This window comes from Dermacentor silvarum, chromosome 3, assembly GCF_013339745.2.
Source record: "Dermacentor silvarum isolate Dsil-2018 chromosome 3, BIME_Dsil_1.4, whole genome shotgun sequence".
Lineage (NCBI taxonomy): Eukaryota > Metazoa > Arthropoda > Arachnida > Ixodida > Ixodidae > Dermacentor > Dermacentor silvarum.
In genome coordinates, this window is record NC_051156.1 from 173,669,090 (window position 1) to 173,734,760 (window position 65,671).

General features: G+C 46.7%; 1 protein-coding gene across 2 annotated transcripts; it reads right to left on the bottom strand.

Annotated features, from left to right (window-relative positions):
* Positions 1-26,822: 26,822 nt before the first annotated feature.
* LOC119446111 (uncharacterized) lies at positions 26,823-58,429 on the bottom strand. Of its 2 annotated transcripts, XM_049663909.1 has the most exons (7): positions 58,300-58,429; positions 58,042-58,188; positions 37,229-37,365; positions 32,016-32,147; positions 30,643-30,738; positions 29,856-29,948; positions 26,823-27,060 (listed from the first exon to the last, which is right to left on the bottom strand). In XM_049663909.1, exons 2-7 carry the CDS (start codon positions 58,109-58,111, stop codon positions 26,944-26,946), a joined length of 645 nt encoding a protein of 214 aa, XP_049519866.1. In that variant the 5' UTR covers positions 58,112-58,188; positions 58,300-58,429; the 3' UTR covers positions 26,823-26,943. The 2 variants fall into 2 exon arrangements, with proteins under 2 accessions (XP_049519866.1, XP_049519867.1); XM_049663910.1 differs by lacking the exons at positions 26,823-27,060; positions 58,300-58,429 and adding an exon at positions 29,314-29,452 and having other exon boundaries at positions 58,042-58,291.
* Between the last annotated feature and the right edge of the window lie 7,242 nt (positions 58,430-65,671).

The following is a 65,671-nucleotide window of genomic DNA, read 5'->3' on the forward strand; positions in this document are numbered from 1 at the left end:
TTAGCAGCTCAACACCATAGCCACTAAGCCACCGCGGGGGGTTTTCAAGATTTAAATCTCTCGGATTAGACTCTGCTACTTTATCTTGGATTATAAATGTTTTATCGTTTCGTCAGCAATTTACATGTATTCATAAATGTGCCTCATTTCTGGCTGATGTAACTTCGGGGCCCTTCAGGGCAGTGTTTTAGGCCCTTTACTTTTTTTTTAAATTTATAATAATGATCTGCCCACTAACATTTGTTCAAGCACTCGGCTCTTCGCTGATGATCGATTATGTCGCTTACAGAATAACAGCTTCACCCAGTGATCACCTAGCCCTACAAAATGGCATCAAACTTATAAACATGTGGTGCAGCAAATGGTAAATGGCTCTAAACTCAAGTAAACGCAAACTCATTTTTTTCAGTCGCAAACAATCCAACTCTGATTTTTTCTATTTTACTAACAACTCTGTCGTATCTCGGGTTGAATCCTACAAGTATATAAGATGACACCTTACACCCGATATTTCATGTCTATCGCAGCATTGCTGTTATTTGAGCTAAAGCGCCCCAAATGCTTGGTCATGTTCGTCGCAATCTGCGTAAATCGCCACCTAACATTCATAGGTTATCCTATCAAACGTTCATTTGGCCGCAGCTGGAATTTACGTCATCGATTTGCCCCCCCCCCCCCCCCCCGCCCTCCAACCAAGACTACTTAATCACCAGGTTAGAACGCGTATGAAATTGGGCTGCCCGGTTAATTTCTGGAAATTATGACCGCAACTCTAGCGTTACCAAAATGAAACTTCACATTTCACCCCTGCCTTTTGATATTCGCCGTTCCGTTTCCCTCTTATGCCTGCTTCATGGGTACATCAATAATACAAGGCCATCTCCCATACATTTAGAAACACCACTGCACATGTATCGAAGGCTCCGTAATCAGCTAAGCATCAAGCATATCTTCGGAAAGAAGCAGGCCCTTAGCTTATCAGCGTTGTCACACGCCATTTCAGTCTGGAACGATCTTCCGAACGATATCGTTTCGTTGATCGCGAGACATTTTTTTTACCGTCTGCACGAGGCATTTCATGCCTAAATAGAGTGGCCAGTCGTCCCGAATTTGGCACGACAGTCCCGACTTTTGAGTAAATGTCCCGTGTCCCGACTTGACCCAGTTGGGTCGGCTAAACGTCTCGACTTTTCCTATTTTGTTTTCCTACTGGATAGCAAGAAACAGAACACATTTCTTTTTTATAATGCCTGACAGCTCAATTGCACATTCTTCTTTCTTCTGTTATGTTGCATTGTCAAAAACATAAACGTGCTTTTGTATTTGTCGTTGTTCAAATTCTGTAATAAGCCCTAACCATTCGCAGAATCTCTATCCGTACTGGCACCTGTGTTTGTCAGGCAACTATACTGCACGTTTCTTGTTGTAAACTACGGCATGGTAGGAAAAAAATCCTTCAACTTTGTTGCACGTACAGACTGGAGGCTCCTGGAACTGTCAGGGTCGCTCGTCGCCGTATTTAGTTTCATGTACAATGTTACCTTGTTTCAGATCATTTATTTGTAATTTTGTTCGCCGGCAGGCTTGGTTGTTTAACCGCAGGCTTTAACAATGCTCCAATAGGATTTTTTTAAATACACCCGCACATTCAACTGACGTAGCTTGTGTTCGCTATGGAGAGTTATTCCAGCGTTCCTTTTTTTTTTTTTCATCTCATAGTTGGAAGAAACTTGCTAAACTCGGCTGCATGGTGACAAGCCAGGGTAACCTAGAAAATTCATGATTACATTGCGCTTACCTTTACACTGGCAAAAAAAAAAAAAGGAACAAGGACGTCGTCCGTCCGCGTCCTTGTTCCCTTGTTGATTTTTTTTTTCAGTGGAACTCAGCGGAACGTAATCATGAACGTGCAGCAACTAGCCTCTTTCATTACTTTACTTAGCCTAGAAAAGCCTAAGCAGTTCAAATAGGCGAACTGTAAATTGTACTGTCACAACTTAAAAGAAAACCTCCTTCCTCAAATTTAACGCTTAGTATTTTTGTACGCTAAGCACAAAGCCACATCTTCGCGAACATTATGCAGACAGCAGACATGCGTAAGGCAAAACTGATGAACAGCGTCTGCAGCGATACCCCCTTCGACACGACTCTGAGTCATACGATCAGCCGTAGTGTCTATTGGCCAACGTTAAAAGCGTCATTGAAGAATCAGCATCGCTTGCATGTTTCATGACAGCGCGAAGGCCGCGCGCACCTTGCCAGTATACTTCCCTCTTCCTCCATCAACAAACGAAAGTCAGTGCAGAGGGTGGTGGCGCGCGCCCTTCAAGGCGATGACGCCGCGTATTATACCAGCCAACCCGCTTCATCTAGCATAGAACACCCGCTGCGATCAGATGTTTCTGTTCACTGCCACATTCCCGGACCCGCAGCGTTACAAAGGCTCACATCCTTTATCTTCCATCACGCTCGAATTCCGGCTCCTTCTCCATTTTAGCGGCAGGAGATTCGACTAAATCGAACAACCCTTCTCGCGTCTCACTTGTACTCGAAAGCGCGTGCGCTCCACCGGCTTCGCGAAGGCTAGCGCGACCGACTCGTTTGATCTTCCAGGACGATTGCTGCATTTCGATCGGAACTGAAAGCGCCGCTAAAAACCACCGTTCGTATACACTATGGGTGCGCAATCGTATAACGAAGCTGCGCGTGCAAGCTACGAAAATTTGCCGGCACGCTTTTTTCTACGAGCCGAGCAGAAACACTGGAAGCGTTGGGCAACATGGTAATGTCGACGCTGAAGCACACTGCAGGAGTCCATCCACTACGGCGGATCCTGTTCCATGCCCTCGTTGAGCATGCTCCTGAACGCACGCCACGTACGTGCGTGGAATGATGATCTCGGCAAAAAAAAAAAAGGACAAATAAGTCAAAGTCTGGCATCCGAACACTCATTAAAACTCATTTTCTTTTTGTTTAGCCCAATTTTTGTTAGTAGAGCATGTAGTGTTATGCTTGAGTCGTTCAGAACATTAAAATATTCTCAGGTAGAAAAGAGTAGCGTTCGTTCCTTTTGTTTCTTTTTTTATGGCTTTGTTTCTCGGCATGTCTTGAATACCTTAAATGACAGCGAAACTTGTTCATTCAATAACTTGTACGTGCAAATGCATCAACGGGATTGCGAGTAAACGAATATTCACGGAACTACGCAGCATGGTTCGCGACGAATCGATTGAGTAGTGTCTTGAGAAGGAAATGCGTGTTTCTCATAAGCACACCTTAAGTGCTTGGACTGGTACTAGGTTTGAATAGGATTTTCTTTCACTGCCCGTTGAAGTTACATACTTTATTCCTGTCAAAAAATTAAAGTGCTTGTGATCACTAGATTACAGATCCAAGCACGTCGACCTAGCTACAGACGCCGAGACGCTAAAGAGATTCTGGAAATCAGTCCGGACTCGCATAGTATGGTTTAGGAATTGTGTTTCTGATTCTTTTCCACAGAAACGCTCACTATCAACCGAGAAAAAGAGGAAATAAACTAAAAACATTTTTTTTTCAAATTTTTTAAATGTTGCGCCAGAGCCAGCGATGCAATGACGTCAGTGTGACGTCGCCGATATTGCAGTATGTTCATAAATTTCGGCTGTTTCTGTGCACAAGAAGGTATCAGGTGGTTTTTATGAGGTGAGAAATTTAACTTTAAAATGCAATGTAAACCCCCTTGACCTTCCTTTATACGCCATTTGACTAAACACATGTAGGCGATATCAAAATCTGACGCAACGGAAGCTGGTGCATGTATTTCCTGCTGGCGTTGTCACCTGTTTATGACAAATATCAATTTGATATCCCAGAGGTGCAATATAGCTGTCTATGCTAACCTGAGATTTCTCTTTTGTGCCATTTAAGGTGCGTAAGTGTACTTACAGTAAAGACAAGTCGATGGATAGCGGTCTGTTGCTGCATCCGTTACATGGCTGTCAGTTTTCTAATTTGGTTCCATATTTTGGGAATTCTCAAAAGTTGCCGTGCCATGAAACGTAATATCGCTACGCGGAAAAAAATCTCAACGAAAGAAGGCGCGAGGGGACACGCAACTTAGTCGTACGGGCGAAGATGGAATTATTGAAATAGATGACAGGAAGCGCGAAGAGCTCCGAAAAACTTGGATAATTGGGACTTGTATTTCTTAGAATTCATTTTTATCTTCCATTCTTCTTTCTTTATCATTCATCACGTTGAGTGGTCAATCCCAGTAATAACTTCGACTCGGCAGCATTCGTACCACGAACGAAACTGTGACAAAAGGCGAAAAGAATGAAAAAAATCAATGTTATTGTGGTAAAGTACTCTCTTAGGTCTAAATAATATGACAGAAGGCCAACTATGTTGATTCGTGGAACTTTTTTTTTCTTCTTAGGAAGACAGTTACATTGTTTCATTAAAGTTTGTTCTTCTTTCGCACGATGTTACCTTGTTGCATCTGTATTAGCGAAATAACGCTTTCTTTTTTTCAGCTCACCGCAACAGGCGCACTTCTCAAACACTCGAATACGTGCAAATACGCGCCGATCCTTTTTCTTTTCTTTTTTTAACAATATGCTGCAAATATCTTGCGGAAAACTTTAAACCTAGCACTTTCAGCATCCTCCAGGGCTAATGAACAAAAAAAGAAAGAGTAATGAGCGAAGGGTAAGTTTGGGGACGTTAACCGGAGAAGCAATTTCATTTGCTATCCCTAGGCAGGGAAATCTTAGTATAGCGATGAAGAGCTAAACACTGAATGCCTGCTTTAAATATGTGCCATGGATAACAAGTCGCCCTGTTTCAAATAATTGAAGGATGCATTTTATGAGCATCCCTCTTGAAACGGTGCAGGGGATAATAATAATCAACTTGATGGCGAGCTGGTTATTTTTACCTTTCTGCTGCGGTTCGTGCTAACAGACTATTGAATCATAAAACGTTATGCCTTTAAGAAGTCATGTTCTTTGTATTCATGATGCTTTACTCAGCTAAGTTGTAGGCGTCTTTCACTCCACTTAACCGCGCATTCATTCACTCTTACCCCACACTATCTTGACGAGGCAATATCTCGGCTATTAAGTCCTCATTCACCACTGGATAGATACTACGACTTTATAACAAAACATCCTCAATAATTTCTGTATTATTTCCATATGCTACGTGTGAGCAATCGGCACGGGCAGATTTGCCCAGGGACCCTGATCTGTCTTAGTAGAACTCATAGGTCGGAATAACACTAACAGAGCAGCCGTGGGACCACGAAACCAGGTCACCCCCTGCCACGAAGCAACACTATACCCTGCAGAGATTCAGACCATTACAAAAGTCGTTTGCCTACGCGCACACGACACTGACATTATCCCAATACGCTAAGACAGTGAGGAAGCGTTACGTTCCTTTACGAAAAGTACACCCCCCCGTATCATACCCCCACTACAGTCACCCCGTAGGTATATGCAGAAACACCCTCCATTTTCAGGTTCCTCTGAAGTGGGTCGTAGGTCACCAGTGAATAGAGGGCAATGAGATCATGTTTATGCCGCGGTCGATAAACGATGCAGCACGACAATTTTAGCCACTCGCCGTGGTGGCATAGTGGCTAAGGCGCTGTGCTGCTAAGCACGAGGTCGCGGGATCAAATCCCGGCCGCGGCGCCCGCATTTCGATGGGGGGCGACATGCAAAAGCGCCCGGGTGCCGGGAATTGGGAGATCGTTATAGATCTCCAGGTGGTCAAAACTATCCGGAGTCCTCCATTACGGCGTGCCTCATAAACAGACCGTTGTGCTGGCACGTACGACCGCAGAATCTAATAACTTAAGTCACTTGCTTGTTGCGTCACAATTTCACAATGGAATTCGCCGGATTTCGCCAACACCTGACTGTATTCACTGGGCCGCGACTTGCGGCTTCGCCTGCCACCCGGATTCACCCCTGGTGAAACTACTTCAGTGTCTGCCGTATACGGTTGGGCGTCGCGTTTACAAACGATTATTCATCCCTCATTGGAATGGCCAACAGAACAACACGCGCACCGCAGTAACAGCACCGCACCGTGCGGGTCTGACGAAACTGCGGTGCACATTCTGTGCCATTGTACATCTTTCGACTGTCAGCAATATATGAGTACTATAGCCTCAGCCGCTTTGACAACAAAACGCTCACGGAAATACGTAAAGGTCCTGGGACCTTGGCCAACGAGCCTTCAAGAACCGTATCAATGGTTTGGTGGCCTTGTGCTAACTATAGTTAGCACAAGGCCACCAAAGCTTTGATACGGTTCTTGAAGGCAACGTGGCTAAACGAGCCCTTGTGACTATACATGAGTGCAACATTCATCTCCCTCTCTCTCTCTTCCTTCTTATCTTTTTATCCCCTTTCCCCTGCCCCACGTGAAGGGCATCCAAACGGGTGCTACCTTGGTTAGCCTCCTTGCCTTTCATTCTTTTTTTCTCTCGTGCCTTATCTCGACACCAAATAAAAGTTGACTAAAGAGGATGAAGGCAGCAAAAGCCTAAGCGCTCACGAGACATTCATTGAATTATTTGACATTCTGATTCGCATGCGTTGTTACTATCTATAACTTGTTTTCTCCCACCAAAGGTACTGGGTTTGTGTGCCTTAATTATCTCTATCTTAATTAACTGCGCCTTAACTTCGCCTTAATTAGCACTAAAGGTCGTCGGTTCGGCTCCCATCAATTTTGGTGCCATTGAATTTTCGTGCCATAACGCCGGACGTTCAACGTTTCGATAACGCCGGACAACGAATTTTTCGACCCATGAGCCACTTAGTTAAGGCATTCGCCTTAATACCGAACAACACGATGGAGTGGCCAGATAGAGACCTATCTCCCCAAGGCTGTCAGAGCAGAACATCGAAAACAACGCTGCAATCGGCTCAACGAATCCCAGAAACAGCAGACTTCTCTTACCATCCCTATCCCAAACACACATTAGAGAGGACGCTGCACTCATATCCGCGAGGCACTCCATGTCCGCCGGGCACTACCCAACAATGCTATCCAATGTCACATTGAGAACACACGGGGCAAACTGGCGTATCGCTGTGTAAGGTATTTGGCAAATGCCCCAACGTATTGCAACCTAACTGGAAATTCTCCGGAGCACTAGCTTCTCAACACATTTTGATTTGATCAAATGTCCCATCCTCCCTTCCCTGAGCTGGACCGCTCCACTGCCTACACTATGACCCTTGCTGGTGACCAATATAAAATACGTTAAGGGGTCTAGACAACTGGGACTCAGCCCCACAACCGCGGGAACTCCGCTGAACTCTGGCTGTGACGACTCGGACTGAAATTCGTTTAACGGTTCCTTTTCTCTTGGAACAGTAGAGCACTGCCCTTTGAATTAACCTAAATATTTCCCATTCCGATTTCATTCTTTGTTGTTGGATATTATTGCGATAGCAATTATATGGACACTTCAAAGCAGATTTCTGCCGTCGCCGTCGCCGTCGCCGTCGCCGTCGCCGTCGCCGTGAGGTTCCGTATGACGTCAATGGAGATGAAATCGTCGCCGCGCGCCGCCGAACGCTGTATGTGCGAGTGAAAGGGCGCGAGGGACGCGCGCTTTCACGGAGAGTGAACCCACGGCGGAGAACAAACGCGCGTTCTGCGCCGTGCGTTAAGGGCTGCAGAAGTAGGCGTCTCTTTCCTCCTTTACAATCACCAGATATGTAGAGCAAACGCGCCTTCTTCGGACGCACGAAAGGCCGTGGGGGGGGGGGGGGGGGGGGGGGGAGAGAAGCGACGTTTAGCTGCAGCACCAAGTGCCTATTTATATCAGAGGCTCCGGCAACAGTCACCAACGCCGCACGCATTTTGTGCGAACGCGGGCAAAACGCCGACGGCGTCGACAACAGTTGTGCGTGTTGCCGGTGCTGCTGCATGTCCAAGTTTATACAGCTGATAAAGCTACTATCATTACTCCGTATAGCTCTCTACAAGTTTGCTATCGCAATTGATGCTTCGCCTTTCAGGTGAAACTGCGACAACTTTTCGTTTAATCACTGTCTTTTTTTTTTCTTTGCCGCCGCACATAGATGCGGTTTCTAGATCTAGCTCAAACTTTACCAAACAAAACTATCTTTGCAAGACAAAACTATCTTTAGATTAAAGTTTGTCTATCTATCAAACTTTACCTTAGGTTTAACGATTTTCTCCGCAGCTAGCCAAGCTGTTAGCATTATATACTTACTAGCTAGTTTCCCAGTTATTTTTCACCACTATCGGTCAGCCTTTTTTTCTGAAAAGGAAGGAAGGAAAGAGTGGAGAAGGAAAGGCAGGGAGGTTAACCAGTTCAGCACAAGTATCTCAATACTGTAGCAGCGCCCAGTGAACGTCGAGCACAACAAACTCGCTCATAACTTTCCGTCGGGACACCAAGCTCGACCACGCCTTGGTTTTTTTTAAATTTATTATATGGTATTTAGGAGACGATGTTGGCTTTGATTGGCGCCGGCTACACCTTTTCACATAGAGACATGAAAAAAGAAGAATTAACCTACACGCATTAAAACAAAAAGCCGACTCCAAATCACAATAACGCAAAATCAAGTAACATAAGTACACTTATGCCGCACTAAAACTGAAAGTCAACTCAGAAACACAGCAACACAACGTTCAGTCACATAGTGCACTAAAGGAAACACAAAGTCCGGTCATGTAACTGTGCTAAAATCAGGGCACAGATTCAAATGAAGGTACATGAACTCAGGTGTTGACCAAAATCGGATGATGATGATGAAATAAACGCTAATTTTTGAGACAGTGTCCCGAGCGTTTGAGCTGTGGATCACTCTAGGTGGGAGGGTCCCTCATTCCAGGAATCCTCTGGCCACGATAGCATCCCGGGCTCTGGCGACAAGACGTCGTTGTTCGTCCAGGTCCGGGGTGGAGATCTTGGCCTCCCACGTCTCGGCGAGGAGGTTCACGTCTTCGGACGTTGTATGCTTGGTAACGGCGTCTTCGGGGCGCCACGGGCACTCGAGTAGTAAATGAGCCAGAGTGTCTGGCACGACGAAGATCGGGCAGTTGTAGGTGTGTAGTGTCGAATGGATAAAAAAAACTGGGAAACTAGCTAGTAAGTAGCTAAAGCTAACAGGTTGGCTAGCTGCGGAGATCGGATAAAATAAAAAATTCCATAGAGTGAGCTTATCTTAGATAAAAACTCTTTTCAATAGTTTCAGAGAATATTGCTGGCTTCTAGAAATTTTGGAGGGCCATTAACGCTCCTCTTTGCAATGAGTATGTTGGCCAGGGACCTAAGATCTTCCTGAGGCTGAAGGGCCTACGGTCTAATGCCACTAACTCACGTGCTAAACGTTGTTTGGCTGTGTCGGGTCGCGGACATTCTAGCAGATGCTGTACATCCTCATCCGCGTGTCCACAAGTACATTCCGGACTATCAGCTCTTGAAATGTTTTGTAGAAAATGTTTTGTGTACACCGTATCGAGCCGCAGACGGTGAATGAGCGTTTCAAGGGCTCTGGTTATTGTATCCAATGTGGACGGGATATTGAATTGAAGGGCAGGGTCAATGGGAAATAAATCTAAAGATTTCGAGTTCGTTCATTGTGCGATTGTGCTATTGTGCGATTTTTTTCACTTGCATTTCTGAGTTTCTTTAGAGTCTCATAAACTAACGCCATGGTTTGGGAATTGGTGACGCCACCATGAAGTGACGACAAAGCTTCCTGTGAGTCACAAAGGATGACCCCATTGGTTCCCTTTTTGCATTGAATTTATGTATCGTAACAAAGATAATATTGCAAAAAGCTCTGCTGTAGTTAATGATGTCGTGTGAGACAGTTCAAACGTCTGTATTCGGTTCCATTCTGGAATGACAAAGGCAGCTATAGAAGAATTTCTTTGACAAGAACCATCTGTATACGCTTGAATATATCCGGGTACCGAAAGTATATCTGGTATAACACTAGTTGTTGTGCTGCTATCATAAACTTGTCTCGTTTGCGAATAATTCCGTCAAACGAAAGTTCAATTTTTGGGGCGAACTTTTGAACCTTTGTTCTACCTACTTGGAAGTCACCACTGTGCAAGTGTGCCTAGGAAACCGAAAACTCAGCGTGGTGTCGGTGTATATAAGTCCACGCAGGAAGGTCTCCATGGAGGCGTTTATAAAGGACCTTTGCATTCGTTGCCCCTCTCCTACAATAATCTGTGGCGATTTTAACGCACATCATTCGCTTTGGGGAGATAAGATTGCAGATTTCCGAGGCAAGGAACTTGGCGCAGCCGCGGATGCTGCTGACTTATGTATCGCGAACGATGGTAAACCGACTTTCTTCAGACCACCAGATTCATGGAGTGCCATAGACCTCGTGATCCATTCTACAGACATTTGCGTATCGTCGGCAATAGCCCCAGACAGGATGGGCAGTGACCATTTGCCGATCTTCACCAATATCACCGTATTTCACACTGCTGGTCGACAATTCTGTGCTGTGACACGCTGGGACACATACAGAGAAGCGTTGGATGAATCCCCTGGTGAGCTGTTCGCAGATATGCTGCGGAGCAAGAGAGTGGCTACCTCAATCTTGAAACTGCCCGATCATTTCCCTACTCCTGATTTGAAACCAAACAACCTCTGCGCAGCGCGTAGGAGAGTGGAGCGGACACTAATGAGAAAAAATTGCAGTGGCTTAGCTCGGCTATGCCAGGATATACGTAGCGTTAGCAAAGGTTCAGCTGCAGTGTCTCCGCAGCACGTTTAGCCTTCTTCTGTTCATTCCTCCTACGCTCAACCGCTAATTGCCAGGCAACTACTTCGGGATCCGATGAGTCAAGCTTCTCCCTTCTTCTGCGCTGTTGAGCAGCATTTACGCTCTCCTTCTCCATGGCTATACCACACTGGCAAACGCCAGTCAGAAGCGCAGCGGCTCCAGCGCAGTGTCAGACGGCGACTGCACAGCGAGCGCGCGCCGGCGCCAGTGCATCTACCACGGCTACGACGTCACTCCTCTGGAATGCGCAGACCGGCGGTGGTGAGTCGCGCGCGGCGGCGGCGGAGTGCGCGAGAGGTGCCGGCTCCGGTGGCTCCGGTGCGCAAGCCGTGTGACATCACTGATCCTTGCGCATGCGCAGCACGGCTCTTGATGTGCCGCGCGAAACGGGCTTGGCTAGGCCAGTGTAGCTAACGCTACAAAAACGGGAAATTCCTCTGCAAATACTGAATACAACAGGATAAACGCTGTCATCCGTCATCACACAAAAAGGTTAAGACGAGTTCAGTGGGCTACTTTCTGAGAGAGCTTATCGGCGTTTACTCCCATGACAAGGATATGGGGAGTAATGAATAGCCTATCCGGAAAGATTCGCCCGGACAGGCCATTCGAAGCACTTGCTTTAAAGCAAGGAAAAGATTTGCAAACCCTTGCAGAAGATTTTGCAGACGTATTCACATCTGGCAGATCAGCAGGAGTATCGAACCCTCTGTCGTCTCAAGCATTTCACACCATGGATACACCATTCACTTTCCGTGAGTTGGATTTGGCGCTTAGCAAATTAAGAAGACGCTGTGCTGTGGGTCTCGATTCGATCAGCAATCAGATGCTGACAAATCTGCCATACGAACGAAGACGAGCCCTTCTGGACATATTTAATCACATCTGGAGCACCGGAGAGATCCCAGAAACGTGGAATACAGCATGGGTGGTGCCAGTACTCAAGTCCGGAAAGGATCCTGCGAACCTCGCCTCATATCGGCCAGTATCGCTAACATCATGCGTATCAAAGTTGAAGGAAAGACTAGTATGTACGAGGTTAACATGGTATCTTGAGCAAGTAAATAGACTGCCATCGTGCATGACCGCCTTTCGTCCACGGTTGAGTGCCCAGGACAGTGTCTCGGATTTAATAAGCCATATCGAGCACCATCGCGCAGACGGCCTTTCCACACTCGCCATCTTTATGGACGTTGCCAAGGCGTACGACTGTGTGCTTCATACAGGCATCATCAACGGACTCCAAAACATGGGCGTCTCGGGAAATGCTCTTCGATTCATCCATGAATTTCTCAGAGATCGGTGTGTCCAAGTTAAGCTCGGAAGTATAATGAGTGATCAGCGACGAATTTCCCTCGGTGTCCCACAAGGAAGCGTCCTATCTCCCTTGCTTTTTAACGTTGCCATGCCCAGCTTTCCAGATGCACTGAAAGTAGTTAAAACGACAGTTAAAATGTCCATCTACGCAGATGACATCTGCATTTCGATCTCGGGGTACCAACACAAACGGTTGGCCCGGATAGCCCAGGGCGCAATCTCCGCCATCGAACGCCACTTATCAATGCTTGGCCTATCTTTATCAGCGGAAAAATCTGCCTTCATGCTTTTCCCGGGAGTGAGACGCAAGTCAACACGCCTGACGCTGAATGTCAGAGGGCATTCAATTCTTCGTGCAACTCATGTTCGATTCCTGGGCGTCACCATCGACAGCAAGCTACTATGGCGTCGTGCGGTCGAAAGTGTTGTGGCTGCATCAGTGCAAAGAGTCAACGCACTTCGTCGATTGGCAGGTGTACGTTGGGGAAACAATCCTATGGCCATGCTTAAACTCAACGCTGCACTGATAACAAGCCGCATTCTCTATCAGCTCCCTCTGATATCACCGTCATCGAGTCAATTCGAGCGCTTGGAGGCTGTGCACAGAAAGAGACTTCGCTTGGCGATGGGAGTTCCACAGACGGCTTCAAACAAGAAAGTCACTAATGAGGCAGAGTCTCTTCCACTCCGTCTCTTGGCACCTCAGGCGTTGCTGACGCAGCTATTAAGGCTGGGCGAGTCCCGCGCAGGCACGGCGCTTCTCCGGCGGCTAAGAGCAAGAACTCGCTCACATTTCCATGCGGCGCTGAACACTTTCCAATTTTTAGGATTGGAATGGCCTAAACGCAGTCGCATTGACCCGCCATGGTCTTATTCGGACGTTACCTGCAGCCTCAGTGTACCCCACCTACCGGCGAAACGCACCATTTCAACTGCAGAAGCAAAGTTTATTGGGCTGGAATACTTGAGGACAGCGTTTCAACGCCACTTACAAGTGTACACAGATGGTTCGGTGTGCGCACAAACAGATAGCTGTGCCGCGACATTCTGCATACCATCCCTTGATGTGTCATGGTCTGGCCGACTGGATCGCGTAGTTTCCTCTACAACAGTAGAAAGCGCCGCAATCACCGCGGCTTTGCGGAAACTACGGGCCTTTTCTGCACGAGATGTCGTGGTGCTGACGGATTCCAAGTCAGCGTTACTGAGATTGCATCGTGGCCTACCTCTTGAGAAATTTACAAGGCAATCTCTGGCACTGATTAACGATCTAACAAGCAAAGGATTTCATATAAGATTCCAGTGGATACCATCACACGTAGGAATTGATGGAAACGAGAAAGCTGACGCCCTTGCACGCCTAGCGCTGACATGTGTCCCAAAAGTGAAAGCTCCAAGAGCTTTTCAGAACCCTAAGTGTGCTATCCGCCTTCACTTTAGGGAGATCCACAAGAATCCCCACGAAGCCTGTGTGACTCATGGATTTACCCGCGAAGAAGCGACACTTTTATACCGCATCAGGACCGACTCCGCGTACACCACAGCTTGGTTATTCAAGACTGGGCTTCGCGCTTCCCCATTCTGTGCTTTCTGTGGTGACATCGGTGACATCGAACATTACATTTGGATATGCCCGCAGTTTGACGAAGAAAGCAAAGCGCTGATCGACAGCCTACAAAGGAGCGGTCTTACGCACAGGACCTCTGAAGGCGTTGTTTTCCCCGGAGGACCTGCGACAACCAGGAAGAGAGCGCAACGACTGCTGATAGCCTTCCTGCGAGACACGGGGCTCATAGACGCTTGGTGACACACCCCTGATCTCAACTCGAAGGGGGATCAGGCGGAACAATTGCCGGCTATGTATGCCAGGCTAACCCCACCTGCTTCAACATCACCACCACCACCACCACCACCTTGGGGCGACAAGTTGCCGTGGAGGGTAGGAAATATCCGAGATCCAAAATTCGTGATGTGGTAGTAGATGTTTGTGCACCTGAATCACAGTATTGATATTCGCCCTGTCTCTCTCAATAAGTGCAATTGCTAGTGGGTGTCTTTTGTGCTGCACTGAAACGCGAAAATAGTGTCGATAGGTTTCAACCGTCCTCATAATACGCAATGGAGGATGACGTGCCTCTGCAATTACTAAGGAACTTGAGGTGGCTTGACGAACGCCTAAGCATACTCTAAGGCTCCTAGCTATTAATCGTTGAAGTCGTTCTTCAGATGAACGGGAGATTTCATGTAAAACAGATGAAGAATAAGCTATCTTTTGCTTTGTAAGTGTATTATGTACTTTATGTAGTGATGAAACCGACCCTCCCATGACGTGCCTGCTACGCTTTGTTATTAGCGCTATATGAGTATTTGCGGTTGTTCTAGTGCGTGCGCGTTATGTGTGTTTGCGTCATATTATACGTCGTCCCTATCTTCTAGGGTAGACCGCTAGGCGACTTGCCATGCAGACCTCTCCAGATTTTGTTATTGTCGGATAGCTCCGATCTCCTTATCTTGCTCTCTTCAACACGCTCAAAGGCTACGTGATATAACCGGATTCAATTCACTATGCTTCGATATCGGCCACGTAACAAGACACCATAATTGATAATATAAACTAGCGAGGAACCTCACCCCTTTGCGTAGCTATCTTCAGCGTATATATTTGACCATGCTACCGCGATACGCTCCCCGTGTTAACCTCCTACACGCGCGACAAGCCGCAAGTTCAATTCGAACCATTGCGAAAGCTGTATAGTACATCGTCCCCGAAAAGAGCAACAGCATGGGCGTCTCTAGTGCTCCTTTAATGAAGGTCTATAACCTTTACCACCCTCCGAGGCTACGCTTATCTCCTGCGGGACAAGAGAAAGCTCTCGGCGTAGCAGCGCGGGCGTCCAAGAACGTGCTTTACTGATCGGGCTCGTTTTCGGAGAGTGCCCGAGGAAGAGGCGTTAAAAGCAGGTCGAACGCCTCCCCTGAGACACCTTTACGGCGCTTTTCCCATCTTCGCGCAGCAGCCTTGCCGCTCTGGGCGCGCCGAGCATCGTCGTGGTTGTCCAGGCACGCACAGCCGACGACCTGCTCTTGTGACCCGGTGGCACTGCCACGAGGCGAAACCAGTGGCCGCCGGCAAGAGACGTGCAAACGACAGGAGAGCACGATTGGAATCGCAACACGTCGCGAGGGCCACCGACGCGTCTGTCGAACAGTGATCGCGTTTTCGTACGTACGACGTATACGCGGAGGTGCGCAGTCTGAGAAGACGCATTCCTGCAGAAAGAGAACGATCCGCGGTAAGCGAGAACCGCGAAAGGTTACTGGTCGGCGTCCCCCTGATCTTCTGTTTACCGCCGCCACCGAAGAAAGTGCGACCCATGTGTTGGGCAACCGCCGATCCCGTCCTGATATCTGCAGCCGCGTGGACTCGCTCTCCTGGAGCTGCGTTTCACGACGGCAAGTTGCCGTTTTGTGTGTTTGTGTGTTTACTGGCCCCCCGAGTATGATCGTGGCCGCATCGCAATACGTACGATCGGTGAGGCGCTTGCGGGGTCGCGTGCGTTTACGCGCGTTCGTCTCCGGAGTCTTCTCACACCGGGCGAGAAAAAGATCTGGAGTGGTGATAGAAGGCATACAGTATATCCAGTCGGCCAGAGATTATAGGCAGCTCCCCGCGCCCCTCTCCTCCCCTCCGAGTCAGGGATAATCCTGTCCATTTATAATGAACTGCCGGGCATCACATTTGCTCAGAGAGAAGTGCTCGGCGCCTCCGCCAGTGTTTTCATTAGGACGAGGTTGTTTCGCTTCTCGGCCTTTTGGCTAAGATCAAAGTGTAGTTTCGCTGTGTGATCCACGCCCATTTTCATGCAAAATCATTATTGTACTTCTACTACTACTGCCTCATTCTGAAATGCATTGAACTTCTAAAATAACAGGCTTTTAAGATCGCTACGAACACGTTCTCTTTCCTATTCGACAAAACGCTCCTCGAATCGTTCTTCTAATCTCTCTTTTGGAACTTGTATCCAAGGCATCAGTTCGGCAGCGCGGAAGCAGGCAGTCGAGTCAGTGCCGGTGTAACTCCTTCCCTATATCAACCGTCCATGAATGTGTGTACCAAAATCTTCGAGCGCGAACAGGACAAGAGAAAGAAGCGATTTATTGCGAGGGAATGCGGAGAAGTTGGCTGGAGGAGTGTGTACGCCATTTTCAGTGGCTGCCTGGTCATTGCGGCATTTTTGGCAACCATTTTGCTGATGAAGCTGCCCGATCTGCCCATGCTAACGCACGGACAACGCATGCTCACACCACTGCAATAGCGAACTCAGCTCAGAAGTTTCTGCAAATTGCTCGTGACATCAAGCTGGCTTTCTTTTTTTTTTGCGGTAGCAATTATATGGACACTCCAGGGGCGCATTTCTGCCGTCGCCGTCAGTGTCACCGTCGCCGTGAGGTTCCGTATACAGTCCAAGGGCGATAAAATAGTCACCGCGCGACGTATGCTGTATGTACGAGTGAAAGCATGCGATGGCGAGCCCGCGTTAGCGGCTCAATCTCGCGTACGCAAGGGAGGAAAGCGGGCAGGAAGCGCGCCGTCTTCCGTCGCACGCAATGCTCCGGCGAGATGGGAGGGAGTGGGGGCGGTGGAGGGGGCGTTCTACTCCGGGCGGCGCGGGCAGCCGCGACGCCCGCCTTAATCGCTGTATCTTGATAGCCATCTATGACGGGGACACACTCCTCTGTACGCTGTGTTTTCTCGGCTTAGTTCGCGTTGATGCGAGACGCAGCACGAAGGTCAATTCGCTCGCTGCTGCTGCTGCGCTTCCTCACCCCAGCATTTTGACAGCGAGTTTCCGCGGTCATCGACTGAGATACGTTATTGTTTGCTTGTGCGCGCCTGACACCATGCTTGTTCATTGAGTTAGTATGCCTATGTTTACAAGTTTACACGACCGATAAAGCTATTATCCTTACTTCGTATAGATGTCCACTAATTTGCTATCGCAATTCGATGCTTCGCCTTTAGGGCGAAACTGAAACCTTTTGAAGACTCCGGAGTACTTCAACCGTCGTTTGCTTCATGCTAGCTTCGTCACTGCAGCGCTGAATAAACATCAGTCTTCTGCCGCTGTGACGCTGCACTGCTGTGCCACCTACGACTGGGTGTGCCTTCACAAATTCATACTCATTTTCCATTGGAATGGCTGACTCCCCAATATGCGACCACTGTAACTGCGAATAGACTATTGAGCACCTCCTGCGCCACTGCACTCGCTTAGTTGTACAACGTGTCTCTTCGGAGCGCGCTCAGCCAACTGGTCGGTCGACCCTTTACAAAGGTTTACAAAGGCAAATAATTATACTGACTGCTTGGCCTCATTTAACATCAACGCCGAAAACTACGCCAGCTCTAGGGACGTATTCTGCGACGATCCACTTGGGCGATACTATCGCCTTGGTCACGCCTTGGCCACCAGGCGCGTGCTGATTGGCTGGTTGAGCAAACTCGAATGAGCTGATTCGCTGGTTGAGCGCGTGCTCATCCGATTTTGCTCAGCCAGCCAATCAGCGCGCGCCTGATGGCCAAGGCATAGTACCGCCGAAAGTAATCGCCGCGGAATACGTTCCCTAGTGACATTTCTAAACACAAGCGGACCTGAAAATATCTTTTTCGACACCCTGTGTCTTCTACTGTGCACGTGAACTCTTATCTCATTTTTTCGCTGTGCCTCCTTTCTGTCAATTCCTCAACGCCTCTCCCCCGTGCAGGCTAGCCAACTGAAAGCCCGTCTAGCTAACCTCCCTGTCTTTCGTTGTTTCTCTATCTCTCTGTCAGTCTGTTTTCAGTGCAAAATCAGAAAAGACCGATGTGCTGCATTTCTCCAAAAGCACTTAGCAACCAGTTATTCGTGGAGATGGGGGTGTATAGTATATGCTAAACGTACCTAAAAGAGAGAATGTTCCTTATGTTTATTCACAAGCAAGATTGTGTGTCATGGTTCCAGCTCATGCCGGAACGATTTATTTGGTAAATTACATAGCCAGTGTCTTAATCTTTTTTAATTCTTTTATTTTTTAATTCTCTTATCCGACATCAGAGGCTACCGAAACACAGTTGGCACATATTGGTTTCACACCACATTAGTGTAGAGAGGGAGACTGTGATTGCTCTAAAATAGGCGATCTACTTTAATGTTAATTTTTTTTCAAGATTTAATGTGATATTCTATAGCTCTACTCCTTGAGTTGGATTACTTGAAGAGGCGGACATTATGTGGAGGATAAGTCGAAATGCCATAATCTATTGATCAACAAATTTTCAACTAAATGTTTAGCAAAAAACTTCAGGGCACATAATGCAATTTACAAATTCGGAGTCAGCGACTTCATAGGGCATATCCATTTGGAACAAATTCTGAGGATGATATTCGTTTGCAGCACTTTCTATAGCAAATTTGTTTCTAAGTAAACAAGCTGTCAAGGTGTAAACAAGATGCGTTTGTTACACATCTCGAGCGTATAAAGGTGTCGCTGATGCCAACAGGGATAATTTCAAATCACGACGCCAGTTTTCGGGCATACGGACAAGTTTTATCTGGAGACTCAGATGTAATCCAGGTCTGTGATTCTTAAAATCGTGTACGAATGTATACTGCCTCTTCGTTATAGCAAGATGCGTTTATTGTGGACGTCAGTAATCAACACCAGTGTTGCTTTTTGCTGTTATTAGATAAGTGCGTGTCACACCAGGAACAATGTTACTGTCCTTCATGCTTTTGTTTTATGCACTGAATACACATTGCACTCGTCATTCTGGTGCTGGCAGTACCGGTCACGCCACGTACTTTTTGAGTCATTGTTTCTTTCCCTTGTTTAGTTGCGTGAAAATTTTAAAGTTCAGCAACAGTGTAGCTGAGCTTGAGCTGTAGTTGTAACTGTAGTTGAATATCAAGGGTTAGTGTTAGCATGAAGGCTTTACTACAATGTTCGTTCGGTAGTGATTTAAGCAGTTCCACACGCTATACGCGAAATATAACTACATTCTTTACACGCAACGGACACATCTGTTTTTTATCAGATAGGACGCCCCACGACCAAAGTCGGGTCCGACCCGTCTTTACAAACTGTGCCAGGTAAGCACCACAAAATCATTAAGGGACGCCGTTACATCTCGGTAAACTGCGGTTGTATATTTATAAAGTCTCTATACAGAAGACATCACAACTTCATTTTACCGTTTTTCTTTTCCTAATGCCGCAGCCGTAACGGTCACAGCCATGACGGTAGAGGCGCAGAAACCATGAGCCAAGAAGCGGTAGCTATATAGACCGCGAACTGAGTGCCGTCACGGCAAGTTATCGGAAGGATGGTGATTAATTCTCGAGCGCCCGCGGACGACGACGTATAGAGGAGCGCACCGGCGTCCTTGGCAGACCGAACCGGCGGCTGGCAGGCTGGTAGATGGCGGTCGTTTTCTCCGCTAAGTACTGCAAGGCTCGGCTGGCCTCGTTAGTCTCCTGACCGCCGCCCTGTACACGCAAGCGGGCAACAGTTGCCTAGCTGGTAGCGGGATCGCACGTGTGACTAAGCCTACGAGGCACGCACCCGAAGGCGCCAGCGGACGCCTCGGAAGAGCTGGTTTTTCTTCTTTTACGGGATAGTCGAGAGAGAGAGAGAGAGACAGAGCAAACAAATTGGCGTTTTTGCGTCGTTTCGTTTTTCTCGCGAGAGGCCAACGGCCCGGTCGGTCTATACACGCGTTTATGTTATCTCATTTGCAGCGCGCGCGCGCGCTTGTTGCGTTGGTGAGGCTCATTCCCGAGAAATGAGCGCGATCGTGGTTGCACGCTTTGCGGGGCGTCAATGCACTCCCTCTGTCGCATACTAAGTGCGAAGATCTCTGCGAAAGCAGTCTGTTTGCTGTCGTATAGCTCTTTCCCGTGGCCATACAAGGGCACTTTTCGCGAGCTCGAGTTGCTCTGTAAGCGCAATGTGCCGCGTCTAAAGCTCTGTTTTAGTCGACATATATATGTATAGATTCGTGCGTGATTCGCGGGAATTCAATTTAACATTCGCCAAATTTTAAGGAATTTCGCGAGGATGGGAGCGCTCGTAGTTACATGATCTGCGGGCGCGAACGCGTTCGTATGTTGGATACAGGCTTAGAAAAATGGTGGCAAATATATTTCAAAGTTTTTTTTTTTTACGAACAAAGAATTCCTTCCCATCCCAAGCGTTTATTGAGCGATGAGCCGCTTGTGCCATATGAATTTAGGGCCGCAGGAACCCTACAGGAATTGTAGCACCTTCCATGCTTTTATACTTTTGCTTGGCCGTTTACACCATGCTTTACATTCCTACCTACAGACCTGTGGCATTTGCCAGTTGTAGAGGAAAAACCATGGAAGGCATTACTTTGATGCGCCTTAAATAGTTTTTTGAAGACGCGTAATATATATTCAGACGCGATGACAGGTTTCCGAAAGGGTAGGTCGTCAATCGACAGCGTTATTGACCTACGACTGTTGAACATCAGAAAGGTCGCCGTCGATTGACGGCTGCTGTCTTTCTTGATACCAAGGGTGCACTTACAATGTTCTACATGATGCAATTTTAAATGCCTTGAAGAATATGACATTGGTGGCCGTCTGCAATCAGTGGATAGCCAGCTATCTTCAAAAGAGAACGATATTTATGACAACTCTAGACGGTGATACAAGGAACCAACCCGTCTATCGCAGGTGTACGGAGCCGAACCTTATTTAATCATGTTCTCGTTGGCCTCGTCAAAGAACTCATAGGCATAGTCTCGGACTCAATGTGTACCCAGGTGACATCTATATATAGAGCACGAGCTTAACGCGCTTACAAGTACAAACGAAGCTACAGCGTGCAGTGTGAATAACGTCGACATACCTAAACAGACGTGGGCTACAGCTCTCACCGACAAAGAGTGCAGACATGGCATTTACACGGACGTCAATGGCCTGCTACCCCGTTATGATTGACGAGAAGATGATACCTTCGGTAACCCACTAAAAGTTTCTTGGAGTCACCATCGACCGTGACTTATGCTGGTCGAAGCATATCTCTGCATTAAGAAAAAAGCTGGACAGCTTTGCTCAACTCATTCGACATATGTCTGGAAAATTGTGGCAGCCATCCAAATCATCTCTTCTGCAGCTCTACCAGGCACTTTTTTGTTGGATACTTCCACTAGAGTGCACCTGTTCTTTCACGGATTAGTACGTCTGCCGTCCGCACACTTGAAAGTGCTCAGGCTCGCGCAGTAAGAATTTGACTAGGGCTACCACGACGTGCTTCTACATGGGGCACCATTGGAGAGGCACGCGCGTGTCCAGCTAGGGTTTATCTACAACATAGGCCAGTGCGAGTGCATCTAAGACTGCTGACTAGGCACAGGAATCATCCACTAACAAACGTCACAAGCATACGGCCTGACGCCGCCTACTCAGAAGTAGTGTTGGTCGCAGCAAGATCTGCTGCCGTCGGACTCCGCACCGCATGAAATACAGGAAGTTCCACTCTGAGCGATGGCAAAGCCGACGGTGAGACTCTAAATACCCGGAATAACGAAGAAGTCGAAAATGCCACTTGCCGGGCTCAAGCATTTCGCGTTATCCTACATTGCTTACATGTACAGATATACCGAAGTAGTTTTTACGGATGGTTCTGCTACGCAGACCTCTTCCACGGCAGCTTACACGGTACCTGGAATGGGGATCATACAACGGTTCAAGGTAGGGCACAGAACATCGTCCACGGCAACTGAGTTGACCGGCGTTCGAGAAGCAATCCGCCGCATACTGCAACAAAGTCTCGAGAAACGGACAGTGTTCTGTGACTCAAAACCAGTGCTTCAACTCATGAAAAATTATGTGAATCACAGAAGCACATATAGCCCTCTTGTTTACATCATGACTCTGCTTCCTGAGGCTTCTCAATCCTGGCATACCATCATGCTGCAGTGGATTCCTATGGCCATTGTGTAATAGCCGGAACTGAGCAGGCTGACGCGGAGGCAAAAATGGCACACATTGACGAGGAGATTATAAAACTTAATTTTTCCCCAGTAAGACATCAACGCCTTGCTCCATAACTCCATCAAAACCTCTATGGCACGACAATGGGACAACCCCGAACATCGGCTAGAGCGCCTCCATATACTTGACGATAGTTTGCGATTCCGGCTTCCACTTCGGATGCGGAGAGGCCAGGAAACACTCATCCATCGATTACGACTCGGTGTGGCGTACACTCGCCGATACATTCAGCGCACATCCGCGTATTGGACAACGTGTACATAGTAGCTCATTGTACCATTTCATAATCACCTGCCACCTACCTCTCCCTATATCTACCACTTCCCCTTAGCTCAGGGAGGAGTAGCCGGCTAGAGACACGCTCTCCAGGCCGACCTCTCCTCCCTTCTCTTCATTAAAATCTACTCCTCCCTCCTCCTCCCACGCCAACTTGCTACATTTTAATAACTAAGCGCTGGTTTTGGCACGTAAAATTCCAGAAAGAAGAAGTGCGCTACTTCTAAATCATGCGCTCGGCGCATTATAGCCCGAACGGCTGCTGCGCCATTAAAATCCCAGATCATCATCGTATGCTGCATACATCTGGGCGAGACCACCTGTTTTCCTCTGTAAACCCTTCCCGGGGCCACACTTCCGCTTTCATCAGCATGACTTGCGCTGCACACAATACCCACGTTTGGAAACGTTTTTGCTAGACGGCATGCAGATTCGCGTAAAATTCGCTGAAATTCACAGAAAATTCGCAAGGATAAGTTCCAGGCGTGAAAGCGCTCGCGGTCGCACGCTGTGCGGGCGCGAACGGTGCCATATACGTCGCATACTAAATGCGAGCGTGCTTGCAATATTTGCACCTCTATCTTGCAGCTCTGTAGCTTACCTTTTAATCGGCGCACTTGCGCATCCTTGCGCCCCACTTGCGTCTCAATGGCCGCGCCTACAATTTTATTTTGTTCGAATCAACATGCATGGGAGCGATATACGCCCCTGATCAAACAAGCTTGTAAAAACATAGTATTGCTCTTTTTTCTCACTCTCCCCCCACGGACTTCATTGCTAAAGCTTTCGCCACAGCTCGAGGGTTTTCCTTCAGTGTTCAACGCTAATTTCTTTACGCTCTTGCTGTTGAATGACCTGCCTTGCGCCACGTGCTTGCGTGATTTTCAGCCATATAGCTCCCAATTTAGGTGAGGTACACAGCCGTATAGAATGAGCGATACAGTCAATTTCAATATAGTGCAATGTCGGGGTGCTGCAATGATCCTTGTGGTGTGCGTGCCAATGGTTCGGAGGATAGTTTTCACACAGAGGTACTTCACTTTGTCACTTTTAATTTGTGCGTGTCGCGCCCGTCGGCGCTCGCTTTTTTTTTATATATACGATGGAATGCGCTTTGAATCACTTTTCGTGCAATTTGCTTGTCTGTCAACATTACAAGTGACCGCATATTAAAAACACACTGGAACGCGCGTATGCGTACGTGTGTTTGTGTTTGAGCCTGCGCGCGTCCATGCGTGCGTGCGTGTGTGTGTGTGTATGTAGCTGTGTGTGTACCCGTGTGGGTGCGTGGGTGCGGGTGTGTGTGTGTGTGTGTGTGTGTGTGTGCGTGTGTGTGTGTGTGTGTGTGTGTGTGTGTGTGTGTGTGTGTGTGTGTGTGTGTGTGTGTGTGTGTGTGTGTGTGTGTGTGTGTGTGTGTGTGTGTGTGTGTGTGTGTGTGTGTGTGTGTGTGTGGGGGGGGGGGGGGGGGAGGGAGGTGCATGTGTGCGTGTGGGTACGTGCGTGTAAAAAAACACTAGCATAACATCACTCGAAGGACGTGTGAATAATACGCCATTGAACTAAAGGCTAATGGTCAATGCATTTTTTCACCCATTTAGAAAAAAAAAAAAACATCACCAGTTTAACTGCGCTTTCGCATTCCATGAACCTCCTACACAACGCTGTAACTTTTGAGCCGGAAAACAGCTGATAAGTCCTGAGAAATAATGTCTACGCACCGTAGAACGCCATTAAAGCGTTGCAGTTTAGCGCTTCATCACCGAGAGTTATCGTTTTCAGTCGGCGTTGTTATTCGCTGGCGCAGTTCCTTTTACGACGATGTTTGTAGCTTTAGCGTCGGTTACTTGTCGTGGTTCGTTGAGGTAATAAACGCCGACTAAACTTCAAGGACACGAAAATGCAAATCAGGCTGTGCAGAGTTGCGAGAAACGATGTTATAACCACTCCTCATCCAGCAACAAGAATCTGTCCCGCTAGCGGATAAGTCGCAGCGAGATCTAATGCATTCAAGATGTATTTATTTATTGCTCAAGATGCGCTAAATCCTGGAGCACGCTATGCTATGCAGAGCTACGTGACACACTCCGCGTCGTTGTGTTATACTCTCACTAGCTCTCAATTCGAACCCTCCTTGCCCGCACCACATTAGTCTGAACGTTACTTGCCAATACAAAATATACTTCTTGCATAAAATTTTGCGGATAGGATTGCCCCTCTGCTCTGCATGCAATGTACGAGAGGACATAGTGCACCTAATGCGATTTTGCAGCCCCTTTACACTCTGAAGAATACCGTCCAAATGTACGAACCACAGACATTGCACCTTTAGCTACATGTGTCTACTTAGACAATGAACTTGTGTCGTGAGTGCTTCCCGCGCTGCGAAGGTGTTTTTACCTTTTCTTTCAGAATCCGATCTCAAGAACCTACCTTAATTCTCTATGTTGTACGTACGCTATGCCTGTGTTATGTGTCCGTCGCACATCCTGAGTGTATCATTTCATGTATGACATCATTCGCATAGAGCTTACCTGGCATTCGCTTGGTTTACTTGGCGGCACGCTAGGCATGCCGCTAACTAAACCTCTCCAGTTTTCATACTTCTCTGTCTCTCTCTCTCATGGGGCCGCAGTCTCTTAGAATAAACTGTAGCCGATACGACACGCATTTCTCTCTTTGTGTGATGCTCACGCGAGGATTTGCGGGAGGCTCGAATATCTAACGAAACGGATCCTATCGAAATATTTGTTGCGACACGTTTTTATTTATTTTTTTATTATTATTTTTTTGTCTTGACTATCGCATCCCGCTTTCCATGCCGATTATCTCTTCGAGCATACCCACACGCCCGCATTGACATTACCTTTTCTTTTTTTTTTTCTTTGGAAACATGGTCAATGGCAGTCACCGCAGAACGTGTACAGCTTTTAGTGCTATCCCCTGTCCACTCGGTTATTCGACACAGGAGGCTTCACACACACAGAAGGCTGGTCACGCTAAGCTTTTTGCAACCACGCGAAGCGAGGAGCAGACTTTTAATTCTGAGTTTGCTTAATATGCGCGAGCTTCGACGGCACTAAAAGCTTGTGCTTGTAACGCTTCTACGCGTGGGCGTCTGAGGCTGCTTTCCCGGTTCCTCGACCACGGCTGACGAGTGACGACAGAATGAAGGTCACTGCTTAGTGATCTTGCTTTCTGCAAAATTTAGTTACATTAAGGGTTATTCGGAGAGGACGCTTGTGGGTCGCTGCGAACAAGGTGCAACGTAAATCAAAACTTCCGTAATTCTTGTTCTTGGCTAATTTCTGCAAACCGAGTCTTACAAGACAATTATATTAACGCTTATTAACTGGTAGCGTAAAAATTAACCAATTTTTTTAGGTTATCGTGTTCAGAAAGAGCGATGGAAAAAGTCTCTAACGCCACCTTATCACATGTCCTGAGGACTTTCCTGTATACAAGTAATCAAAGCGCAAAGATGCTTACTTAGGTTGAGGTATGAAATTGTGTATGTAAGGAATGCGCCTCAATAGATGTCGGTGAATAAAACTTGGATCTTCATGGATGTATTCAGTTAGCCGTAACTGTGGCCACTACAAGGCGGAGACATCGTTAGGAGCAGGAAACCTGCTTTATTCTACCATTCCTACAGAGGGGTAGCTTAATCGTTTGATAGATCCCTGGTCTTTGTGATGGTCATGTCAAATATGCTTTTGGTGGGAGCAGGTAGACTGGGAGCTTCGATCTGTACGAAAGCAGCAGCCGATGTAATATTGCAAAAGATATTCAAAACAAGGCACGGCGGAAGATCAGCGACATGTGGGGAGACACACATTTTTTTCCCTTGAACTCACATTTGTACGGTTTTCTATAAGATCATTTGCCATGTGTAGGAATACGCCGGTTCTCGCCTGATTGCCTAAGTCTAAGTGAAAATGTGCTCGGTCAGTCCTTGGAAGAAAAATAACCTGAGAATGAAAGAGTACTGATGGCTCCCCATCTGTCGCCGAAAAATTCAGATCCTCGGCATGGAATAGTACTCCTGTAGAGAAATACGTAGTCAGCGGAACAAGGAGGTTCGCTAAATGATGCAAAACTGCAACTAGAGAGCTGGTCAAACTTTGCCTGCAATGAGCCACCCGATCGCATGCATGTATTTGCTGACCACTCATATGACAGCACACCCGCGACATCCAGTAACTAAAAGGGGAGGTTAGGAGCGTGCAAACGTCGCGGTTTAGCGAACCAGTGGCTTCAAACTTCTAGCGGGTGCCACTCGGATACGCTTTCAACCTGCGTGTCCTTCTGGTGGGTCGCCGAGTGTCAGGCCGAACGGAGAGGCTATGCACGAAGCAGACAAGTTACGCCAAAGCAGCAGAACACGATCTTGTTTTCTTTTTTCTCTTTTCTTTTCTCACTGACAACCAGAGCCCACGGCGAAGAAGCTCGAGCTGACACGTCTAGAGAAACACCGTGTCACGAAGGCGGTGTCGTCATCCGAACAGCAGGCCGAGCCTGTGGTAACCTGGCAGGAGCCGTCGCACGTAGGGCACCACGGCGACAGTGCAAGCGCCGCTGTAGCAGAAACCCCTCTCGTATCCCCGGCCAGTCTGTGCGAAACAAACAAACAAGCCATAAGACGAGACCATTATGGATCTATGTAATCCAGGATGGGCAAATTTTTTTCTCTACTTATTTGTGTCGGCTAGCTGCGAGTCGCTAAAGAATGCACGGAGGCCAAAACAAAATAAAAGAGGAAATGACGTGCAGTAACAATGTTTTGAGTGTCTTATCTGTGACATGTTTTAATTATGTGGATGAGTACTCGTTACCTTAAACAAAAAACAAGAACACTGTGATGTGACTTGGATGCTCAACTCTATAGCGGTGTAGCTTTTTTTTTTCTGGGGTATTTTTTTCTAAAAGAAATAAATAAGTAAATAAATAATTAAACATCGTTTATTTAATTATTTTAGACTAACTTATCAAACTTCCCATCACTTTCGTGCATACGACTGACCTAGTTCGTGTTTCACTGTCTTTCAATTTGGGTTGGCGTGACGAACCAAATTCCGCGGACGAATATGAGGTGCCTTGGTGCGGCCGAATCACACGATGGCGCAGCAGATGAGCTAAACGACGCAATCTCTTACAACTCACCCACATCACGCTCGTCTGTAGACTGAAACAGCGATCCGGTCCCTCATGAGAATCAAGCTTTAGCAAAAAGAAAACACTGAACTTGGAATAGGATAGATGCCCCACAGCATTACTTGTCATTAATGTTCACTGCTGGAAATTAAAATATATTTCATCATGAAGAGACCTAACAACACCGCATCTTGCATGCACTAAAAATTATTATGGCGTCTGCTGCGACCCAGAGTGCTTTCTATCGCAATGCGACTTGGCTACAAGAAGAGCTTTGAAAGCATTCCTGATGCAGCGACGACTACATCCAGAGTCGCTTACCACCTGAGTTCTCTTTCAGATTTTTTGGCGAAATGGGGTAATATATCGACAAGGTACATACGTACAAGCAGTGTGTCTTTCATTAGTGGACGTCAGTTGTAGCGAACTGGTTGCAATCCCCTAGCTTGTTTCCTGGCAATGCCTACTTTCTCAACTCATGAGATACCTAAAAATTTCCCTCTCAGTTTCCTGTAAATGTTACTCATGGTTTCTTCGAAATATAATTTCAAAGTGTAGGAAACACATGTAGAAAAAGCGCCGTTTGCACACCGTTAATCGTATGCCGAACAGGTAAAAAAATAAAATAGATATTACAGCACTGCCCTGCCTACTGAATAAGGAAATACAGCACATACCTATACAACTCAAGTCAGCTCCCTGTGGTAAATCAGCCGTCTCAAGACAGCATGCTACCACCACTTGAAACATAATTGCCACGCAGTGGTCTACCCCTCACTGTATAATTACTTCCATAGATGTAGTGGCTCGTGATAGTGTGGAGAAAGGAGTTCAGTAAAAACCAAAACACAGGTTTCATAAGAATGCCAACTGAGAAAAGAGCCTGATTGGCTTTTGTCCCGCAACCTTCTGGTTGATTTGCACGATATACGTTATCGCGAGGACGAGCTGGTCGGAGAAGCGAATGATTAGGACCGAATGGAATCTAAGGAAAGAAATAGTACCAATTGACTGAGATTCTACACAGACAGACATAGAGAGACGACAGTAAGGAGGAACGCAGAGAGGTTAACAAAAACAGAAAATTCTGTTTCCTACCTTACACTGGGGAAAGGGGAAGTAGGAACATCTACAAGAACTTAAAGAGAGAGAGAGGGGAGGGGGACACGATCACCGCCGGTCGCGTTCATTGCAGACGATCGCCGCACAGGATCACGTGAAGCACAAAGGTTTGCTGTTTGCGGTTTGCTGTTTGTACAGGTTTGCTGTTTTTAATAATTTTAGTTTCGACTTCGTCGCCCTCTTCCGTGGTGGCTTACGAGGTCGTCATTCGAAAATAGTTTGTTCTGATGATGACCTGTAATCAACGTGAACTAGAGCAGTCACGAGCGATCGTCTCTATTCACTGTAGCGAGGGCAGTCACACAGGACGTGATAAAGGGTCTCCACGAGACCCCAGTCATCACATGTAGCGTTATCGGCCGTTACAGTTCGAAAGGCAAATAATAATATTCGTAATGCCCATAATACAGACTTCGTAATGGCCACTTCCAGCAGCAGCCACATCTATAGCTATACATTGGTCTATTGGTCACGCTATCAATGAGAGCGAGCTAACCCGCTGTCTGTTCTCGCTGTCAATGAAAGAATGAATTTTTCCGCGAGTATTCTGCGTAACGATTTAGGTCTCTCATATATTATTACTGCATTAAATCGTATACTTGCGTTTTAGGTTGTGATAGGTTGTTTAGTGACGTGGACCAAAAGTCGGTCAGGTCGTCTGTATTTGGAATACGCTTGAAGTGACACGCCTGCATGAAGCTGTATTCTCCACATCTGTCAAGGTCAAGTCTGCAGCAAGAAATAGTTGCTGATAAGTGGAACTTGCTATTTTGGCTGTCTTCTATTGCATGCATTGTCAGTCACATAACTCTTACAGTCTGCTTCGTTACGTTCCTCGTCAAATGTATAATTTGACAGAAAAATAAATACGCTTAAAACGTTATCCGGGCACGTGCAAGTATAACATGCATTTACGTATATCGTCTGAAACTTGACGTCTGATTTCGACTTATACGTTAGCGCAACAATTAATAGCGCAGAAGGGACCCTCAACGACTCTTGAGTGGATCAACAGGTCCGGGATGGTTCAAAACTTCAGAAAGCACTGTCTCTATTCCGTGTTCCAGTAATATGAGATATTAAACACATTAAGCGAGAAGGAGCAGTCGATTGTGCACATTCCACGACTTACATTAGCTTGGCACGGGCTGCCGTCCGTCATCTTCACCTTGAGGACAATTCCAGTGGTGATGTCAATACACTCGAGTGTGCACATGTATGGGGTCTATAAGAAGAGGTCAACGTAAAAGCAACACATTGCAGCCGCTGTTGACGATGGTGGAGTGATACCACACGTAGTCTCGCGCACTTGGCAAGGACACGGAAATACAAGGCTATAACCACGGTGTCAGCACATCGCATATTTGGGCCCATTTTAATCGCATGATTTTATGTGCGACTGAGCATGATTGTATATTTAAGCGTTTCATTGAAAAGTTGAAGACATACTAAGATACTCAAACCGTATCCTTTCAGTTAATTACCATTTAATGCCCTTAGTCTCACGTGACGAACAAAATTCTCATCTCAATATCAATAAAAACACCCAAATGTCATGCAACTGCGCAAGAAAGCGCAAGAAAACAGATAGCGTTACGCTCACTTTTGCTAAAGCTCTAAAACGCACTGGGCATGACAAGGAAGTCTGTGTTAAGCCCATCAGGGCCGAAAGGGCAATACTTTTGCCAAATTAGTTGTGATGTGACCTTTATCAGCAATAAAACGCAGCGAGTCACTAATTCCTTCTCGGTATGAGTCGTTCTCAATTGTATTTTCGCGTCTTAAAGGCATTAAGGCTTTCGCGAGACGCGCTATACATACGAAAGGATGTATTATGATTATGTGCATGGAGACCCGTGCGGTCGCATTGCAGTTTCATACGGGTTTCTGAAAAGATATGATGCATCATTCATACTTACTAGCGCAATGACTGCATTCTCCGTCTGGAAGTTCTGACGGCAGTACTCGACGTATGAGTCATTCTTCAGCACGCAGGCGTTGGCCGCGCAGAACCGCTGCATACAAGGGGAATCATTGTCACACAACTAGGCAGAGTTTTCGCTTGCTTCGCGATACTGAATTTTTAACTATAGTCGGGTACAACTTTAGAAGGCAGCGGCATTTGCCCCCTCAAAGGCGGATGCATACGAGCCTCCACCAATGGGCGCGCACTAAAGACTTGTGTCATCAGCCGGACGGCCGGTGTCCCCGCCGACGGAGAACATGGAAGCCCGCGCTTCAAGCCGAGGCGAGTCGCGTCAGCGGGACTATTTCTTTAGTCGCGGAGGAAATCGGCTGCTGCGCTGCGGTCATCTGGGCTAGGCCTCTCCTGTCTTCTTAAGTTGTACTTCAGTTGTTCTTAAGTTAAGCAATGACACCGCACTGGGTCATTGTTCACATAATGATTCACCACTTGAATATAACTTGAAGGCTACTTTTGGTACCACGACAAAGGAAAACCTTTATTAAATTAATATACGACCAGGGAAGGCCCGTTTTTTTTTTCATTTAAATTCAACGATGACTGAAAACCCTGCATGAGTACATTGTTACCCGAGCCTAATACGAGAAGGAAATCGAACGTACAAAAATAATTAAAAATAGTATTATGTTAGGGGTTTCGTGGCAATTGCGATCCAAGAGAGAATTGAAAGAAGGTTTGTCTTTTTTTTTTTTTTTTTTGGGGGGGGGGGGGGGGGGCTTTTATGAGCGTTTTCGCCTGTCAGTTAGTTTCCTTTGGTCCCCAGCATCGCAAACGCAATAAAATACGAAAAAACTCATATGCACAGTCTTGTAGGAGAAAGCACTTGTCCTATGCCATTTACTATTTGCACACATAGGACATCAACACACACTTTCCATAATGCCGACAACCATGTGCGCACATTGGGTTCCCGCCGCCACAGTCAAGGCTAGACACGGGGGCCAGCGTAGAAAGGCCGTGGCGAACGCGTGCTCTGCTACAGGTCTTATTGCATTTGATGTGGTTTGCTGACATATATGCATGGTGTGTTGGCCGTATATCATGGCCCTACGAAAGCGAGCTTGGTTCTCCACAACGGGGGAGGTGGAATATCTACTGCATTTTCACCACAAACGCGTCGTCGACTACCTTATGTAGGCATATGTACATAGGATCAACATTCCCCGGGTTCCGAAATATGCAAGAATCTGTCACCTAACGAATACCTAAAACTCAAACATTCGACTCTCCAGTCTGCTATAGTGAGCATTCAAAACCAGTTCCATAGCGACGGCAAAGCTCATGCACGCGCATATGCGAAGTGTATACCTGCTCTCCGTGCAAGATGCAGGGCGTGCCCCAAGGCTTGGCTGCCGTCCAAACGTTACCCGAGGCCGTCCGGCACTGGACCACGCATGGGTTAGGGTTGCCGAAGTTGGCTGCGAAGGTGTTTAGGCCCAACTGAAAAGCACGAGTAAACGAGTTGCATTTCTGTATAGGTACTTAACTGGAGGGAAAAGGGGGCGGGGAGGGGGGGGGGGAGGAGTTGAGGCGCAGAGGAGAATGAATGAAAGTACACCACCGAATAGCTTGATACTATATAGTGCAGGTATCACGAGGCTCAAACTCACAGAGACGAGAACAAGAGACGAAGACGTGCGGCGGCTGTCCCAGCGTTTGTCGTCGTCCCTTCTCGTCCCTCTCCGGTTGCGCGCAGTGATTTGGGGTACCATGGAACAAAAACTAGCCCGATCCCATGCTCTGTTGCACCACTTGAGCAGTGTATGTCGAAAGTCACCAATATTTTTCGGTGTCGTGGCGACGTCGCAGTCTGGCATCTTTTACCGCAGGAGTGGTTTTTCTTGACATCCGGATGCAACGAAAATTACGCCATTGCCTGACATGGCGGTATTCGGCCCGCTTTAGACTGAACAGGTAGCCGTTTCGAAACCGTTTGCACCCTTCACGGGAAGTTAATGATGTTGTAGACTTTCGGTACGCTTAGTCACACCTCGGCAGCAAAGTTAGGGCGTTATCTCAGCGGTTTTCTTGAGACTGGTTCTCGATATCGCGGGATGAAGGCCTCACCTATGGTCACACACAGGGCGCTCGCGTTGACACTGCAGTGAAATGGCAGCGCTACCTGTCACAGCGGAAAAAACAAAAAGGAACGCGGAAAAACACACCGCGTAGTGACAGATGGTGTCGCCGTTTCATTGCAGAGAAATCACGATGTTTTGAACCGGCGCACGCCTGTCATTCATTTCGATTGCGTTGTTTCAGGCAGCATATGCCAGCCTATCGGCTCTCCTCGCTCGTGCATCTATGGTTGAACACTACAACTCAGTTCTTTATATCTTTTATGAATCCTTAGCGCACCCTACATGCATGAGGTTCTCGTGACTAAACTTAATACTTCCGTGACGTGTGAGGCTACCCTGCATGTTTCAGTGGTGAGCGATGGCTGCATCGACGGCGAGAGAGATATAGCAGAGAGAAGAACGGCCGGGAGGTCAGCCAGATGAGCGTTCGATTTGCAAAGTGTTCAAAGGAATGCTCTAACTTGCACCGCCAGAGAAAACATATGGCTGACAAACCAGTAGGACATTCCACATAAGCAAAGAACGCTAGGACCGGGTTATTGACTCAAACTATGGAGATCAGCGACGACTCGCTAATACAAATTTCAATGTCATATACTTGCAAACGTATTCATGACTACTTTCACTGATCCTATGCACTCAACGGCCGCAATTTCTCTAGAAACCCATTTTTGTTCAGAAATCAAATAGCCCTTTTTTTATTTTTGTTACATACTGTCGCAATACGCTACTGCCCATCTGAATTTTGCTGTTACCGGGTCATAACTGGCTTTATCACGACAAGACATAAGGGCCCAGGTTCGCAAATCAGTTTGTATGCTGATCTTCCTCGGTGGCTCAGTTGCTTTCACTCCCCCATTCTTCTCTCCACGTGTAGGGTAACAAAACTGAAAAAAAAATAGGCTAGTTTACGTTCCTGCCTTTCTTTCCTTCCAACCCTCTCTCTCTCTCTCTCTCTCAGTCGATATATGGTCATCTACTGCTGAGCACGTCTCCCATAGCCTGAGAAGCTTTCAGACGTAAATCACCAACTTAATTGGTCAACTTAATTCACCAATTCATGTCATGATTAATAAATAAATCAGTCAGTCAGTGAGTCAGTCAGTCGGTCAGCATTCATTCATTCATTCATTCATTCATTCATTCATTCATTCATTCATTCGTTCGTTCGTTCGTTCGTTCGTTCGTTCGTTCGTTCGTTCGTTCGTTCGTTCGTTCGTTCGTTCGTTCGTTCTTGTTGGTAGGTCGGTCGGTCGGTCGAACAAACTAGCTATCCATCTATCATCTATGCATCTATCAATAAATAAATCATTTCTTGTGCTAGAGCTGTTTAAAAGAACCTGTGTTAGCCAATTGCGACAGCGAAAAAAATATTAGGTAAGCCACCTGGTTAATGACAAACATTTTGTGCGAGAGAAAGACCTCATGGAATCGGCGACCGGTCGCTACAATTAATCCGCCATTTCGTACTACAGACGCCACGCTCGCCACGGCAGGAACGTCTGCAAAAAGTTAAAATAATTTATGTCCTTGGCACAAAAAGAAAGAATCATGCTGTCTACATTTTATCGCACCTAAACTGCAGCCAGAAACTGAGGCATGTCGTTATACACCGGAATGTGACTCAAGTGCACGCGCTGAGGTCACGATGGAATTTAGCTTTATTTTTTTCTCATCCATATCTGTTATGGGCTCTTCGCTTTACGTTAAACGATGTTTTTGGTGGTCGTTATCGATGTCACCAATTGAGCATTTGCTTTTCTACAGCAAGCTATGCATACATTGATCATACGGTCGCCCCCATGATATTCACATGTTTACTACGTAATACACAAAGACACTCAGTTTTCCGAAAAGGTGCCAAAACTGTCGCTTGGACTGTATAATAATTTCAAGGAATAATTGTTTCTTTTTTTTTCTAGTTTTCAGCTTCCGAAAAGTTCTGTAAGCCTTCTCTCAAAGCTTGTTATGCATACCCATCGTGGCACGCAGCAACAGTACACGGTCGAGAACGCATTAACATAAGAAGACAATTTGCGCTGTCGTCAGAACAACAAGCGCTCGCGCGGACCGAGGAAACTTGCAGTTGGAAAGTTCTCACGTCTTGGCTCGACGACCTTGCGCGTCTCTCAGCAGCGCAGATCCCTCTGCGTCGGTTAAACGTGAAAGCGAGAGAGTCTCGCAAAATACAACGGGTAGCAGTGTTTGCCTACGGCACCGATTCCTCTTCGCATGCGCACCGCGCGTGAAGCCAACGTTGCGGTTAGCGGACTTCTCAGCACCGTCCTCGAGGCGCAGGTCACGTATGACTTCTGAGATATTCGCGGGCGAAGGACGGCTGAAGGCTGCATGTGAATTCATCCGGAGATGTGGATCGAAAAGCGCGTGCGACCCACGCCCGAGCTTGTTTGAATGTACGAACACCTGTAAACGGGAGGGGGGAGGGGGACGTGTGCATCCGCCAGCACTGCGTGTGCCATGGGAACTTCTGCATATTAAGTCGCATCTACCATTTTCTGGTTACACGTGAAATTGTTAATACATACATACATACATACATACATACATACATACATACATACATACATACATACATACATACATACATACATACATACATACATACATACCATACATACATACATGCATACCTACATACATACATGCATGTATACATACATACATGCATACATACATACATGCATGCATACATACATACATACATACATACATACATACATACATACATACATACATACATACATACATACATACATACATGCATGCATGTATACATACATACATACATACATACATACATACATACATACATACATACATGCATGTATACATGCATACATACATACATACATACATACATACATACATACATACATACATACATACATACATACATACATGCATGTATACATGCATACATACATACATACATACATGCATACATGCATACATACATACATACATGCATGTATACATACATACATACATACATGCATGCATACATACATACATACATACATACATGCATGTATACATACATACATACATACATACATGCATACATGCATACATACATGCATGTATACATGCATACATACATACGTACATGCATACGTACATACGTACATACATACATACATACATACATACATACATACATACATGCATGCATACATACATACATACATACATACATACATACATACATACATGCCTGCATACATACATACATACATACATACATGCATACATGCATACATACATGCATGTATACATACATACATATATACATACATGCATACATACATACATACATACATACATACATACATACATACATACATACATACATACATACATACATACATACATACATACATACATATGGCAAACGCCTCAAATTTTCGAGATCTGTCATTGTGGACCTGTTCCATGGCGTAACACTCGTGACATTCCAAAGCCCAGAAGTGTGAGCAGCATTGTCATCAGCTTCCCAGACAATGGCTCCGTATGCTTACCTTGAATCGGGTACTCCGCGATGACCATGAACGTCTGGATGCAGCTCCATGACCTCACACAAAAATATGACATTCGTCATCGGCGCTTTCACAAAGGCTCCGCTTACAGTACTCACGCCAGCCGCTCGGCGAAACACATGTGCTTAGATAATAAATACCCCATATGACGTACGACAAAGGTGTACCAATACATGTTCAAAAAGTCACAGTAGATTTCGTTACCCGCCGGGGTGGCTCAGTCAGCTAAGGCGTTGCGCTGCTGAGCACGAGGTCGCGGGATCGAATCCCGGCCCCGGCGGCCGCATTTCGATGGAGGCGAAATGCAAAAACGCCCGTGTGCTTGCGTTGTAGTGCACGTTAAAGAACCCCAGGTGGTCAAAATTAATCCGGAGCCCTCCACTACGGCGTGCCTCATAATCAGAACTGGTTTTGGCACGTAAAACCCCAGAAAGAAGAAGTAGATTTCTTTAAGACTAACAGAAGATATACATAAAATCTGTTGATAAGGAGCACATTTTTCAGCTACCACATTTGTCTTCACGTGCGTTGCCCAAGGCTTATATATATATATTTTTTAACAAGGTTCTCTTGGAAGGATCACTTAGTGTTGTTTTGTAGAGTCAACTGGCCTACTAAAACTGTTGGCTGTATATGTAATAAAGATTTATTAACGCAATGATAAGCCTTCCATGCATGCAGTATGAGCTTTACGCGCACACACCCGTTGTCGCCTCTAATTTCTCATAACGCCGACTCACGACCACGTTTGTCAAGCGAAGTTTCGCCCCAAGCGGAGTAGCTGGTGACCGACGCACTGCAGTTGGCACCTCTAGAGCGCCTCACAAGAATAATAACGATCACGACGGTGATGCTGATAAAGGGCTCTTCAGGCACTACGAACCTTTCCGGTGATATGGGCTGTCCTCCCGAGTGGGTAACCCTGCTCCCCAGGATAGCTTTGTGCGCACACCTCAGAATCAGATACCACTGCTAGCGAAGGACTAGGAGCTGGGGCTGGTGGCTGGGCCTGCAACTGCCCTGCACGGGACCGTAGCAGAGGCATAAAAGAAAATGATTAGCTGGGCAAGTTGGCAGGAACTTTGGGCACAAGGCAACTTTAAAAACAAGGACAGAATAACAACATGTGATGGCACGAGCGCTGACTGTCAACGTAATGTTTATTGGGAAAACAGATATTGGAAAATAGATACAGGCACGTATGTATACGAACAATAAATGCCAAGCAGCGAAACCATAGTGTCGCAGGTCGGAAAGAACGAACGCGTGGCATTGCGTACTTTGCATCCTTCTGAGGCATCTGTGCCTACTATTGAACGCCCAACAATGGCTTCGTTTTGAAATTGCGGTGGCGACTTGTAAGTCAACCACAAGCCGGTTGTGTGTCTGGCAGTCTAGAGAGAAAGGATGTTGGTCTGGAAGGGGGAAAGAACAGGCATGTTGCCTGCCTTCACCTGTCTCCCCTCTTTCTATCCGTAATTATTATGTATATAGGTTAATCAAGGATAACTGCTCTTCTGCTCATCGTACTGAGATGGTAAGAAGCGTTATTCTAAGCTTCACCAACGAAGTTTCATGGCGTTCTGTTCGCGTTATTTTTGTGTCATGCGCATTCTCAAACAAATGCAACTCAGTAGAAATATTGTTTCATTTTTTTTGCATTCAGAAAAATATAGCACAAATATATTTTTATGCTTATACACAGTGCACGAACAAAACTATGATTTGATTTATATCGATTCTTAATGTATGCTTTATGAATATCTCACAATTTTCCGATGCGTAAAATATATCCATAATTTCCAAGTACTTTAGTTATCCTACGGCCTGTCTGCTGCCTAAGGTGATACTGGTATTCGCTTGCAGCTGAGCACTCCTGCAAAGTTGTCCCCAGAAAGTTAAACAGACATGGACGTTTGAACATCGGGTTTCCAATAGCTATACATGCTGATGATGGCGTGATCGCTGGGCAGCAAAGTTGATATCAATCCGCTCACGGCCGCCGCCTTTCTATCTAATCTTAGTTTCGACACCTCAGGACGGGCTTTTACGCCCAAAATCATCCATCAGCAAACAAGCACGCCGCCACGCTTTTAAAGCAGCACTTTACGATCGCAGAATCTCTTTACTTTCTTTGCCCGGCTTGGTTTGCGCTGTTTTTATTGCGGTAGAAATTATATGGACAGTTCAGGCGCATTTCTGCCTTCGACGTCGCCGTGATATTCCTGTTCCGTATAAAGTCCAAGGGCGATAACATCGTCGCCGCGTGCCGTATTCCGTATGTGGGAGGGAGTCCGTGCGAGGGTGAGCTGACGATGGCGGCTTACTCTCGCGCGCGCGAGGGAGGAAAGCGAGGAGGAAGCGCGCCGTCTTCCGTCGCGCGCAAGGCACCAGGGGGGCGGGGCTTTCTACTCCGGCGGTGCCACGCGCGGTGCCGATCTTGAAAGCGATCTGCGATGAGGACAGAGTGCGCCCATTGCGGATGCCGTATTTACTCGAAAATAGGCGGAGCACTAATATATAGGTCGACCCCTATATATTGGGCTCTCCGAGAAAAAAAATTAATCTATATATTAACATTATTAATATATATTATAAAGTATATTATATAAGTATATATTAATATATTAATATACAGGGTGTTTCAGCGAACACTTTCAAAAATTCTTAAAGGTTGCCTGTGGCAGATAGCCCAATTCTAGTTCATGAGCTGGTCAGAGTTGCTGTTGGCCAGCCCTGTGAGACGGTTTAGAGCCGCAGCATTACAGCTCCTTGCGTCAATGAGAAGACCCAGAATTTTAATTGTGTCTACTCTGGGTATGACCCGTCCTGTGTTGTCTGTGATTTTAATTGGCAGAGTTTCTAAAGGCGCAAGGTTCCTAACACCCTGCCTCCCCTGTCTAAAGAGCAGCAGCTCAGATTTACTAGGCGATAGCCTGAGTCCGGTGCCCTTAAAGATGGATTCTGTGGTGTCTACGGCTGCCTGTAGTGTCGGCTCTAGTGCAGCGAGTGACCCCCTGGGGACCCACACGGTGATATCGTCAGCGTATATGACGTGCATCGAAATGCGGCCGCCGTGGCCGGGATTCGATCCCGCGACCTCGTGTTCAGCAGCCCAACGCCACCGCGATCCCGGCAATGGATGCCCAAGTGGCCTTGTACAGTGTTATGAACGTTGTTGTTCATAATACTGTACAAGTGATCAGAGAGAAAGAGAAAATGAGAGCGAGAGAGAGAGAAACAAATTGTAGCAGCACCAACGATGCAACGCGCAGAGGTACTGCCGACGCCATCCGCGCTTCTCCGTTTCCCCGTATTATCGCCGAACGCTCGCGGTGTCCGTGACTACAGCAGGCGCCTCTGGCGGCGGCTCGGCCGAGCTCCCACCAGCTGCGCGCTACTGCGCACGCGCCGTGACGTCATCCCGGCGTGTCGTCTGCTGCGCGCCGCCCGTACGCTGTGCATAGCTTTCGCCCCACTTCCCCTACGTGTGCTCGGACTGAGAGTGCTTCGCGAAGCGTTCCCCGATGAAACGGACCACGATAAAATGCTCATACACTTCGTATAAGTTAGCATCACTTGGCATTACTTCGTATAACTTAGCATCACATCGCATAGCCAGGGCCAGCTAGGAACCGATCAGCTCCGCTGTGTCTTTAGCTTTGCGCCACTAGTGCAAGCTACCCCAATCTTCTTTCTTTGATTTAAAAAGACGGTAATGCCTGCCGAAGCGAACATTCTCATTTTACAGCGAAAGCTGTATATGGCTAGGTGATACAAAAAACCGTTCGTCCCATGTTTCGATAAACCTCTCCATTGGCTTGCTTTACCATGATTGCTTTCGTGGTACATACCGCTCGTTTATGACAGATTTAGCCAAAGTGAAATGTCCTTGCAGTTAGTATTTAAGCTGCTGCAGCTTCTGTTAAGCTTAATTATTATGTTTGGGGCTGATGTAGTGCTGCGAGAGATTCAATTTGGGTCGTCACTGTAGAAAAAAAAGCAATTGAGTTTGCAACTTGCGATAACGTTTCGGAATTATTTGTATGCAAGGTAGCACAAAACCTGCTGAACAGTAATTTAACAAGGCTCTCGTCTCTTCTCTTGCATCTGCAGAAAGAAACGAGACGCAAAGATTATGTTTTTATAAACCCATTCTGCAAATAAAGGTTTTGCTCATTCATTCATAACTAATTTACAGTATGAGTTTCAAGTCATACGAATATATTGCAAAATGAGCTTCTATTCGTATATCTCATTTAAAATATTGTATGTGCATTTTTTACAAAGGATTGTTTCGCAACTATGAAAGTGAGGAATAAACAGAATTCTTATAGAATTTAGCCCCTGGTGGCAGCAACTGTAATCGCGATGCCAAGAATTTTAAGGTACATTTGAGTAATTCAGAATTTCTGCGCAGGGAATCGATTCGAAGATGGTGAAGTGTAGTTCTCGTTAACCCTCGTTTTCTGGGTAATTACGGTCTCATTACGGTGTGTCACTGCATTGCTTCATTGCTAATCGCATTAACGTTGAAATTCATCCTGAGATAGGTTCTGTCGGTATTTTTTTTTTATGTCGGGAGTTTACTCTGCCAGTACAGCCCAAATAAATATGTTTTTTTAATGTGCCGTACAAGAGAGAGAAGAACTTTATTTATTTCCGGCAGATTGCTGGGCTGGGTTCCCACCTAGGAGCCAGCGGAGAGACCGTGTCTCCCGGCAGCTTCCTCGGCCTGCTGGATAGCCCACAGTTGCTGGTCCAGGCCTGAACTGAGCAGCGCAGTCCCCCAACGCGCCCGAAGGCCCTCATTGGAGGCCGCGACCCCAGTATTGCTGATTAATGCTGGACATGCCCATAGGATGTGATCTAGTGTGGCTCTGGTGTTACAATACTGGCATAGATTGGTTGTATATAATTCGGGGTATATATGGTTCATGATGACAGGGTTCGTGTATGTTCGTGTTTGTAGCTGCCGCCATTGAACGGACTGGGCCCTATTGAGCTTGGGGTGAGGTGGTAGATACTCAAGCCTTTGCATTCGATAATGTTGAGTAATGTCACAGAATTTAGTGAGCCGATCGTCCCATTCCCACACCACCGCGGAGGTGTCCGTTCGAGTGGCTGCTTCTTCGAACCCGGCTCGGAACGTGAGACCTCGAACCACGTTGTGCGCCACCTCGTTTGGACTGAACTCCGGCTGATCAAGAGGTGTGTGGGCTGGGATCCAGAGAATTTGTACGCATTTGTCTGCCTCATAAGTTTTGCCTGTATTAAGGATCCGCAATGCCTCAGGGGAGATTCTGCCGTTGGCGTAGTTTCGCACGGCCGTTTGAGAGTCGCTGATGATGTACGAGGCATTGGTGTGAGCTATCGCTGTGCCGTACAACCTTAAAAAAGTTTCTAAAGGCAGCGTCAAAAAATAAAATAAGGATCCTGTATTCCATAAAGTTATTACGCTACAACTGCAAGTAAGAACAAATGCCAGCAAATCGCAATGTTGGACATTAGAATTCGCGAAGGCTGCCAGCCATTGTGTATTCGGCTTAAAACAAATTTCCTTACGGCAATTCTTGTTGGCATTTTAAAAATATCCGGCTGTGCTTCCACAGCCTTCAATATACTTCATACATAAAAGCTACCGAATAACACCCATAATTTGCATCAGGAAACAAATATGTCGTTAATACACGGGAAATGTGCTCTTAAGAAACCAGTATGCCTCCCTCCCAATTCTTGCCAATAAAATACGTGTTACCATTGTTTATTTCTATCCTATACAAGCTATTCAGACAGAAGAAGTCAGATCTACAGGCCCCTGCTCTAAAACAACCGAGCTAACTCCTCTTGTACGATAAGTATAGCAACCATGTGCACATCTATACCGAAGGATCGACTACGTCGACCAGTTCTGGTGGTGCGGTGGTTATACCAACGCGAGGAATAACACTTCAATTCAAGACATCGCATGTCACGACGTCTACGGCGGCAGAGCTAACGGCTCTGCGTCGTGCACTGGAATTCATTAATTCTAAAGGACCTAGAAAATGGACTCTGTTTTCTGGCTCAAAACCGGCATTACAGTCAGTTCTCCGACGCGGGTGTCATGAAAAGCTGAGGTACGAAATCGTGAAACTTCACCACCACGGCCAACAAAAAGGCCACGAGGTTGTCTTTCAATGGATACCTGGTCATTGTAGAATCAGTCGCAATGATTCCGCAGATAACGCTGCTCGCACATCACATCAAGAAGAGCACAGCGTTCCCATTCCGCTTTCGAGGACAGACGCCGCAAGACAGCTTCGACACCTGGCACGCAGTCTCTCACTGACCTAGTGGAACTCGCCAAACTTAAGACATACACGACTGCATCGATTAAACCCCTCACTGCAACTCCGACCTCCATTCGGACTTCCTCGACGTGAAGCTTCGCTTCTCTGTCGCCTTTGGTTAGGAGTTCCCTTTACAAAGGCATACTCTACATTAACTGGAGTGACCGACAGTGCAGCATGTGAGGTCTGCGGCACCGAAGAAACTATCGATCACCTGCTGTGCCACTGTCCACGATATGCCTCAGAAAAACAAAAACTTGCTAACGCGCTACAAAAACTGGACAATCGGCCGCTTTACGTGCAGGTGCTGCTGGAACATCGCCCCCATCGCTCGTCGGCCCGCAAAGCGGTGAAGGCACTTTTGTGCTTCTCGAGGACGACGGGCTTGCGTGAACGTCTTTGACTAATAGTGCAATACCACACGCGTCAGCGAAATCACCGCTAATTTCCTTCTTTCGTTCCCTCCTCTCTCTCTCTCTCTCTCTCCCTGTCATCTTTGCGTACCTCTTTCCCGTTCCCCCGGTGTAGGGTAACCAACCGGTCGTTATTCTGGTTAACCTCCCTGCCTTCTGCCTTTCTCTTTCTTCCTCCTCCTCCCTCAGTCCCTACAAACCTTGTTATTCTTTTTGCATTTTTGTTAGTCGCTAGCTCAATCAACCGACTGCTGCCACAGTGCACTGGGCTCGGAGACACTACGCATTTTGGCCCGTCTGCGAGGACGGTAATTTATGAGCGACGTTTCCAGTGCCGTTCTTCAGACCCTTGTACAACTTTCAATAACACGCGTAAGCTCTTCGCAGAGACGGCAGACGGGTGCGCGGAGCAAGAATAGAGTGGCTCAGTCTCGGCCTTCGATTTTTTGCTCGACTGGCACTGAAGACTCACTCTTGGCTCCACCGTCCACGGCTGCTCGCCTTTTGTAGCTAGGCGCTCGCTTATATAGCTTCTGTTATATATTATGCATGCTGAAAACATTCCATGTATACTTCATGTGAACGCCACAGCAGTTTGCGATACCCCTGAGCTTCCTCCCTTATCCGTCTTAGTGAGGTATAACGTGGATCTGCTAAAGAATAGCGGAGGCGAAGCGGAGTTTGATCGCGCTCTTAAAAACTGACAAGCGCTTAGTCAGCTGCATCGCAGTTGTCCCAGATTCCTGAAGGGCGCAGCTTATCAAGGTCCGCATGGAAGACGGAATGCGAAGTTTGATACACTACAACCTCGCGCATCTCTAGACAAAACTGGGAACCCTAAATGACATAATCGAGCATACTGAAAGAGTCGGTTGACATTTTTTTTTTTTCGTGGCAGTGCGTGGTTTCCACTGTGGAAGCAGCCATCGCACGGCTCGGCCATCTTTTTTTAAATGTAAATACACGCTTCTAGTCTGTCAGGCAACCATTGTGCTATTTCCAGCGTAAAGTTCAGACAACAGACGAGACAAGATAAGACAGCGTCGTTCTGTTGCCTCGTCTTTGCCCCGGAAAATGGCACTATGTATAAAACCAACAAGCCCGACATAACGTTCGTGAGACCGATAATTGCATAAACGTCATATTAAGTGCGCTGTAGAGCGCCACGGAATAATTTGAGAAAAGGATGGTGACAAATTAAATGCCGTTAATTTTATCCACAATAATAAAATGCTCAGGGGTGGTTTAGGGCAATCTTGCATAGCCAATGTGAAGATGACAAAGATAAATACAAATACACGATAAAGCGATTAAGGTCGTTTACTGTTGTGTGCATAATTGCACACTGTGTGTAGATATAGCGATAGTGACTATATAATATGATATTTACCGTCCCAAAGCACCACATGGGCTATTAGAGACATGGAAGAGGGGGGTAATGCGCACTTGAAGTTCATAATTGCATTACGAAACGCTCAACTCGACGCATAGAAGTAGTAGTGTGGCTTTTACGCTTCCACTCTGACCTGCACTTCGTCTGCTCAAGCTATGGAGCCTATACTTGCAACGCCGTTTTAAAACGGCGTTGCATGTAGGCTCCCTAGCTCAAGCATACTTTCCCCGTCATTTGATTTCCATATATAGGATATCTAAAACTCCTCATGGCAGGATGGAAACGGTCCTGACGAATGGAAAGTAAACCGCCTGGCGCCACTCTTGAAGCAGGGCAAATCCTAACTCGAGCTCACCTCTTACCGCCCAATAGCGCTAGCCAGCTGTGTAGGCAAGATAATGGAACGGATGCTCCTTGGCCGCCTAGAATGGTACCTTGAACACTACAAGATTTATCCGAATTCCATGGCTGGTTTCCGACGTGACCGCTCTTCCATCGACAATGTAGTTGATCTCCTTTCGTATGTTCAGCAAAAGGTCGCGTAAGCGTTTATCTGCAGCTTTATTCTTAGATGTGAAAGGTGCATATGATAACGTATTACATGAGGCCATTCTCGATGCTCTTGCGACAGTTTGCCTAGATGGTCGAGTCTTTTTGTGGATTGCAAGTTACCTATCTGCAAGATCATTGTTTGCGTTAACTGACGATGGTCCGACTACGTGACGCTATACCAGCAGAGGCGTTCCTCAAGGCGGGGCTCTCAGCCCGACGCTATTCAACCTCGCTCTTCTTGGACTTGCTGAATACTTACCAACTACCATCAAGATTTCAATATACGCAGACGACATCTATGTCTGGACTTCGGCAGTCACACGTCCTCAGATACGTGCGCGGCTTCAAAGAGCAGCAAATTTGACAGCGAGCTACTTGTGTAAACAAGGTCTTAACATATCACCAGAAAAATGCGCACTAGTGGCATTTACTCGCAAACCAATGACGCCTTATGTCATCTCAATCAATGGGCGGACCATTTCCTATGTCAGAACCCACAGGATTTTTGGCGTAATCATTGACCGAGACCTCTCTTGGACCCGCACGTGGCCTACATGAAACGGCGCCTGACAGCAACTTCCCAGTTGTTTAAATACTGGACAGGAAAAACGTGGGGGATGTCAGTAGACGCAATGCTGAAACTCTACAGAGATCTCTTTCTCGGTTTTTTAAAGATATAGTCTACCTGTACTGAACAACACTTGCAAGACAAATATTCGTGTTCTGCAGGCAGAACAATCTGAAGCACTCAGAGTTTGCCTTGGTTTGCCCAGATGCACGTCAACAGAGGCAACTATTGCGATTGCTCGGGACCATCCGATACAAACTCACATTACAGTGGAAGCCCTGAGAACGCACATCAGACATTTTGCACATGCCCCCTATCACCACCTTGCAACACTACCTTCAGACAGGCGCCAAGCATCGTTCTCTAAACCTATCATCAAGTACAACGACAAACTTCCCTCGGGCTTCGCCGCTGCATCTAAACCATCGATACCCTCTTGGTGTCTTATTAGCCCCACAGTACATCTCAATGTACCAGGAATCAAGAAAAAATCTGAGCTGTCGTCACCTGTGCTGAAGCAACTGTATCTGCTTCTTCTACACGAGAGGTATGTGGACAGTGTACATATTTATATTGATGGTTCCACAAACCTCCAGTGTTTGTCCGGTGCTGTGGTTGTCCCAGCAAGGGCTATTACTATTAGCTTCAGGACTGACCACCCAACGACATCGACATTTGCGGAACTAGCTGCTCTTCACGCTGCACTTCGTTTCGTTAATCGGGAGCCACCTCGACAATGGTCAATATTCAGTGACTCAAAGGCAGCCCTACAATCGGTGCTATCAGCTCTGCGTCGCGGGCCATACGAACAGCTCGTATTCGATATTAGATACCTACTCCATACATCACATGAGAACGGACGCCACGTGACATTTCAGTGGCTTCCAAGTCACTGCGGCGTGATAGGGAATGAAGACGCCGATAATGCCGCTCGGGCAGCTCTTGACGACACACAGGAAGAGGCCATACCACTCTCACGGTCCGACGCAGCCAGCAGACTTCGAGTGCTTGCGCAGGAGATCACGCTCTCTCTATGGTGCACACCAAGCAGCCAGACCAACCGGAGCAATCGTCAATACCACCTGCCCTCTTTGATGCATTTCTGTATGCCAGATGGACTCCGCCGAAGAGATGCCACTATGCTTTATCGCTTATGGATAGGAGTGGCATTCACGAAATCTGATTCATTTCTCATTGGAATGGCCGACAACGCTTTTTGCAATGCCTGTCTTTGCGAGGAGACGCTAGTACACATTCTATGCGACTGTCCTGAATATAATGTTCAGAGACAGTCCCTGGCGTCCGTTCTAGCGCACCTTGACAATAGACCAATGTCAATTGAAACGATTCTCACGTGTCGTCGACAGAAGACATCGCAGCTGAAGGCGACGAAGGGACTACTTAGGTTTTTAAAGGAAACGGGCTTGGACAAGCGGCTGTGACAATGATGTCACGTACCACGCAAGAGTGACGGACTGTGACTGACGATGAGTGTGCTGTGTTATGTGCTCTCTCTCTCCTCCCCATCTTTCATTCCCCCTCATCCCGCTCCCATGTGTAGGGTAGCAAACCGGTTGTGCTGAACTGGTTAACATCCCTGCCTTTCCTTCTCCACCCTTTCCTTTCTTCCTTTAGGATATAACAAAGTACCTCATATTGTATGTGCCATAAAAGAGCAAAGATCAAGTATCTACACAATCCAATACATCTTGAAATGCGATATGCGAGAAATTGGCATATTTATAAAAGGTTGAGGTCAGCGCAGCGATAGCAGTAACCAGTGCAGCACGTCTGACTAATAAGATACAGTAAAATAAAAGAGATATGCTACGGCTGCGTTTAATGTGCCGAATGTTAATTATCCAAGACGGATGTGAGCAGTCACTCATAACTTCGACTTTTGATATTGCTTCATAAAGAATTAGCCTTCGCAGAAAGACTGGCTGGTTGACGTTGCAAGCAAATGATCATGCAATGGACATTTCGGTACGAGCCCATCAGTTCTCTTCTGACGGCGTCCGCTTTCAGAAGGTCGCATCCTTGGAGTGAAGAATCAGGACATTCATCATACCTAACAAGAGATCTTATTTGTCCGTTCGTGTATTCCTTCGTTATCCTGTTTATATTTTAGAACTATGGCCTTGGTGTCTGAGTAGAATATCCCACTGATTCTCCAGGCGCCTGCATGTCCGTTGCCTAAATAACATTGGAACAAAACTGTGAGTGGGAGAAGTAAAATGAACGCTAACGAGATGGCAATTACACGTCCGAAAAAAACACGTACCTAAGTAAAATAATTATAACAATAATAAAAAATGGCGCAGTTTCACCCGAAAGGCGAAGCATCAATTGCGATAGCAAATTAGTAGAGAGTTATACGGAGTAAGGATAGTAGTTTTATCAGCTATATAAAATTGGACATGCAGCAGCACCAGCAACGCGCAGAACTGTTGCCGACGCCGTCGGCGTTCGCACCGAACGCGGGCAGACTGTTGCCGGTGCCTGTTGCCGGTGCCTCTGGGGGCGGCTCGGAGGTTACTGATAAGTGGTTCTTGAGGGAAAGGAAAAGGTTGGCGCTATCTTGATGATAAGTGGTTCTTGAGGGAAAGGGAAAGGTTGGCGCTATCTTCTGCAGCCCTTGAGGGAGCACGGCTCAGGGCGCTATCTTCTCGTCGATGATAAGTGGTTCTTGAGGGAAAGGGAAAGGTTGGCGCTATCTTCTGCAGCCCTTGAGGGAGCACGGCTCAGCGCCAGTCGAGCAGCGTCGGAAGTCTTTACCACCTTCTCGCCTCGCAACGTTTTCATATAATTACGCATTTGGTGCTGAAGCTAAACGTCGCCTCCCCTCCCTCCCTCCCTCCCGTCCCCCCACGGCCTTTCGCGCGGCGGAAGACGTCGCGTTAGCTCTCCGCAGTGCGTTCGCTCCCCGTGAAAGCACGCGTCCCTCGAGCACATACAGCATACGGCGCGCGGCGACGATTTCATCGCCGTTGGACTCTACACAGAACCTCACGGCGACGGCGACGGCAACGACGACGCCAACGGCATAAATCCGCTTGGAGTGTCCATATAATTGCTATCGCAATAAATGTTAGCAGTATCGCCCGAAAGGCGATACTGCTAACATTGACATTGACATTGACATTAACATTAACATTGACTAACATTGACATTGATAGCAGAGTTTAGCATTGCGCACGAACTCCTCGGACGCTGTTCCGACTACACACAGGTGCGACATGGCGCGACGAAGCACGCGTTACTGTATAGTTACTGTATATGCAGTAACTGTAATTGGTCAGAAAGAACCCCTTGTAGTTTCGTCATTGGTTATCTCCAATGACGAAACTACAAGGGAGTGGCTGAATAAACTTTCAGAGACCAAGCTGTTAAGCTGGTAATGTGGCTATACGGCCGACATACATAGTCGACTTCATGCTCCGAATGTAATATGAGGAAGCAATAGCGGCGGTTAAACCTCCCGAGCAGACGAAAAATAACGAAGCCGAAGTGAATGGTTACATGGTTCACAAATTTCTTTCTTATCGCAATTCAGCTTGGCTTCGCTTCTAACCAGCCACAGAGTCGTTAAATCGGAAAAGAGGACATTGCGCCCCTTAAAAATTATTCTGGCGTATCCTTTCGCAAACTGGTTCCTCTATAAAAAAAAAAAAAAAAAAGGCGACGAAGCTTACAGAAGCGTTTTCCGTACGACCCATATAGAGCGGTGCTGGATAAGGTCCACGCAACCCACGCAATGCAGAACCTCTGACCCCTGCGCTGCTTCTCCGGCGCCCATACTGCGAGGAGTTGCAAAAAAGCCGCACTGTCGATGAAACTGCTTCATCGCGCGTACTACGGGGCTATAGCGTGTGGGGTTTGCGTACGTGCAACGGATCTACTGTAACGTAAATTCAGCAGCAGCCCACGAGGGATCGTGATCGATACGGAGAATCCGTAGTTTATTCCATTGCACCTTCTTCGTCGGATACGCGGTTGGCTTAATCGCTCGCCACCACACCGGCTGTGTAAATCTCGAAACGTGGGCCTTATATTCTGCGAGCCGCATGTATATCGCCTCTATAGTGCCGTACAGGAAGGAAGGAAGGAAGAAGGTCGCTCTCCGGAAGAAAGCAAGGAACCGACCGACCGCCCAGCGGGCCTTTCTCTTCTTCCGCCTGACTCTTCTGCCCTCCCGTAACACCTCACGAGCTTCGGCACCGTGCATGGGCCTCAGTGGCACAGAGAGCGAGTGGCCTTTTTTTGAGACACGATGCAACAATCTAAGCACCATCCGTTTTCTTTTCTTGCCTTTCTTCGCATACTGGAATATGCGCACGCCGTGTATGCGCAAGCCTTTCGCGGAGGTCACGCTCTCTTTTTTCTCCCGCGGCAGTTATTTTAAGCGCACCCTCCAAGCACTCAGACAATCGGCGAAAAGCCCAGCGCACTGCCAGCTGTACGGTCCCTGGAGTACTGCAGCCGGCGACCGATGGCTCGCTGCTGGTGGTTGTGGCGGCGATGGTAGTGCGCGCGTGCGTGCATTGTAAAGAGCTTTCGTGCTCAGCAGCGGCGAGATGAGTGCGCGGTGCAGGAAAAGGCAATAACCGCCTGGTCGCGAGCGGCACGCTTTTGTACCGAATGCATCTCTTTGACCACCGCGCCCGCGATGCTTTTGTTCCTGGAGTGCATACTATTTATACGCGAGGGATTTCTAGTTCGTTTCGTTTAGTTTTACGCCCACTGCTTGAAATACGATGCGGAGGAGCTTTCTAAAACGAAAGGAAGGAAGGAAGAAAAGGGAAGGAGGGGGGGGGGGGGGGTTAATAATGCAAGTCTGCCGCCTGGGAAATCTTTGAGAGGGCAGCACGGTGCGATTACGGACATTTTTATCTCGGTCACTTTATCGAAATATCTTTATTACTCTATTCTGGAGCCCGTTCTTATCGTACACAACTGGCAACGCGCTGAGTGATGCTGGCGTTGACGAAGGTTAAGTGCCATTCAGTTAAGCGAACGTCAAGCGTCACTCCGCGCAGCCTCCGAATAGGTTCCGCAGGTTGGTACGCAGGTTGGTACGTCCATTTAGCTTCACAACAGTTCCACGCCAGACATCTAAAAAGACTATCCGCCTGTACGACAAAGCCAACTATCAAGCTATAAATGACGAGTTAATTGAGTTCCTTCCTTTTTTTTTTTTTTGAAGCTAACTTTGAGAACCGAAGCTTTAATCACAATTGGATACTCTACAAAACTAAAATAGACGAGCTTGTAAATAAATATATTCCTAAAATAACTTTCCGCACTAACTCTCAAAAGCCACGGTTTGCAAAATCACTAAGAAGGTTAGAAAATAAAAAGAAGCGGCTTTATGGTGCCGTGAAACTGAAAGGCAATGCACGCGTGGGGAAAATACTACGCGCTGAGAGTACTTACTTGGAAGGAATTCGCTGCGCCAAATATTCATTCTTTCATGTTGACCTACCTAAACTATTAAAAATAATCCTAGAAAGTTTTGGGAAGTAATTAACCCTCACAATACCCGTGATGCCCCCATGTCCTTTTTTATCCCCCCCCCCTCCCCCCATTGAACCGCAAATGCCACCTATTGTGTTCTCTGCCTACGGCATAGCATCTCAGATTAAAACTATTAAACTCTCCTCATGATCCGGCATAGATGACATTACCTCACAGTACTTAAAAAAGACTAAATGTATTTCTTCGGCCTATCTATGTTTATTATACTCAAAGTCTCTTGCTACTGCCAGCTTACCCGAGGACTGGAAAGTGGTAAATGTTCTTCCAATCTACAAAGCAGGTAACAAAAACCCGCCATTGAACTACCAACCCATTTCCCTAACCAGCATTCCTTGCAAGGTCATGGAAAGTTCACTTACTCTCATACATGAATTATCTAGACCCGATCCAGTTCTTTAACCCTTCACAGCATGGGTTCCGCAAAGGTCTGCCATGCAAAACTCAACTGGCCACCTTCCTTCACAAGTTACACGCTAGTCTCGATCGCAACGTACAGACAGACGCTATCTCCTTGAATTTCGCAAAGGCATTCGACAAAATAGCACACAAAATACTAATACTAAAGCTTCGCCACTTCGCCACTTCGCCAATATTCTTGAATGAATTAAGGCATTCCTGGCTAACTGCTCTCAAACCGTTAATAGTAACAAAACCTCTGATTTCCTCCCAGTAATCTCAGGTGCACCACAAGGATCCGTCCTTGGGCCCCTTTTGTTCTTGATTTGCCTTAACGATTTGCCTTCAAACGTATCAACTAAGATCCGTATGTTTCCTGACGATTGCGTCATTTATCGCACTATCAATAACGCCCTCGACCAACAAGCGTTACAGACTGATCTTAACCACGTCTTAAACTGGCGCTTAACCAATAACTAATGAAGCTTAATCCTAATAAATGCAAACCTGTAACCTTCTCGCGCCATTCTAACCCCCTTCGTTTTCTGTACAGAATTTCTGCTGTTCGCGTAGAAGCCATTAACTCGTTCAAATACTTGGGTGTAACCTTATGCAGTGACCTGTCCTGGCGTACTCATATTACTAACATCATATCATCTGCCAATAAAACAATTGGACTCTTAAAACGCAACCTTCGACATGCCCCCATACATGTAAAACTTCTAGCTAATAAAACGCTCGTCAGACCTAAGCTCAAGCACGCATACGCCATTTGCATACGCCACTCATAAGTCTTACCTCACCACTGCTCTGGGATCAGTTCAAAACCGCCCTGCTAGATTCATCCATTCCACTTATCAATACCACGTTAGTGTATTATCTTGAAAAGCAGAATCCGGCTTATCAAAGCTCTATTTTCGCCGTCGCATTGCCACGCTGTCCTTGTTCCACAAATTATTTTACTGTTCTCTCGGCCATCCACCTTACATCGAACCCCCTGCCCGCATATCCCTTCGCGTCGGCCATGAACTTCAAGTGTCTTTCTTCAAGTAAATCTAACCTACTTGGACATAGGCAGTCTGGGAGTGTCTGTTCACGTATTTCAAATTCCACTAAAATGCTTTACTATCTAACACAGAAAGGAAGTTTCGCTAGAAGATAAAGTCACACTTTACTTATTTGAAGATCGATATTGTTCTCTAATATGAATAATTTTTGAATGTTTACATATTATTTAGATATTTCATTCTCTTGCAAATGCTTACCTAAAAAGAATACAGCATTCTACGACCGCAGACCATCCCCGCTCTACTAAAACCCTTATAACCGCTGGCTGCCCGTTTCGCTTTATTTGAAACAAAACCGGCGAGCGAAATAAAAAGAAATGACGGTGTTTTTTACTGTGAAAGAATAGTGCTGACACAGTGAGTTCAAAGCTGAAAGAATCGCTGAAGTCCATTGCCCCTCTCTCTCTCTCTCTCTCTCTTTCTTTCTTTCTTTTTTTTTTGTAAGTACATGTTTTATTTCAGGCATGTATGTTCCCCCAAACAGGCTTCCGCCGAACACCTAAATTAATATGCTATATATATTGTTGTGAAATATATAGTAAGCATTTGTTAACACAACTTCTGCAACACTCCTGTAAAAGAAGCAACAATTGCACTTGAATTACGCGTAAATATTTTGGATTGATTCTTTTCTTAGAGTGTGTCTCGGAAATTGTGATTTATGCTTTTTACGTAGAGTCACGGAATAGTAAATATTTTACTGAAACAATTTTTTTGTTTGTTCGCGACATTTTTTTTTAATTTCAGTTCGCAAATGTCTGCTCTTTATCGCTGACGATAAATTGTATTTTATTTGTTTTGAATGCAGCAAGTTTCATTCAAATTGGCTTAGTGGCTGCCAAATTTAGGCACTTTTGCGTTTCACGTGCATCTGAATGCGAAGAAGTCTGAGTTCATCTAGCTGGCTAATTTTAAGGCATGTTACCAGACACTACGGCGCATGGCGGATGACACAAAAACGCTGGCTGTGTCTCCACTGGCTTTCCTCGCGTCGTTTTTGTTGGCCCTTCCAAATTTCATTTCGCAGCGCCTACAATTACTATCGTAGCTTAGCGAGCTATCCAATTGAGGTGTGCAAACGGTGCTTGGCTTTGGTATTATTGCACGCGGACAAGTACACAGAAAGCGGTGGCAATTTTGTTTTGTCTAGTGAAGCATCCAAAACAGGAAACCGTCGGAACGCGCGGTGTGTGGAATGCAATGCAAATGCGTTGACAGGAAGTCGCTACCGGAAGCATGACGAAAACACTGCTTTCGCAAGGTTACTTTTAGAGGGCGCCTATAATTGTTTCCAGTGTTGCGGCTAAACTGTGAAAGGTCACGTGGCGTAGTGTGGCGCAAGGTTTGCAGCGCGTTAGTCCCAAACGCATTCCTATGTGTGTAAAATGGGAAATCGTGCAGCAATATAGAATGGAACTCGCTAAGGCAGTGACACGTCGACTCGGCACAACAGCAAAACGCTGTCGCCGATTTGTAACATTTGTAAGGGTCGTGCGCAGCTCAGTTTAATTAACCACCTCGCGATCCCTCTTTCTGAGCAGCAAGAATTAACGCCTACAAACAGCTGCAGCACAAACATCTGCAGGTTAGGGAAAAGCAAGGAGTTGTAGCTGGTACATGTACAGTTTAGCGATCCCGGTTTCGTCCTATGTTGGGAAGGAGCCGCGAATAACAGCGCTGGTCGTGACATCTTGTGGCGGTGTACTCAGCCAAACCATGTGGGCTTCTTATTGCATTCCTCGGTTTTGCACTCGTAAAAGGATTTTTTCGAAAAAATATGCAAAATGCGAAATTCCTGACGCGTGCAAAATTGCGAAACTCCTGATACGAATGTGTAGACCTTTTCTGTGCAATGCACTATTTCAGACCCTAGATTTGGAGTTAGGGCAGCTTTAAGTGAAGTTGCTCACGTGTTAGAACCACAAGCAGATGAGACTAAGCTAACTGTTGGTCGTCTTTCGTTTTTTTTTTTTTAATTGTCTAAAAGAACTTGCATAAGTCGATGCACTTTCTGTAATTGAGGGGTTACCAGTGCAGGGTATACATGGACGTAGGGTACACGCGCTGCACCTAATGCTACACTCCATCTTACGTTTCATTGTTCAGAGACGTAAATAATTTAGCCATACGGCTCGAAGGTGTGAACAATACTCGCCGCCGCCAAGTATAGTGCCACGCAAAATACAACAACGTACTAGACCATTCGGATTACGACGAAGATTCACCCACGGCAATCATCTCTGCTGTTTCTATGTTGTTCGCATTACCGCCACAGAAGTCCGCGTAAGCGGTAACGCTGAACTTTTACGCATACCAGAACTTTTGCGAAGGCTATAGCAGTGTCCCTTACGGTGTCCCGCAACGTACTAGCATACCAATTTGAGAGTGCAGGCAGCACATTCATTGAGAATTTTTTTTATGTTAACAAATGTGACTGGTCATTAGCTTTCATTGGAACTCTTGCACATATCTGGATCAAATGTTATCCGTGTGATAAGCAGACATCACACGGAAATGTCAACGACCAGCAAAAATTTACACGCCTCCCCCTGGTCCTCACTTATTTTGAACAAAAATGTATACCAACAAAAAGAAGGGCAAATAGGGTGGAGAGGAGTTGCAAACGTCTTCATTAGAAGCAAAAAAATCATTAAAAATGTAATTACGTATACACTGTAAACCGATTTGCAATCTCTAAGGTATTTTTTGTTTACGACATTCTTACACCTGTAAGTGTAGCTGTGTGAGTTACACGCCAATTTACATCCGTTAGGAACAGCAAAGGTGTAAATTGGTAAACAGCGTAGATGTAAAGAACTGTCAGCATGTGGTGAGGCGTACGGGTTCACGGTATAACCGATCTAGCTTGAATGACCACATGTGGTTGCGTCAGAATTGGGCTTGCAATGGAGCCCCCTACTTAACGGAATTTAACGCATGCGTTATTTGCAAACTAATTAGGTTTAAAAACACCTCGCTTTAGAAATTTGCACGACTTACACGAGCTGCTAAATTCGGAGCAAACTTAAATAAACAACAATGCCCGCTTTAAAACATATCCATAAAAAAACGCGATAAATACGTTTTCTTGTAGAAATAAGACAGTAATTGAAAACTTCATTCTCTCTTTCGTTTAACTGATGTGAAAAAAAGCCAGCCACATGCTTATTTTTATGGCTCCCAAAGTACCGAGCATTTGGGCCGTAAATTAAAAAAAAAGAAATTACCATTGCGTGTGTATGGCCTTCCGAACCATTACGCATACGTCCTCTCGGTAGTAGTGATGTGTGGAAAAAAAAGAACTTGACTCAACGCTTTGGTCATCAACAAGTGAAGGTGTGAGTGTCTTGGCTAAGAGCAATGAAAAAAAAAAAAAACACGTGCATGTACTGCTTACCTCCACGCGAAAGTATAGGGAGTGTTGAGCAGGTGACCTTAATCGTTGAAGGTCCTACGCACTCAGCAGTAACGTATACGTAGGTTATTAAATATGTCTTCTTTCGTTCTTTCTTTTTTATAAAATTTCAACAAAGATAGTCGAAAGCATTAAAAACACAAATTCTCTTCTTTTCTGTTTAAATTGTCTGGGGCTCAATGACGTGGCGCCTACATATCACGATCGTATCCCGTACTGCCCTAACTACTAAAGTGTGGAGTCTCAATGACCATCAGTCCAACCGTCCCTTGCGTTGCAAGATGTACTATTTAACATTGATAGTCATTTTGATTGAAAAAAAAAACAATAGGCAGAGTGATAACATGTCGCGACGTTGCTTAGTTGGCAGTTGTTGGTGTGATAAAAAGAACTGAGACGATTCATGGCACGAACACCAGTGGTGCTGAAGGCCGTGCTATAGTTGAATAAATCGAACTGACCTTATGAAGATTCAACCATAGCGCAGTTTACCACATGAAGTTGCACCACCACTTTTGAGAGATGTAGACCAATCATCTTGCCATGGCGCCCGATCCATTGGTCTGTATATAAGGTCAATCAAGTAAGATATGCGTGGGTTTAGAAAAAAAATGTCTCAACGGGTTCACGAGCCCCGGTAGACCAACACGATAGCGTCCCGAAAAGATACGCCGATATCCTGAGTCATTACAGGCTGGGTAGGAGGATCCACCGACCCCCGCATCCCAAGCTGACAAGAGAAGAGGCAGTGATGTTCCGCAAACTACAGATCGGCACATTCCCGCACGAAACCCTGCTACACGCCATGTATCCTCCGAGCTATACTCCAAAATGCGCCTTCTGCTCTGCGCCCAATACCCTCTACCACATGATATGGGAATGTGGACAAGACCCATCGACACCACGCATCACCGGACCAACCGTCGAGCAGTGGGAGGCCCAGCTGACAAGCCCGAGCCCTGAAGACCAGCATCGCCTGGTGAGCAGGGCCAAGCTATCGGCTCAGGCCCACGGCATCCTGGACTACGGACGCCGCCCACCTCCGACGATTTTACCGTCTGCTCATTTCTGTAAATAAAGTTTATTCCTCCTCCTCCTCAACGCACAAATGTGTCAGTGATCAAAATCTTGCTGACTTAGATTTAGGTGCATGTTAACAGACTTCCACTTGGTACAAATTAATCCGGAACACTCCGCTATATATGGCGTATCTCGTAGCTCCAGTGTCGTTTCCGCAATTTAAAAAACCTCGTGAGTCACCAACATGTTTTTTTTTTTTTTGTTATCATGCACAGACACCTGCGGAATAGAATGGGCAGGTCGATTGTTATTATTGATTGTTATTATTACGTAATGGGAAATTGTTGGAAACTATTTTACCACCTGCTTCCCCACTGTACAATAACTTGTTCAATAGTTAAAGAGAACATGAATAAACGTACTCCGCTACTAAAGTATAGTTTTCACAAAAATGTTGCTTTTTGTTGTTGACGCGGCACCGTTCACAAGTAGTTGCTTTCGTGAGTTCTCGCTTAGTATATTGCCGCATTACTTGTAAATATGTCAGCTGTAGCCATGATGGCTCTCTCGCGTATGAGCTATTCTCCCTCTATCGGCGGTTTGCGTTTCGCCATGACCTCTTATAGAAAATCTATGTTGTTTGCAGAGTACTGACTGTCTTTCGTAGTTCCACTTACGAGATCTTTAGATAAAGGATAGGAAAGGCAGGATAGGAAAGAGAAGAAAGAAGAAGCCACGTGGTTCCATTACTTCACCACCAATGAGCGCCATCCTCCACAAAATAATACTACATAAATTAACTAAAGTCGACACTGAAGAAAGGTCTCTTCTGCTCAAAAGCAGATTGCTCGCGCGCATCTGCAAAGGTTTAGTGCACCCGGTACAGGAGTGAACAGTGCAATTAAGGCTTAATGTGTATACTATTGCGCCAGCTATCGACGTCACTGCTTCGCATCATAGGCGAAACTGCAATGTTTCTCCCTATCCTTCACAAGGTCTCACCTTTAGGAATCACGGAGAAGAGGACGAAGAGCCTGATAAAAATCGCATCCCACGCACCGTCGTCGGTCATTGCTTTGGCTCGGCGATTTCCAGCCTCCGTGCAGCAGCCGCAGAAGCAGTAGCCGATGTCGTCGTCTCCTTTGTTGGCTGTGCGAGAAAAAAACAACAACAATCTCGGCAGCACCGAGGCGGCTGATGACGACGGGAAAGTGAACGGCGGCAACCGCGTAGCGCGGCGAGCCGGCCCGGAATCCGCACCTCTGGCCTTGCAACCCTCGACGTTCGCCCCACGCAGAGGAAGCCTGCGTTAGCGCTCTCCGTCGGATATGGGAACCCCGCGAGGCGATTGGAATACAATTGGGACGTGGTGCTCACGCCTGTCTTCCTGAGTGTGCGTGTCTCTGTCTATCTGTCTGCCGTGCTGTGCAACCTCTGCAAACGCGCCGGTTTCCTCCCGTCAGTTATCCCGGTAATCATTGTTGTGGTGTCCTGGCCTACCCTTTGTGTCCTCTCACTCGCTCAATTTCACTTTCAACTTCTGTGCTTTGTGTGCAGCACGTAATTAAAGTGACACATAAAGGGAAGTATTACGTCAAGCGAGACCAGAACACACTTTCGAAATATACCGTGTAACTACGCTCATATCGCTTTTATTGGTCATCCTTCGTGAGTTATGAGATGTGACGAGAGAAAGCGTGGCTTAACCATTTCGAGGCTAACGCGATTAGTAAGGGCAGCCGTGAGCTCGCAGTGAACTCAAACACTCGCGCTTCGCCCTGACGCTAATAGTGCCCCCATCCGCTGCTCTAACTCTCGACCTTCTCGCATAGGTCAGCCGCAAACTTTCAACTCAGAATCACACTTGTACTGCATAAGCGCGCATTTCGAAGGTTTCCTGTACTAAAGAGCTGAGAGAGTTATCTCAACGATAAATCGGCGAGCCATCGTATGTTTCCTTTAAATGATACTTGTTTATACGTGCGGAGCTGTAATATGCCAGCGTGTGCCGCGCTAAGTGCTCCTGGTGACGTCATAAAATGTCGTTCGATTGCAAGAATATATGTTTCTTTTAGAACATGGCGCGAGATACCGGCTCGCTGCACAAGCACAAAAAGCGATAACAAAGCTTGAGCACGTCAAGTCCCTTCCCCCTTGAAACGCGCTGTACGTTCCTTCTTCAGCAGTCCTATATGCATCGAAGTGTGCACTTATTGTGCACAATATGAAAGTACCCAGACATTCCCGATTCATTTGACGAGGACGGATGCTTCAAGTTGGTTTCCTTTGCTAGGACGCACACCGATACAAGCTTTCTGGAGTTCTCCGCGCGTGTCCAATCGTCGGCTGTATAGCCCGGGTCGAATGCCACGATCACAAGCGCCAACTAGACCATCCAACTGCGGCTCAACGTTGCCGCATGTCACCTATGACTGGCAGGGGTGTTTATAAACGCTTACTCTGTCTGTAATAGAACGGCCGATAGACCAACGCACGTAGGTGCTGCTGTTGTGGATGCCAGGAATCTTAAAATGCCTGTATTGATACCGATATGACATACAGCGCTTATCTCTCCAGATTGCGTTATGCCATAGCTAAACTCCGAAACGTTTTCAGAGGCGAAGATTGTGTGACCGTGGCAGACATCCGTCGCTGGGACAAAGAGCAATTCGCCCGCTATACTGCACTTTTTGGAGTGTACCGGCCTGAGGGACCACCTGCATACAGTCCTGTTGGGCAGACTGTAGCGAGCTTGCAGTGCTCACTCTCTTCCTCTTTTCCTCTTCCTATCCACTTTTTTTCCTTTACTCTCTGTGCAATGTAGCAATACAGAGGCCTGTGTGACTTTCCTACCTCTCCTCTCCATGCTTTCTCTCTTTCATTTAAATGCCAGCCCAGGGTTATGGGAATGCGCTGTGCAGCGACGCATTTAAGCGAATAATATACCCGTAATGAACAATTAACGATGGTCGCATGATTGTTGCACAGTAAATAAACTTTTGAAAATGTTAATTTTGTAAAATCACCTAACATCGATCCACATTTCAGCGCGTCCAAGAAAAATGACGGTCTGCCTTTACACTTTTTTTTCTTTTTTGTTGTTGAGGTATCACCTGACTATCGTATTCCTTCGGCATGACTATACGAAAGCGATCCCTTGTTCGACCTTATATTCCGCTCTTCCAGTTTGCAGTTAGCACAAACCAAAATTCAGCACACGAATTAATGAAAATAGGGCACATTTCGATAACAACACAGTGTTGTGAAGAAAAAAAAAGTTAACATCAATTCTTCCAAGCCTTTCGTAGCTTCCCAAATCAGAGTTTCGTGTCGCAATCTTCATTAACGGCAAATACACTTTAATGAACAATTCATTTTCCCTCTCTGAATGACACCATCTTTTATCACTTTTCTTTTCTGTTCATTTATGCGGTCGTTTATCTTTCGGTCAGCCAGTACGTTACATGACCCGGAACAGGACTTCCAGTTCAACACAATCGTTCAACAGAATTCACCGTATATGGCGCGCCCAATGTCATCGTCTTTTTTTCGCTCGCGAGTTCGCAAAAGCGCGTCCTCCAAACGGTACTCCTGCCCTCGAGAGATGCTGTGCATGATTCGATATTTCGCTTGCAGAGGTTCGATTCGCAGCGGCGTTCACCCTGACCTAACCACATCCACATGCGCAGAGTGCTTAACACGTACGTGCTGCTCACAGGTAATGCACGTTCCGCGAGGAAGCTCTTACCTTCCGCTCCCTTTCTTACAGCGCATATAAACGCGACATATATGGTGCCATGTTATAGACGCCACTATACTATGGAACGTCGCTGAACAGACTCTGTTGAACGCGGTTCGCTGTTATTGTGGGCGACGTGGAACAACGAAGACGACCTGTGCAAGCGTGGCGATTAGTCGAACTTACGAGGGACCGAAGGAGTTGCGAATAGCAGAGCTAAGCATAGGCATTTTAGAAAACAAATGCACGGAAAGGGAAGGGTAGGGAGAAGGGTAAGAGAGGGGGCACACGAGTGGGGAATAACGAGCGCTATAGAGCGATAGACGGATGCATTCACGCGTGCCACTTTCACCTCACGAAGTAGATCAAGGGCCGCATCGCTCTAGCACGCGCACAACCGGTGCGGACGCCGGATGCGATTTGTCTGCACGACATCGGTCGTGCCTGCGTGCGGCGCGTGCTTCATTATTGTTATTATATTTTCATTTCTGTAACAAGGGGGCGCGTAGCCGAAACAATCGCATCTCGTTATTGTGTTTCACGTTGTTGACAGCGTGCAAATCGTAAACTGTCGACAGTGGATGGAGGCAGGTCGGCGTGCAAGTCGCCTCCGTCGCGCGACATCGAGCGTTTGCACATGTGCGTCACGCTTCTCGGGACGATTGAATCAGAGCGAAAGTTCCGCTTCCTTTGCGTAGAAGTAAGTTACGGTTGCGCGTACAAATTACTCGATTTAAGGCACAGGAGACGGCTGACATCGCGACGGGGTGAGCACTGCAGTGCAGTACGCGATATCCATTTGAGCAGCTCCGAGGGACAGCCTTGCAAGATATGTCAAGTCGTATGGAGTGCCAACTTCACATAGACAAACACGGGCTGAATATATTTACACCATGCACTCACATCTTTTTTTTTTATTTATTTACTGCAGGTTACGAACAATGGCAACAAACTTAGCCCAGCTGCTGATGCTCCCCTGGAGAACGGGCCGGTTCCAACAGCAGCGTATAAGCACTTCATCGCCACCTCACTTCCACAACTACCCACACAATCACGAACCGTATATCATATTGTCATGCACTGATGATACGCCATACGTACCTGTTCGAGTATAACAACGTATAAGTTGCCTTTTTATAAAACAGACGTCAACGCATGGGGATAAATTTGTTAAAAAGATTTTTTTTGTTTATTGTGAAAGCCGTGCCTTTAACATTGTGAACCGGCTGTACATGCCATCACAGCATTCCAACCCACTTTATGTTTTATGTATATTTGACAACGTCGCCCTACGTGTAAACCCATAAGATTTTTTTTTCTTTTGTGGCATTAGTATTGAACGCTGGGTGAGTTGGTGTGGTTTGTTCTCGGAATAGTGCGAAAGGCACGGATTATTTTGGCAGGCCATATACAAAAGTTGGCAGCGTCGACCGAAGCGTGAAGCGCTGACAGCGATAGCAATGTTTAGTGGCGCGCTCGAGTTTGTTGGCTGGTTTTCTAACGATACGCGGGGCGACATATTAGCGCGAAACTGCACCGGAGGCAAGTGCTGCAACGCGCAGGAACAGCGTCTACCAGGCGTCTCAGAACGTTGGCGTGACGAGGACCACCGCCAGCGACGTTGGAGGCGGCGGGCATCGATGGTGTTCGAGACGGAAAACTATCGGTGTTTATAGCTTCAAATTGACTGCCCGCCCGGACCACTGAATATGCAGCACGGTTTGGTGTACACATAGCTACAAAGCAGGAGAGCTATAGTCGGCGACAACCTCATAATTGAAAACAAGCTCCACCACCGATGACCCGGCCTATGTGTCATTGAAACAAAGTTTCTCTCTCGCTCTCTCTCCCTCTCTTCACCCATAAAAACGCAGTGCACGTGCCCATCACCTCTAAAAGAGAGACGAGCCAGTTGGATTCCGTTCACAGCTTAATCACGTTTTAATGATAATCTAAATGCTAGACTAATTGCAAAAAATAAAAGCTCGTTGTTTCAATGCAAAATATCACATTTGACTGCGCATTGATGTCAGGATCCCAGATAAAATTTGCCAAGTCATTCAGATTACGTCTCAAAACCAGTGACATCAAGACAAGTCTGTACAGAATAAAAGAACCGTTTTAAACACGAAAAATCACACGATGTAGAAATTACACACCATTTTATTGAGAACTCCGCCGATGATGAGGATGATTTATTGGCATCCCCTTTGAAGCGGGGCGGCGACAAATAGTCACCTAGCCTGCTTGATTTAGTCAGGTAAACTATACATGTTCTTTATATAGTATTTGGCGATCACAGCGCCGTATATCGTTCGACGCCATGCTGGTATGTGAGTTCGCGCTGGTGGGTGCACGTATCTGTTTACGACGAGTGGCAAGTTTTCGCGTTTTCCTGAGAAGTCTCAACACGTTTTTGCGATTGGAAAACTTCTTAGCGTGTCATTACTAAGTTATGAATTTCATTATAGCAGCAATATCGAACGGCCTATATGTAGAGGCGCTGCCACAGCTCTGTCCGCGATCGAAATAGGTGGCGAGCCAAGTCTGATAATTGTCGATACGTAACATACTTGCAGTGTGTTATTAATACATGTCTAACCTTGCACTAAATTAAGGTATCACTCAGGTGACAACAATAAGAGGTGTCCCCGTACGTGTACCATGCGATGTGCCGCACTGGCGTACATCGCAATCCAGGTAACTAGCGAATGTCCGAGGAAACACGTTTTACTAGGTTTCGTGCTCCTAAAATTTTCGCGGTACGATTTCCTAAGCATTGTCTACCTGGCACCCGGGCATAAAGCTTTGCAAAATAAAGAACTACGAAATAACTCGACTGGAAGGGCCGTTAACATAGAGTATTCGATAAAACGACTCGGTGACAGCGGCCACGAATATAGCACGATCAACCAGATGCATGCGACGCGTTGAACAAAAATTTGTCGCAGTTTCACCCGAAAGGCGAAGCACCAATTGCGATAGCAAATTAGTAGAGAGCTATACGGAGTAAGGATAGCAAGTAGTTTTATCAGCTGTATAAACTTGGACATGCACCAGCACCAGCAACGCGCAGAACTGTTGTCGACGCCGTCGGCGTTTTGCCCGCGTTCACACCGAACGCGCGCGGCGTTTTTATATAAATACGTATTTGGTGCCGCAGATAAACGTCGCCTCCCCTCCCTCCCGTCGCCCCACAGCCTTTCGCGCGACGGAAAAAGTTGCGTTTGCTCTCTATATATGGAAAGGAGGAAAGAGACGCTGCAGCCCTTCAGGGAGCACGGCGCAGAACGCGCGTTCCCTCAAGGGCTGCAGAAGACAGCGTCAACCTTTCCCTTTCCATACGAACCACTTACTACTACTCTCCGACGTGCGTTCGCTCCCCGTGAAAGCGCGCGTCCCTCGCGCCCTTTCACTCGTACATACAGCGTCCGGAGCGCGGCGACGATTTCATCGCCGTTGATGTCATACGGAACCTCACGGCGACGGCGATGGCAGAAATCTGCTTTGGAGTGTCCATATAATTGCTATCGCAATAAAATATGCGCGCTCTCAAGAGGTTGCGTGAGGCTCTGCGGAGCTCCCTCGACGACCAAACCTGGGCGACCCAGCACGCCCGTGAGGCGGCGGCGAGGCAAGCCCTCGACGTCCCCTCATGGGAGGCTTAGGCCCGGCCATCTTAAGCCCCAACCAGACGTACGCGTTGGAACGCGTCCGGAGGCGCCGCGCGCCTTAGAGAGATTGTGGTTGTGAGGAGGAAGAGGCGCTATTTTCTGCCTCTTCCTCTTCACAACCACAATCTCTCTCAGGCGCACGGCGCCTGCGGACGCGTTCCAACGCGTACGTCTGGTTGGGGCTTTAAAGTGCTGGTTCCGCAATAAAAGTTTATTCCTCCTCCTCCTCCTCTCAAGTCTCCAGTGGTGCCTGTGCAAGGGCACCTCGCCAACTCGAGAGAACTGAGAAACGAACAACTACTCTCTGCAACAGCAGCTTTATTTTCTGAAGTAATACAGCGTGCGATGCGTCGCATCGGCCAGATGGCTTGCCGGCGAGATTCGGTAGCACGGGAGAGCCCGACGGCCGGCACACGGTAGACATTGCTTTGGTTGCAGAACGCAAAATAATACGCTTTCATTTTCCTCGTCGGCACGTGTTGTTTCAATTATACGTCCCCTGTCAACTTCCACTAGGACGTTGATTGCAAGCACTATAATCTTAGAACACATTTGAACAGAACAACTTTAATGTGAGTTCACGAAGAAATAGTTGACTTCGTCCATTCGCCCTAGGTGATCGACTCGAATGCGCAGCTTTCGTTCATATTCCAGTTCATATCCCAGTTGAAAACAAGATCTTCTAGAGGCATCACTCTCAATGATTCTTTGTCTTCTTCTTCTTCTTTCTGGGGTTTTACGTGCCAAAACCAGTTCTGATTATGAGGCACGCCGTAGTGGAGGGCTTCGGGTTAATTTTGACCACCTGGGGTTCTTTAACGTGCACTACAACGCAAGCACACGGGCGTTTTTGCATTTCGCCTCCATCGAAATGCGGCCGCCGGGGCCGGGATTCGATCCCGCAACCTTGTGCTCAGCAGCGCAACGCCTTAGCTGACTCAGCCAGCCCGGCGGGTAATGATTCTTTGTAATAATAAATAAGTTTTTATCATAATCATCATATCTGCACATACACGCGATGAAGCTGATGGCATCAAGTCTTTTTTCTTTTTTTTCTTTTTTTAGGCTGACAATCCAAAGCCAACGCTTGTCTGAAACCGCCGCGGTGGAGTCCACGGAGTTGCCGCGGCTGAAGGGGCCCTTTACATTCGCTTCGAAAGTTATTTCTGCAGCCGCATACAGCGCACTGGTAGCACGTTGACCTTAAGCCGTCCTTTCG

Coding starts and splice junctions, on each gene's coding strand:
- LOC119446111 (XM_049663909.1), bottom strand. CDS start 58,111: ATGACCGACGACGGTGCGTGGGATGCGATTTTTATCAGGCTCTTCGTC. Junction 30,739..32,015: donor GCATCTTGCACGGAGAGCAG/GTATACACTTCG, acceptor CCTTGTATGCAG/CGGTTCTGCGCGGCCAACGC. Junction 27,061..29,855: donor GCAGCCCGTGCCAAGCTAAT/GTAAGTCGTGGA, acceptor TGTTTCGCACAG/ACTGGCCGGGGATACGAGAG.